Source organism: Pinus tabuliformis, chromosome X (genome assembly GCF_031772625.1).
Source record: "Pinus tabuliformis cultivar Carrire ecotype Pingquan chromosome X, CPIR1, whole genome shotgun sequence".
In the NCBI taxonomy this organism is placed as follows: Eukaryota; Viridiplantae; Streptophyta; class Pinopsida; order Pinales; family Pinaceae; genus Pinus; species Pinus tabuliformis.
In genome coordinates, this window is record NC_142308.1 from 1,373,343,882 (window position 1) to 1,373,415,970 (window position 72,089).

General features: G+C 35.0%; 1 pseudogene; it reads right to left on the reverse strand.

The window, feature by feature from the left end:
* Positions 1-19,860: 19,860 nt before the first annotated feature.
* On the reverse strand, positions 19,861-48,585 carry LOC149145169 (triosephosphate isomerase, chloroplastic pseudogene; annotated as a pseudogene).
* Positions 48,586-72,089: the final 23,504 nt, after the last annotated feature.

Sequence of the window (72,089 nt, forward strand, 5' to 3'; positions counted from 1 at the left end):
AGTTCATCCGACATGCCCTCGAGCCAATGGCTCCATTCCCTTAGCCCATAGATCTCATACTACCTAACCGACCATCGCAAAGCACCACATGATCCCTCGCCACTCCGGGAGAAGAACTGTGCACTCATCTATATAGTAATATTCTAGATCATGCCACCCGCACTATGAAACCCTTGTCAGTAGCACACCATATTTGTGTCAGAGATGCTCCAACAGAGAAACATCACTTGGTCTCTGTAGTGGTGAGGTACCACCCTAATTTGCAGTGCCAGTCGTTGTGGCTCATCCTATCTATCCTTCCAGCCTCACAAGTGTTATATCTACATACAAAAATGTTTATAAATTAGTAACACATACATATATTTCTTAAACTATAAGTGCATCAAATGTATATCAACTTTCACTTACCATATGGGCCCCATGCTCATCTCAATGGAAGTGGTAAGTTGGCATCCCCATAATAGTTCATGCCACTGTATGGATAGTCATCTATGTATAGTGGCATTTGGTCCAATGACTGAAAAAATAAGGTCAGAACACTTGCCAGACTCCCCCTCCTCCTCATCATCTGATTAGCTGCCCCAAGTGACGCATATTGGGCTCCTCTGGGCCCCCGTCATTGATTTGAACATGAGGTTTCATAGTAGGTATCTTCTCAAAGAAGAGTGAGCATAAAATTGTCCCAAATGACCAACTATCATTGGTCCTCCATATACATAATTTCAACTATCGTTTCAATGATGACAACATCACCTGGGCCGACCCATAGTAGGTCCCTCTAATTACACTATCTACCAGCATCATCTTCCCTCCAGTGATATGGTGGAAACCATGGCTACCACATATCCATAGCACCATTGTAGCTGTAGCTCATGTCTCAAGCCTCTCCAAGTCATTTATGTGTATGGTCGTGCCCTTTGCATGAATCCTTGATGCATAGTGACGATCAACAAGCTCATCTATATGAATCCCCTCTTGATCTAGGTCCCAGTAACTCACTATCCTTGACATCAAGGGCTCACCAACCCTCATCATGGTGTTCTATAAGAACTTCAGCATGCCATATCCTACTAGTGTCCCTATCAATGCTTAATTCCCCTGAATATGAGCACGGAGGGACTCCAAATCTCATTCTTGCCATAATATCTTTAACTCTACCATACCTGAAAAATACCATTATTTTTTCAGTGAAGAGTCAAATGAATTCACAACTAGTACTTAGCTTCAACTTTCAACACACTACCAGTCTTACCCATCCTCTCAGCCAAAAACACTGTTTTTTCCCTCAAAAATACACTGGGTGCACTTGTGGGCCCCATTTCTACACTCTAGAGTGGAGATCATTTCCCCAAAAGTGTGTTGCAACCATGAGGATGAGCGGGGCTCTCCCACACAAAGCTGAAGCCGTAATTTGAAATCTAATCCACCAAAAATAATGAGTAAGGTTAGGCCACCTACCTCCAACTTGTAGATATTTATTTCGATGGTCAGTTTGTCTGCTACGATCTCCACAATATTTAGGCTCTTCCCCTCCTCTCCAAATTATCCATATAAAATTTGCAAATGAATTGGATTTGAAGGCAAAAATCCCTTTTATAGGAAAAACCCTAGTTTTTTCATCTTCCATTGTGACCAAACCATAGCTTCGTTTGACAAACTATGAGCACCATTAGAAATATATCATTGAGTTCTATGATGGATCTCTCATCTTTCGGGTAATTTGACACTTCACCAGGAAGCCATTTTTTCCATGAGGTCTCACCTTTCCACCTCTTAAAACTGAATTTCTTCATTTGTGCCACCCTGGTACCACTTCATCATTTCACTAGTTGACTCACGTGTTGATTTTCGTCATGAGTAACCATCATTTACTCATGTTTTCATGCTCCCCTCTGTGCCTTCCCCATGTGGCAGCATCATTGAGTCACCTTTGTTCAGAGGATCAGAGTTGTGTCACCCTCTTACTTATTGAGTCTATTTTGTGTCCCCTTGATTCCCATTAGATTGCTTCATTTGATTTCGTGTCACACCCACCCCATTTTATCCTTGTTTTGCCTCAAAATGTAATGCTATGTCTTTTCCAAACCGTTGTTTGATTCATCCACCATCCCCTCTGGAATCGAGTTAGTCACTGCGAGGTCAACCATTTCTATTATGTTATGACAATGGAATTCTTTAGTTCGCCACCCATTTTGTTTCCTTCCATCATCAACCCTGGTTTCATTCCATCAATCACACTACTGTCATCCCTCATGCCTTTGTTGAATATTCTTTATTTCCTTAACTATGGTCGCCCTCGTCTATCGGATTCAACACATTTATTCCAATGGTGTGGTCTAGAGGGTAGTCTACCTTGGTTTGATATTCCATCTTTGTTCGGTACTCCAAATCAAGCAAAGGGGCTCATTATTTCCCTTTGACTTAGTTATTTCTCAAATGCTCGACATCAACTCATTATCGCATGATTGATATTCATACACTTGATGGGTCAGTGATCAAGATGATTATCCCAGTGATTCCCAGATGCGTCTGAGATGTTCCAGACCTCATGAGGGAGCGGCCCTTCAAGTAGCCCCCCACATGCCTATATGGAAACAGATGTTGATCTAGCCTCAAATGCAGTTCCACAGATGTCATGGGTTTCATTTTTGTTGGTCGTAGTGCCCATAGCACACATGTATTCTTTAAACAATCCATTCAGATCTTTAAAGACCTTTCTTGTCCAATAGGGCTTCCTTGCTTGTGATCCCCCATCAACATGTCATCTCGAAGGATTTTACATCTCAGGTACTCAGATGTTATTGTATTCAGTCTTGGCCTATGTTTTCCCAACCATATTATGTATATGGGATCCATTATATTATTTCATGGCCCACTGATGCCATTATATCATGTACCATGTGTCATGTACTTCATAGCTCAGTCCCACATTGTTGGCCTCATCATTATTATTTTTATGCATTTATCTCAGGGAGCATGGGTATGCTTCCTCCGCCTCATTGGAGATCATGTACTCCCACATAAAGGGAGACTTGTATCAGTTTAGTAGGTCTTACCCCCTCCATCCCTCTCTCTCTCTCTCTCTCTCTGACTCCCGTTTTGGTGTCTTATGGAAGTGTAATATACAACATATTTCTGTATTACAATTTTCTCCTAACAATCATACGTGTGGGTGGAATCATTTTTGACTAAAAAATGATCACCTAGCCATTTATAACTAGATGGATTGGAATACACCATGTAGATTTAGTTTTACCATCATAAAATCATTTTCACCATGGAAAATAGTTTAGTAAAGCATTTTTATTAAATTATTTTCTGATTTAAATTAAAAACCCCATAAGAATGTTTGAAATAATAATGAGAGTGGGTGTAAATCAATACTTACAATTCAATAATTTTTCATTTCCCAATCAAATTTCTATGCGCTACATCAGTGAAGTGAACTTAAGTGTGCATGCAACTGTAATTAAAGAAACCAACATATACCTAGAGAACTTATGATTTAGTTAATTCATCATGTGTTGATCTTTAATCAGTGCATCAATACTTTATTATACAGTAACTATGTGTAGTACTAACATAATAAACCATCACACATAAGAAACACACATGAACACCAAGATTTAAGGTGGAAACGCAATGCGGGGGAAAATCAACCTATTACTGTCTCTCTATATTCCTTTTAATATAAAGAAAATATGTTTACAATCTTGTACTAGTTCAGACTCGTACCAGTATGTAGGCACCCGCCTGCTGAAGGCTACAACCTTCTCTCTTCTTCCAGGGACCATGTTTCATAAATTTTCATAATGGACTCTCCTGGTACACAAAAACACAATATGAAGGCCTCATTTCATAAAATTTTCACACCGGACCTATCAGAAACTTTGAAGCTCAAACTCTAGACTAACAACTTCATCAACCAACAGTTATTCAATCTGAATACTCAGATTACTGTCACCAGAACACTGTGCTAAACCGAGAAACCTGTGTGATCATTCAGAACCAACCGCAACCTCAAAAATCATACATCAGAATTAATATGCTACTTTAATGGACCCAACCTGTGTGTATATGCTACTTCCTTTAACCAAACCTTTGTATCCCTCCAAAACTAATGAATCATAAAAACTTTTGAATCAAATATATACCAACCAATAATATTCTAAACATCGACTATCAAATTACAAAGATCTAGATAATCAGTAGTAAATATTACCCTTCTCACTTAATCAATCAATCAATCAGACTCAATATCCTTATGCATTCAGTTCTACTTTCAAATATAAGAAGTCATCATTGACAGACAACAATAAACTAGCATCACTAATTAGATAAATTAGTCATTTCTGAATAATAGGCTTTTCTTTTGTATACGCTTCTTGTAAGCTTCGAATCAGCATGTATACGTGCCATCACCAAGGTGAATCAGCATATAGATATGCAAATACTAACTTAAAACTTCACTGTTATTCCAAATCCTAGACGTACCTAGATCATGATATTTAAAGAATAAAAACTGTGTAAGCAATCAGATCTAGCCCAATCAATATCAGGTCATTCAATGGTAAGTCAGTTCAGGTCTCATGATCTTGATTCAATTTTGAATTCAAGGTGAACACAATATTTTAGATTATATCAAAATCATAGCCCCTGCAACATAAAATATACTTCATATAGAATTATTCTTGAGAAACTCTTTCACTTACACACTTGGCCCTTTGATCTTCTCCTCCTTATATAGTTTTGGCCTTTCTCAATACCTCGGACCAAAAAAACACTTAAAACCTGTGGTATTCTTGGACGGGATAGAATAGCCATTACTCTGCTCAATATTCTGGGCTAATACCATGGTATTGGCCCTTGGTATTCTTTAATCTTAAATTTCCTTGATTCTCCAACTGATACATGCTTTTCCTCTTCTGAAAGTGTGTGCATACGTATACGCCCTTTTTGTTCTATTAACCCACGTGTATACGCTTCTTTGACAAGGTGAACATGCATATACAACTTAAAATACCTTACAACATCCTTTCACTTCAACTTCTTAATTTTGATCAGTATACCTTTATTCCAACTTCCTGTTCTTCTGTACCAATGCCCTATTACCTCTAAATTCACCTGTTACAATTTGAGTTTCCCTTTATCAAATCCGAACTGACCTGTGAGTGAGTTTCCAACAAGGAGAACACCTGTATCATAATACCAACAATGTTCCCACTTAGACTTGATGGCAACCATATTGGTGTTGATTACTTCAAGTTGTAGAACTTGTTTGAGATATTGAGCAACATTTAAATACTCCCCCCCTTTGAAATCAACGGCAAAGGGTGGACTAAGAGATTATCCCCCTTTGGGATACATATTGTTGTACATGCTCCCCCTGAGTACATGTAGAGTCTGCATAGACATTTTTCAAAAGAATAACATGACTCTATAACTCAACCATGTGAGTATTGCCTTCCTATCACCAATGACTCATACATACGGCAATCACCCAACCATGTGGGGATATACCAATTGTTTATACATGACTGAAATATAGTAGTTATTACATCATCCTTCCCATACATAGTGGGGATAGAAATTACATAATAAGTCCAATAGGACAATGGAATTCTTTAGTTCACCACCCATCTTGTTTCCTTCCATCATCAACCCTGATTTCATTCCATCAATCACACTACTATCATCCCTCATGCCTTTGTTGAATATTCTTTATTTCCTTAACTCTGGTGGCCCTCTTCTATTGACCTCAACACATTTATTCCAGAGGTGTGGTCTAGAGGGTAGTGTACCTTGGTTTGATATTCCATCTTTGTTCGGTAATCCAGATCAAGCAAAGGGGCTCATTATTTCCCTTTGACTTAGTTGTTTCTCAAATGCTCGACATCAACTCATTATCGCATGATTGATATTCATACACTTGATGGGTCAGTGATCAAGATGATTATCCCAGTGATTCCCAGATGCATCTAAGATGTTCCAGACCTCATGAGGGAGCGACCCTTCAAGTAGCCCCCCACATGCCTATATGGAAACAGATGTTGATCTATCCTCAAATGCAGTTCCACAGATGTCATGGGTTTTGTTTTTTCTGGTTGTAGTGCCCATAGCACACATGTATTCTTTAAAGAATCCATTCAAATCTTCAAAGACCTTTCTTGTCCAATAGGGCTTCCTTGCTTGTGATCCCCCATCAACATGTCATCTCGAAGGATTTTACATCTCAGGTACTCAGATGTTATTGTATTCAGTCTTGGCCTATGTTTTCCCAACCATATTATGTATATGGGATCCATTATATTATTTCATGGCCCACTGATGCCATTATATCATGTACCATGTGTCATGTATCATGTACTTCATAGCTCAGTCCCACATTGTTGGACTCATCATTATTATTTGTATGCATTTATCTCAAGGAGCATGGGTATGCTTCCTCTGCCTCATTGGAGATCATGTACTCCCACATAAAAGGAGACTTCTATCAGTTTAGTAGGTCTTACCCCCTCCATTATTTTTTCATTCTTGAATTTCGTTAGTTCTCTCTCTCTCTCTCTCTCTCTCTCTCTGTGACTCCCTTTTTGGTGTATTGTGGAAGTGTAATATACAACATATTTCTGTATTACAATTTTATCCTAACAATCATACGTGTGGGTGGAATTATTTTTGACTAAAAAATGATAACCTAGCCATTTATAACTAGATGGATTGGAATACACCATGTAGATTTAGTTTTACCATCATAAAATCAATTTCACCGTGGAAAATAGTTTAGTAAACCATTTTTATTAAATTATTTTCTGATTTAAATAAAAAACCCCATAAGAATGTTTAAAATAATAATGAGAGGGGGTGTAAATCAATACTTACAGTTCAATAATTTTTCATTTCCCAATAAGATTTCTATACGCTACTTCAGTGAAGTGAACTTACGTGTGCATGCAACTGTGATTAAAGAAACCAACATATACCTAGAGAACTTATGATTTATTTAATTCATCATGTGTTGATCTTTAATCAGTGCATCAATACTTTATTATACAGTAACTATGTGTAGTACTAACATAATAAACCATCACACATAAGAAACACACATGAACACCAAGATTTAAGGTGGAAACGCAATGCGGGAGAAAAGAAACCTATTACTGTCTCTCTATATTCCTTTTAATATAAAGAAAATATGTTTACAATCTTGTACTAGTTCAGACTCATACCGGTATGTAGGCATGCACCTGCTGAAGGCTACAACCTTCTCTCTTCCTCCAGGGACCACGTTTCATAAATTTTCAGATTGGATTCTCTTGGTACACAAAAACACAATATGAAGGCCTCATTTCAGAAAATTTTCAGAATGGACCTATCAAAAACTTTGAAGCTCAAACTCTAGAATAATAACTTCATCAACCAACAATTATTCAATCTGAATAGTCAGACTACTGTCACCAGAACACTGTGCTAAACCAAGAAACCTGTGTGATCATTCAGAACCAACCGCAACCTCAAAAATCATACATCAGAATTAATATGCTACTTTAATGGACCCAACCTATGTGTATATGCTACTTCCTTTAACCAATCCTTTGTATCCCTCCAAAACTACTGAATCATAAAAACTTTTGAATCAAATCCATACCAACCAATAATATTCTAAACATCGACTATCAAATTATAGAGATCTAGATAATCAGTAGTAAATATTACCCTTCTCACTTAATCAATCAATCAATCAGACTCAATCTCCTTATGCATTCAGTTCTACTTTCAAATATAAGAAGTCATCATTGACAGACAACAATAAACTAGCATCACTGATTAGATAAATTAGTCATTTTTGAATAATAGGATTTTCTTTTGTATACACTTCTTGGAAGCTTCGAATCAGCATGTATATGTGCCATCACCAAGGCGAATCAGCATATAGATATGCAAATACTAACTTAAAACTTCGCTGCTATTCCAAATTTTAGACGTACCCAGATCATGATATTTAAAGAATAAAACTTGTTTAAGCAATCAAATCTAGCCCAATCAATATCAGGTCATTCAATGGTAAGTCAGTTCAGGTCTCATGATCTTGATTCAATTATGAATTCAAGGTGAACACAATATTTTAGATTATATCAAAATCATAGCCCCTGCAACATAAAATATACTTCATATAGAAGTATTCCTGAGAAACCCTTTCACATACACACTTGGCCCTTTGATCTTCTCCTCCTTATATAGTTTTGGCCATTCTCAATACCTCGGACCAAAAAAACACTTAAAACCTGTGGTATTCTTGGACGAGATCAAATAGCCATTACTCCGCTCAATATTGTGGGCTAATACCATGGTATTGACCCTTGCTATTCTTTAATCTTAAATTTCCTTGATTCTCCAACTGATACATGCTTTTCCTCTTCTGAAAGTGTGTGCATACGTATACGCCCTTTTTGTTCTATTAACCCGCGTGTATACGCTTCTTTGACAAGGTGAACATGCATATACAACTTAAAATACCTTACAACATCCTTTCCCTTCAACCTCTTAATTTTGATCAGTATACCTTTATTCCAACTTCCCGTTCTTCTATGCCAATGCCCTATTACCTCTAAATTGACCTGTTACAATTTGAGTTTCCCTTTATCAAATCCGAACTGACCTGTGAGTGAGTTTCCAACAAGGAGAACACCTGTATCATAATGCCAACAATGTTCCCACTTAGACTTGATGGCAACCATATTGGTGTTGATTACTTCAAGTTGTAGAACTTGTTTGAGATATTGAGCAACATTTAAATACTCTCCCCCTTTGAAATCAACGACAAAGGGTGGACTAAGAGATTATCCCCCTTTGGGATACATATTTTTGTACATGCTCCCCCTGCGTACATGTAGAGTCTGCACAGACATTTTTCAAAAGAATAACATGACTCTATAACTCAACCATGTGAGTATTGCCTTCCTATCACCAATGACTCATACATACGGAAATCACCCAACCATGTGGGGATATACCAATTGTTTATACATGACTGAAATATAGTAGTTATTACATCATCGTTCCCATACATAGTGGGGATACAAATTACATAATAAGTCCAATAGGACATATTCAAGCATAGACTATGACAGATGGAGACATATTACACCATAGATATTTACATGATCTATGCAACAATTGATATGAATATCTAAAACCATAGGTGAAGTCATCAACCATAATGCCAAAAATGTAGAATGTTTGTGAAGGCTAATGATCCCCCTAAACCTGTGCTACCTGTCCATTGTCAACTAATCATTCATAAAGGCATCTTCATCAGTTAGATAAAAATCAATGAGCAAAGCATATTAGCAGACTATAATCATCAATATCAGACTGAGCACCCATGACAGAGTCTGACCCATCGATTTTCTATTAGAAAAACATATACGCTCTTGTAGCCACAAAAAATCGTGTATATACACAACTATCCTTCATGAAACCCGCATATAGGAACCTTCTTCTGAAAACTGGATTTAACAGTAGGATGATGCAGAAACTATTCCTAGCTTTTGTCTGAGATATTCAAATGTTTCTCTGGGAAGTGGTTTGGTAAATATATCAGCAACATGTTCTTTTGAGGGAACATGCTCCAATTTAACCTTTTGTTGATGCACTTGTTCTTGTAGAAAATGGTACTTAATGGGTATGTTCTTGGCCTTGGAGTGCATGACTGGATTTTTCAAACTACTGATGGCACTTGTATTATCACATAAAATGGAGATGGGTTGAGAACATGTGATTTGAATTTCTTGCAATGATTGCATCATCTAGAGTAGTTGTGTGCATGAAGATGCAGTAGCCACATATTTCACTTTAGTTGTAGATAAGGCAATTGAGCTTTGCTTCTTACTGAACCAAGATAATAACCACTATCCCATATAGAATGCACCTCCACTAGTGCTTTTTTGATCATCAACATTTCGTGCCCAACCTACATCTGTATATGCATGAAGAGTAAGATCTGTATCTTTACGATACCATAGACCAAAGTCTTGAGTTCCTTAAAGATATTTGAATATTATTTTTACAGCCTGAAGATGTGATTCCCCTGGATTTGCTTTGAACCTTCCAATAATTCCTACTACATGCATGATATCAGGTCTAGTACCTGTGAGATAGAGAAGACTTCCAATCATAGACCTGTATGCTGGTTGATTCACTGTAGGTGATTCATCGCTAGAACTGAGGCTACATCCCGTTACCATTGGAGTTCATACTGGTTTAGAATCTTCCATTCTATACTTCTTCAGAATCTGCTGAGATATTTAGTTTGTGAAAGAAAAATAGCATCTTTTGTTTGTTGTACTTTTAGACCAAGAAAATAAGTAAGTTCACTAAGTAAGGACATTTCGAATTCTTGTTGCATAACTGAAGCAAAGTTCTGACTCATAGATTCTTCATTGCTGCCAAAGATGATATCATCAACATTAAAAACAATAATTAGTAGTTTATCATTCTCAATCTTGGTGTATAAGTTGTTTTCTGCAGATCCTTTTGTTGAACCCTTGTTGTTGTATATATTTGTCAAGGCAATAATACCAAGCCTTTGGAACTTCTTTTAGCCCATAAAGATCCTTTTTGAGCTTGCATACAAGCTTTGGATCATTTCCTAGAATGGATCCCTCTGGTTGTTCAATATAAACTTCTTCTTCTAACTCTCCATTAAGAAATGTAGATTTTACATCCATTTGGTACACTTTGAATTTCCGAAAACTTGAAAGAGCAAGAAACATTCTTATGGATTAAAGTTTGGAAATAGGTGCAAATGTTTCTTCAAATTCTATACGTTCTTGTTAAGCATATCCTTTACAAACAAGTCTTTCTTTGTTTCTAATAACCTATCCATTTTTATTCAATTTATTCTTGAATAATTTTGTTCCTACAACATTTTTATCAAGAGGTCTAGGAACTAGTTCCCAAGTATCATTCTTTTCAATTTGGTCAAGTTCTTCATTCATTTCCTTAACCCAAAATTCATATTTTCTAGCTTCATTAACATTCTATTGTCCTATGTAGGATAGTAATCCTAGATATCTGGAAGTTCCTACAAGATTTCTTCTTGTCTGTACTCTAGATCCTTTCTCTCGTAGAATTTGAGATTCTAGATGATTCTTTTGAACATACCTGGGTGGAGTCTTTTCCCTGTCAGTTGTATATTCTTCTAATGCTTCATTGGTTTCTTCCTCTATATCATTTGGATTTGCTATAGGAAAGAATTCACCGTCTTCCTTATTGTCATCATCCTTTGTTGACTTTATATGTTCTGAATTTTTTCATGCTTCATCAATTACTAAATCAATGCATTCAACAATTTTCCAAAGTCTCTTGTTATAAGATTTGTATCCTTTACTTCTAGATGAATAACCAAGAAGGATTCCTTCGTCTACTCTGGGTTCAAACTTACCAAGTTTTTCATTAGTCTTTTTGATGAAACATTTTCTTCCAAAAACACTGAGGTGTTTTTAAGTAGGAGGCTTACCATACCAAAGTTGATATGAATTTTGATCACTACTTACCGAAACATTAGCTTTGTTGAGAATAGTAATAGAAGCAAATGCAGCCTCACCCTAGAAGGTGGTAGGAGTTCCAGATTCATCAAGCATAGCTCGAGCCATTTTTTGAACCGTTCTATTCATTCTTTCCACTATGCCATTTTGTTGAGGAGTTATGGAAATAGAGAACTGCCTTTTTATTCCATGTTGTTCACAAAAATAAAAAAAATTCATCTGATATGAATTCTCCCCCTCGATCAGATCTGAGACATTTGATTTTTTGATCTAATTCATTTTCAACTAAATATTTGAAGGCTTTAAACTTTTCAAATGATTCATCTTTATGCTTTAGTAGACCTATCCAACATATTCTAGGAAAATCATCAATGAATAAAATAAAGTATTCTTCTCCACGAGTTGACTTTTTCCTTGTTGATCCACACAAATCAATATGGATGAGTTCAAGAGGATTACTTTTTGATCCTTCTTTTTCATTGAAATGGATCTTGGTTTACTTATCGACCTGACATGGTTTGCAAATGTTATTTTTTAGGAAGTTGATATCTCAAAGATCACGGACCACCTTGAGCCTACACGCTTTTCTTATTTGAGAAAATATTAGATGCCCCAATATTCTGTGCCATAACTAGTTTTCATCTATTTTGATTAGATAACATTTTTTATTGTCCTCTTTTTAGTATATATAGATTGCTTAGTGTTCTTGTGCCTTTGATTACGGTCTTTCCTGTATCAAGCTCACGAACCATGCATCTATTTTATCGAAACACAACCTCATTTCCTTGATCACACATTTGATTGACACTCAACAAGTTGTTTTAAGCCATCAACATACATGATATTTCCAGCTTTAACCTTTTCTTTCAAATAAATGACACCTTTACACAGTTAGTGTCATTTCCAAAGGAGACATTCTTTTCCTTTTCTAAAGCACTATATGAATGAAGTTTCTCTTTATCACCTGCCATGTGTTTAGAGTATCCGTTGTCAATTTACCACTGATTTTCTTGTCCTTCTACAAATAGAGCTATGCCACATATTTCTTATTGAAATTCCTTCTTTCTCCATACCTTGGAATTTTATGGTGTTTGATCCTTTTGAAGTGTTGGCCAAAATTTTCTCTCGCATTTAGATTATTCATGACCAAAGTTATTATGAAACGAACATTCAATTTCATCTTCAAGAGGAGAAAAGTTATTATAAGAACTTTTCTTGATTCCTGTCATGCTCCTTTGATTTCGTGCTTCTCTAGTCATGATAGTTCTGTAGGAAACACATTGAGCAACCTTATGCCCAAAGTTATGGCAGGAAAATAATTTTCCATTAAAAACGTTTTTGTGATCTTATAATATTTTGGTATTTCTTACCTTTTGGTTGATGCTTCTATTGATGTTCATCCTTGGAGTAAATTGAGCATGATTTAACCGATGAGTACTTTTAGGCTTTTGTTGATGATTAACATATTGTTCACTAGTCTTTGCTGCATCAAGATAGCTTCTAGTGGAGGCTAATGGCTTTTGTGTTTGGGATGATTCTTCAGTATATCCAAGACCAATCTTTGTAACAGGAGAACAATGAACCTTGATGATTTCATTTAAATTTTTTGATCCTTTAGCAAATCTAATATTAAGAGATTTTGTATTCTCAAGTTCTTTTCCTAGACCTATAAATTCACATTCTAGTTTTTCATTGTGCTTTTCTCTTTCAACGAGTCGATGTGTCAACATGTCTATGATCATATTGTTTTCTCCCAAACAGATTTTGAGCTTAGTGATTTCTTCAAGAAAGTATTCTTCTTCTAAGGCATCCAAAAAATCATCATTGTCATAAGCCATGAGTAGTTTATATTCTTGTTCAGTTTCATCTTCATCATTGTTAGATAATCCATCACTATCTTCATGAGTATAGTAACTTCTTCTATTAACAACATTTTTTCTATTGCCTTTTGTAGACTCCCTTCCTTTTTCATGATTATCTTTATTAGGAAATTTTGCAGCATGATGTCCAACTCTACCATAAGTAAAGAATTTGAATGGTAGCTTACCTCTAAATCTTCTAGAACCCCATTGAAGCTTCTTGACAATGTTTACCTCATCTTCTTCTTTTGAAATATATCGTGATTCATTGAGATATTCCTCTTCTTTTCCATTTGTTGAAGCTTTGAAAGCGGCTTCTATCATATCTGATGGACCTCCTTTCCTCATTTCAAAGGAAATTATAATTCCATGAAGTTGAACAACAGTAATAGATTGAATATCCTTCATTTCTTCTACGGTATATAATTTTGACTCAAATTTAGAAGACAAATATCTCAAAGTTTTCTATACTAAAGTAGCCTCCCTTATCTCTTCACATAGATTCTTCATACAATTAACAATCTCATCTACACTTAAAAATTAACTAGCAATACTTTCGTCACTATGAATCTTGAGAGTTTCATACTGAATTCTGAGACTTTGGAGCTTAACACGTTTTACTTGGGAGTCTCCTTCATAGCTCTAAATGATTTTGTCCCATACCTCTTTGGCTGTATTGAGTTGGACGAATTTGGCAAATTCTGATTCTCACAGACTTCCAAATAAAGTATTGACTTCTTGGCATTAGTTTGGTATAACTTCTTACCTGTGGTATATGTAGGTATTATTGCTGGAAATTGGTATCCTCCCTCCACAATTTCCCGAATATCGGCTCCAAGTGACTAAAGATAGGCTATGGTTCTTGTTTTCCAATAGACTAAGTTGTTCCCATAGAAGATTAGTGGTATGATAGATCCTATGCCTTCATGATTTTTCATCTTCAAAGATCTCCCTTCAAGCGATCAAGCTTCTTCTGAAGGACCTGCTTTGATACCAATTGTTAGAAATAATACTGAGAGGGGGAGTGAATCAGTATTTACAATTCAATATTTTTTCATTTCCCAATCATATTTCTACACGGTACTTCAATGAAGTGAACTTGTCTGTGCACACAACTATGATTAAAAAAATTAGCGTATACCTAGAGAACTTATGATTTAGTTAAATCATAGTGTTTATCTTTAAGCAGTACATTAGTACTTTATTATATAGTAACTATGCGCAATAATAACATAATAAACCATCACACATAAGAAACACACATCAACACCAAAATGTAAGGTGGAAACTCAATGTGGGAGAAAAACCACATGCTACTGTTGTCTCTGTCTTCCTTTTAATATAAAGAAAATCTATTTACAATCTTGTACTGGTGCATATTTATACCAGTATGCAGTCACCCACCTGTAGAAGGCTACAACCTTCTCTCATTCTCTAGCTTCTACTAGAAGGGAGCTACAACCCCCTAGCTCTTGTACTAGCTGATATGTTTACTAGTACATATGCATCGACCTACATAAGGCTATGACCTTCTCTCTTCCTCTAGGGACCACGTTTCATAAATTTTTAGACTGGATGCTCCTGGTAGACAACAACACAATATGAAGGCTTCGTTTCATCAAATTTTCAAAGTAGACCCATCAGAAATTTGAAGCTCAAACTCTATAATAATAAATGCATCAACCAACAATTAGTCAATCTAAACAGTCAGATCACTGTCATCAGAACTGATGACCTTACCAAGTCAATACTATATAATTCTTTGCCTGAAAACACTAAGCTACATCCACAATCTCAAGATCGAGACTCTAATCCTTCATGTGCCCATTTGTTCAACAATAATGCCCTTAAAATCAGTCTTCAAATTTGACAAGGAAGGATCAAATTCAGAGCTTTTGCGCTCCGTACAATACCTGGGCATGATCAAGGGAACACCAGAGCATACCATGGCTCTATTCCTTAAAAAATATATGTTCGTTTCTCCTTAGTTTTGTTGGATGCATGAGAACGCCAGAGTTCAGAATAGGATATGATTTCCTGGAACAGGAACATAACTTAGGGATTAGGAACAAAACTGGTGAACAGGAACCCTGTACTCATTTTCACACAATCATCCCCACACTTCTGCTACCTTATCTATAATCTCCTTCACACTTTCCTCCTTCAACAACTGAAATACAAGTTTAGCATAAACATTCTTTCTTAGTTGTTCATGGCTTGCTACATAAACTTCTTGGGCCTACTGAGGAGAAGCCACTTTCCCTATAACAATAACCTGAACAGGATCATATGAAAATACCACATCATTCCAGCTATGCGTATTATCACAATGCCTTTAGCTATTCATAATAGACATCAAACAGTCTTCCCTGCTTCCCATTCTTCTAGCTTTTCCTCTATACATGCAGTCACTTTGAGACACTGCGTCACTGCATAGGCCTACTTTAATCCAATAAACTGATTATCCTCGCCAATGACATGTCTACGCTCTGAATTCCCACAAATCACCCACTTACAGCCAATATGCTAGAGTTGTTCAACACTGATTTCTCTAGTGAAAGCCTCACCCTTTCCAAACTATGAATTTTTGGCAAAAATTTCTATATGATCAATGAAAGAGCTCTTCACTTGGTCAATACAGACAATGTATGCACATCCCTTTCTCTTGCATCCTCCATCAAAAGGTGCTCGAATACCATCTAATTTTCGCCTAGTGTTGTAACTGAAACCTTGATCGACACTCCACTCCACTCACATGATTTCTTCTCCAAATTCAAGAAAAATCATGACATTGTGCACTGTATTTACAGATAAAACCCTGTCATCGATGCCGCCTCGTATCCCACTCAACGAATCATTAACAATTTCACAGCCTCTTCAAGTCTGCATCCTGTCTAAATGGCCAATGCCAACAACATTTATCCTCTCCATGAATAATGTCTAAGCGCTTTGCAGATAGCATGTAACCTATCTTCCCTATGGGTCTTTCCCAGCCAAAATCTCTTTTCTCCACGGTCTATGAGAATCAATTTTCAATGTGTTAAGGGTTGAAACCAAGATGAATTACTAACAGAAAATGATTTTCCTCGGAGATTTGCTTCCTTGATCTATGTTCTTTTTGTTGACTACCTCAACAGCTTACTTTTATATTCTCTTAAGAGTTTCCCATCCTTCCAAATCTTAATTAAAGTCCATCATTGGAACTGTTTTACCTCCAATTATTTTTCTCTGTACACTGTCTCGGCACTCTATCCTTCTCCATTTCTTCTGCATACATATATCTTATTAAAAAACACTGTCTATAAATAATTATAATTCAATCACATATTTACTCTACATATTTTTGAAATCCAATTCCTATATTCGTAAACAAGTATTTACATAGGTTCTTCTCTAAGGCCTGATTTACAATACCAATGGCCTTTATTTCCCTATATGACCATAGGCTACAATCAACCCTATCTATTCCTATCTAAATTGATTTCTTCATCCTATTTCCCTTCTTTTCATGCCTTTGAGGCTTACATTTTATATCAAAGCTTATCAAACCAATTCTGGTTTTAGATCCTCCATCTGCTCAACAAAATCCTAAAATCTCTTGACTCCATCAATTAATCCCTAACTCAAGATTTACAATTAATTTCCAAATCTATCAATCCCTATGAGCTCTCAACTATCCTAATTCTCTCATGTTCTCCTACATTCGAGAACATTCACAATATTCCTCACAATATCTAATTAATTCTTATCTAAATATCTCTCATTAGAATCAGGCAAAAACATTAATACTTACAATAATTTAATTCTTAGGAAACCAACTCCCTTGAAAACATAAGAACCCCCATGTCTACTAAAATACAATGAAATTTCTGAGTCGAATGCCCTTGCATCAGGCTCCCAAGTTTGAAAATGTTATTTGTCTCTAGATCATGTGTCCTCATATGTTGATAGAAAACCTCCAGGTCCCAAACACTTGTTTGTAGTTGTCTAAATGCTCTGCTTCTTTGCTATTGTTGTATGTCTGCTATCTTCTATTTCATCTTCCGCTCTTTGTCAATCAATTTCAAAGTCTAATTGATCACTATTCCCATTGTTGTCAATCCCCTCCATCTGGATTGCTTCATCATTAATTTCCCTAATTATTCAGTCTCCATCTCTAGCACATCCTTAGGCTAGTAAATATTTTTCCATCTAGTACTACCTCTTCCTCTTTGCCTCAGGTTGTTGCTGCTATCTACTAACTCTTTCAACTTCACATTTTTCATATCTTCAAGATCTTTCTCTTTCATGGTTAACTCTTCCTTCATTGAATCCTAATTTTCTAGCATTATTTCCAGTAATTGAACATCTCTGTCCCATGGATTAAACTTTCCCATAGAATCTTCCTCTTCCATCTTTACTTGGCTACTCATCTGTGCCAAATTTCCTCTAGCATCTGCAACAAAACCTACACTCACAAAACAATTATTAAAATAAAAAAGATAAGGCCTCATTGCCTCTTCTTCCTTTGGCAACATTTTAGTATGTTGCTCTGATTTTTCCTCCTCTATTAGCACATCAATATGTTGATTCAACCTCTCTAAATAATTCTCTAAAGGACTCTTGCGACTATCGGCAAGTCTCTCTTCCACACCATCTACTTCAATGATGTCTCTCTATTCTTGTCCACTATAGTGAACTCCTTCCTTTGCAATCACATTGTCATACTCCGAGTTTTCCAACAAATATTCCAGCAATTCAATTTATCTTTGACACTTCATAAGTATTTCATTATCACTTATAATTTCAAGTTCTTTCTACTGCAATAATTCACTACTTTTCTCATTCAAGAGACATTCTACATCATTCTTTAGTATTTATCTTCTAAAAGATACTCTTCCATGCTTTTGACAGCTTCAAAGGCTACCCATCCTTTGCAAAACCTGTAATCACATCAAAATTATTAGATTAAAAAGTATAAGGTTTTATATCCTCCTCCTCATTCGAACTTATCCAATAGTTCAAAAAATCATCAATAATTCCTTCCTCAGCAAGGTAAACTTCTTGTTGTCTTGAATTTGCACAATGGTTCATAAGATCTTTCACAAATCTCTAGTCTTCATCTTCACCCAGAACTTCACCTTGTTTTGCTTCACAAATGGAAACTTCCATTTTCAACTAATCTTATTCGAGTTCTTCAGATTTCAATTTAACATTCATTAACTTCCCAAGCTTCTTAATCTCTTCTACTAATTTCATATCCACCTACTGATTTCTCTTCTCTTGTAGCCTCTGCCACTTCAATTTTTTCTCATGGTCCAACCATATATTTGGCACTCCTTATTTCTCTGTAACATTTCCATCAATATTTCAAGATGAACTGCAATCTCAACCTTCTCCCCCTCATATTTGTCTTAATTGTCTCTACATGCCATTTTCCTTGGCATCCTCTTTCTTCACCTTTATTCTACTGTGGTCTTCATCATATCTTCTATCATGACTATCAATGGCCATATTCTTCTCTATCTTCATGATTTCCTCACTCACTCACTATGAGCTATACTAAAGCCTCTGCAACAACAAGTCCTCCCTGTTGTCACTTACCTAACAAAGCTCTCCTCTCGACTTGGTATTTTTCCAAGCACTAGTTCTCTATATCTGAAACCTCATTGAGCACTTCTCTCAACTCATCTACACCTTTGAAAATAATTACTTTTCTTCCTTTATCCAACTTCTATTAGAATTCTTCAAAGTTCTGCCACACTCTTCTTTCACTCAGATATTCTTACCAGATTCCCTCATTATTTCTTCTTTTCTTTTGTTGAGATGCTCTCTCTTTATCTACAATCTGAATTCTGCAACCACAATCTTCAAACAAAATTAAAATAAAACACACTATCTCACCTTCAACATCTATGTTTGGTCATGTTCTACCATTCACCTGTATACACAACTTCAAAACATAACTATGTTCTAATTTTATCTCAAAGAAATTTTACACGTAGAATGTCCTTGTTCAGCTCTGATACAAAAAATGATGACCTTACCAGGTCAATACTCCATCATTTGTAGCCTGAAAACACTAAGCTACATCCCTAGTCACAAGATCGAGACTCTAATCCTTCCTATCCCCATTTATTCAACAATAATTCCCTTAAAATCAGTCTTCAAATTTGACAATAAATCATCAAATTCAAAGTTTTGGCACTCCCTACAATACGAGGTGTGATGAAGGGTACACTAGAGCATACCAAGGCTTTGTTCCTTAAAACCCATATGATCATTTCTCTTCAGTTTTGCTGAATACATGAGAACGTTGGAGTTGAGAATAGGATATGATTTCCTGGAATAGGAATAGAACTTAGGGATTAGGAATAGAATTGGTGAGTAGGAACCCTATACAATGTTTCACATAGGATTCCCCACACTTCCGCTTCCTGATCTATAATCTCCTTCACACATTCCTCCTTCAACAACTAAAATGAAACTTTGACATAAACATTATTACTTAGCCATTCACAGACTGCTACATAAACTTCTTGGGCCTACTAAGGAGTAGCCACTTTCCCTATAACAATAACCTGGATAGGATCATATGCAAATACCACATCATTCCAGCTAGGCATATTATTGTAATGCCTTTAGTTGTTCATAGCAGAAATCAAACAGTCTTCCCTGCTTCCAATTCTTCTAGCTTTTCCTCTATAAGTGCAATCACTTTGAGACCTAGTGTCACTGCATAGGCCTACTTTTGTCCAATAAACTACTTATCCTCACCAATGACATGTCTATGCTCTGAATTTCCATGAATCACCCAGTTACAACCAATACCCTCGAGTTGTTCAACACCGATTTCTCTAGTGAAAGCCACACCCTTTCCAACCCAGGAATTTTTGGCAAAAAATTCTATATGATCAATTAAAGATTTCTTCACTTGGTCAATACAAACAAAGTATGCACATCCCTTTCTCCTGCATCCTCCATCAAAAGTTATTCAAATACCATCTAATTTTCGTCTAACATTGTAACCGAAACCCTGATCGAAACTCCACTCCACTCATAGGATTTCTTCTGCAAATTCGAGAAGAATCATCACTTTGTACACCATATTTGCAGATAAAACCCTGCCATCAATGCCACCTCATATCCCACTCAACGAATCATTAACAGTTTTGCAGCCTCTTCAAATCTGCGTCCTGTCTAAATGCCCAATGACAACAATGTTGATCCACTCCACAAATGATGTCTAAGTGCTTTGTAGATAACATGTAACATATCTTCTATGTGGGTCTTTCCTAACCAAATTCACTTTGCTCCACGGTCTATGAGAATCAATTTCAATGTGTGAAGGGTTGAAACCAAGATGAATTACTAACAGAAAATGCCTTTGCTCGGAGATTTTCTTCCTTGATCTATCTTATTTTTGTTGATTCATTCAACAACTTACTTTCGCAACCTCTTAAGCGCTACCCATCCTTCCAGAGCTTAATGACAGTCCATCATTGGGACTATTTGACGTCCATTTTTTTTTCTTTGTACGTTGTCTCTCCGCTCTGCCCTTCTCGATTTCGTCTGCACATATATATCTTATCCAAAAATACTCTGTCTATAAATAATTACAATTTAATCAATATTTACTCTACACAGTTTTGAAATAAAATTTATATATTCGTAAGCAAGTATTTACACTGGTTCCTCTGTTAGGCCTGATTTCCAATATCAGTGGCCTTTATTTCCCTACATGCCCATAGGCTACAATCAACCCTATATATTCCTATCTAAATTTCTTTCTTCATCCTATTTCCCTTCTTTTCATGCCTTTGAGGCTTACATTTTATATTAAAGCTTCTCAAACCAATTCTAGTTTCAGATCCTCCATCTACTCAACAAAATCCTAAAATCTCTCAACTCCATCAATTAATTCCTAATTCAATATTTAAAATTAATTTCCAAATCTATCAATCCCTCTGAGCTCTCAACTGTCCTAATTCTCTCATGTTCTCCAACATTAGAGAGAATTTACAATATGCCTCACAATATCTAATTAATTCTTATTCTAAATATCTCTCATTAAAATCATGCAAAAACATTAATAATTACATTAATTTAATTCTTAGGAAACCAACTCCCTTGAAAACACAAGACCCCCCATGTCTACTAAAATACAATGAAATTTCTGAGTCGGATGCTCCTGCATCAAGAAAATTGTGCTGAACCTAAAAACCTGCATCATCATTCAAAACCAGTTGCAACCTCAAAAATAATACATCAGAATGAATATGCTACTTTCACGAACCCAATCTACGTGCATACCTACTTCCTTTAATGAAACTTGCGTATACCTCCAAAACTATTAAATCATAAAAACTTCTGAATCAAATTTGTACCATCTAGTAATATTTGAACATCTACTTTTCAAATTATAGAGATCTAGATAGTCAACATTAAAGATTACCATTCTCAATTAATTAATTAATTAATCAGACTCAATCTCCTTATGCATTTCTTTCTACTTTTAGATCTAAGAAGACATCATTTGTAGACATCAGTAAACCAACAACATTGATCAGATAGAACAGTCATTTCTGAATAACAAGAATTTTTTTTGTATACACTACTTGGAAGCTTCAAATCAGCGTGTATACATGCCTTCACCGAGGTGAACCAGTGTATAGATCTGAAAATACTAACCTACAGCTTCGTTGCTATTCCAGATTTCAGACATACCTAGATCATGATATTTAAAGTATAAAACATGTGTAAGCAATCATATCTAGTCCAATCAATATCATATCATTAAATGATAAGTCATTTAAGGTATCATGATCCTGATCCAACATTGAATTCAAGGTGCACACAATATTTCAGATTACATCATAATCATAGCCCCAACATAAAATATACTTTCGATAGAAGTATTCTTAAGAATCCCTTTCACTTGCACACTTAGAACCTATGCTATTCTTGGACAGGATCAAATAACCGTTACTTTGCTCAACATTGTGGGCTAATACCATGGTATTGACCCTTGGTATTCTTTAACGTTAAATTTCCTTGATTTTCTAACCCATGCGTGCTTTTCCTCTTATGAAAGTGTGTGCATACGTATATGCACTCTTTGTTCTGTTAACCCACATGTATACATTCCTTTGACAAGGTGAACCTACATATACAACTTAAACTTCCTTACAACATCATTTTCCTTCAACTTCTTGATTTTGATCAGCAGATCCTTATTCCAACTTCTTGGTTCTTCTGTACCAATGCTCTGTTACCTCTGAATTGACTTGTTACAATGTGAGTTTTCCTTTATCAAATTTGAACCGAGCTATCAGTGAGTTTCCATCAAGGACGACACCTCTATATAATGCAAATTGAGAATAATTAGATAAATTATTATCTATTTAATTTTCTCTAGCAATAATTATTAAATCATTATTTAAATAATTATTCCTCGTCACATTTGAATAAATCTCTTAATAATATTTAAATAAGTCACTATTTATTTAATTTTCCTTATTTATGTTATCATAATAATTGTTAAATCACTATTTAATAATTATTTTTATCTCAGACCATTCTTATTTCTTGTGAAATAATTAATAAATCATTTTATTTGTTAATTATTTCCAAATTAAGATATTTAACCATTTTAAATATATTTTCCCTCTCCAATAATTATAATAAAGTATTCCAAGTGGTTATATCTGCATTTGGTTAATATTATTTTATTATTCTACATTTTCTAGAATAACTCCATATTTTGTTATAAATAGGAGGGTTTTTCATTCATTCTTCACCATGATCATAATCATCATCACCATTATCGTCTTTCTTATTTGAGCTCCCATTTTGAGTTCTCGACATTTTTTTGGGGGTGTTTCACATATTGAGAGAGAGAATCATTTTATGAAGAATCAAGGACATCAAAGGACCCATCCCACAGAGTGGAACTTGCAAACCCATCTATAGATCTCCTTCACTAGGTGCTATTAATAAAATATTTATTCATTCAAAGTCTTTCCAATTGGGTTATTGCATTGAATATTTATATTATTGTTTCCTATTTTGGATCATCTATACTTTTGTTGCAGGTTTTCCATTTTTATTGCAAATCTGAATCGCTAGGAGCCATCAACTTGTTGTTAGGGTCACTTGTCACCTAGTGACTTAAGTGAAGTGTTTTTGGTACACCTTCAAAAAAATTTCACACTAACACACGTGATGCAAGTAAGAAAATGATGACCACAAAACCTAAAGAAGATATTTCTGACATGACAAAACTAGCAAAATGACAAACCAAGAGAGAACTTTGAAGAAAATCTTGTGTAGCAATCCCCTCAAGAAGTAATTGAATATTGGTTGGAAATGTGAGTGTTAAAACGTGCATGATAAGAACTTGGTCAATCATCCCATGGACATAATAAATAGAGTTTGTCTTTTCAATTGACATATTACCTTTCAAAGTTTTAATAACTTCTTTGTAGTTTAATCATGCCATGTATTAGGTACTAACTACTCATGTATAATTATTACAATTAGACATTTCTGTGGGTGTTAAAATTTTCATACCTTATAAATTTTTTCGACCCCAACATAAAACATATATCATTACCAAGTATATGTATTTGAAAAAAAACGTTCAAAAGAATCATATAACATCATGTATCGATATAATTTTAGCAAACAACATATCATTCAAAAATACTAACTTAATTTTTCAACCAATGTGCATGAGGAAATAAATAAATCAAGAAACATGTCTAAAATGTATTATATATTTGGTCATGGTGAATTGTTAATAATTCATGTATAGCAAGATATAACAACACCAAATTAACAAAATATGAAACACTGAAAGAAATATAATTACTCATAATGGTATTTAATAAGATTTCACTATCATCATGAATACACTAACACAATGTGGGTTCTATGCTTATTCAAACACAAGCTTCATGTCAAAAAAATTCAACATCCTCCAAGTAGAATTGAGGTCTTCATCAAAAAAATTCCAAACAACTTCGTACATAGCACTCCTTTAATTTAAAAGCTACATTACATACTCTCAGAAACATTAAGTACTTGCAAGATCTATTTTTATTCCTTGAATATTGTTTAGCAACTTTGGTTTTTAACTCACTAAAGTATCAAACATTGAGCCTTCTATAGCTTGGTTATTTTTCTTCTTGGGCTTTTGGAAAAGTTGTGAATTCCTCTTCTTCTTCTACCTCTATAACCTCCTAGATAACTAACTACAAAGGTTGGACCAATTCCATACCCTGTATAACTAGAGAAATGATGGTTTGTTTAGTAAAATATCTCTTTAGCTTCATAAATATGTCTCATTCAGTTGGCGATGACCACTATTGTTTCCTTAATTATAAATAAGATACACCAATATGAGACTGAGGACAATAAGGATAATTTGGAAATTTTTGAATTACCTTATCTAAATTGAAATACATGCAAAGAGGATTTACAAGTAATTCCCTAGAAAAATTTTCTTCGCTATTGTTTAAAGAGTCGCCCTGGTCTTCTTCAGCCTTTTACACTGTGGTTTGAATTTTTTTATCTAATATCAACCAACCTGGATCATTATAAAAGGATGGCATCTTGAACCTTTGAATATATTCCCATTCTCCTTTGAATTATGTGAAAATTATGTTAGCTTTAGGGATTTCAACATTCGTTTCATCCATTTCTTTCTTCCCTTATTTAACTGATAAAGTTAATAGAATAACATCTACTCTACCACGAAAAACCAACAATTTAATAGCTTCTTCATCAATTGAATCTACATAGCTAATAATCTGGTCAACCTCCTTCAACATTTCATCTACTACAAGAATTATGTTCTTCATGCCTATCTAAGCATTAACAATGATAAGTATTTAATAATGAACCAAAATTTTGGCATAAGGTTTAATCCTAGTGATTCTTTCATTAATCATGTTCTAGATTTCATTATTTGCATCATTTAGCGTGGCTCTTTCCAACGTAGTATTTTCTCGATATTTTTGCAAGGATTGTAGTTATTTTTTGTTTCCCTTAATATTGATTGCACTCCTTCAATGGTCTCATCCTTCTATTTCATTTCATTGATCTATTAAGAAAAGTCTTTTAGTAGAAATCACATAAGAGAAATCACATTGATCTAGTTCTACAAAAGTTGTTTCTTAACCTATTGTTGATTTTTAATTTATTATTCTAGTTCAACAAACTTTATTTCAAAGAACTTAATTTTATTTGATCAATATTTCCAACTATGTCTTGTTCAAGAGAAATACCATCATTCATTTTATATCCATATATTTTATTCCCATACTTTTTATTCTTTTCCTCAAATTATTTGTTTTGTTTACAAACTTATTTCTATAAATCTTTCAATTGTTCTTCTTTTATATTGAGCATTATTTCCAATTATTTCACTTTCTTTTAATTTTTCTTCTTTACATTGATATGTTGTAACTAAATGTAAGAGCTCATACTTAGAAGACTTCAAGGCTACCTTCAGTTCTTTGATTTCTTTATCCTTTGATTCTAATAACTTTTTGGTAACAGTGTTGTCTTTGGGAAATCTTGATAAACAAACTATCCTATTTTCCAAGTATTTAGTCTTATCTTCTTTACTTTTTATAGTATCCTTAACATCAATAAATTAACATTCAACCCTATTTAACATAGTTTGCAACCTTTTGATTCTAAAAATGGACTCTACTGGTCTTTTAGTAACTACTTCTTTATTTCTTATTCCATTCCACCATATCCATATTAAGCACTTGACATAAACCAAAATTAGTTGAAGTGGCTCTTGTCTGAATGAGCTCTATTCTAAACATCATATTTTGGCTAAATAATAGTTAAATTTAACGTATTTTGATCAAAATTAGTGGAGGATAGGAACCCGGGACATGCTCTGGAAGTCATTGCTTTGCTAGTTGTTTCTTCTATATTCTTTGTTCTCTTTGCAATAATCATCACTTCTATATCCTTTGTCCTTGAAATAAATTGTGGAAATGAGCATAAGTGTGCCCACATATTATTTAGGTTTCATTTCTTTCAACAAACCTTGTACCTACTATGATAATTCTTCATTATTCTTTTGGAGCATAATATCTTCATCATTTTCGTGTTTTCTCTTAACCAGTACATGAACCATTTCATTGAACTTTGTATGAGTTTCCCTTATTTTTAGTGGAATTTATTGATGGTTCAATTCTTCAAAAAACGCTTTCTCTAGACAATGTATGACACCTATCTAATAGTTGGCTTTGCAAATTTCATCTCTAGTGTCCTATATGTAACTTCTTTAGGTACCTACATACTTTCTTATTTATCATTGCTTTTAGGCCATGTATCATTATTAGCCAACTTTTTGACGTCAAGATTGGACATATGGATATAAGCAGATAGCCCTAATTTTTTTTCTTAATTCACAAATAATATGCAATTGATCATATGTCTAGGTAGAATTCTTTCCAAAAGCATATAAAATTAAATCCATTTCAATGATTTCCAAGCCAAATCTATTTTGATTGATAATAGGTAAAATTCAAATACCATTGTAATCATTGACTTTTTACCTTTATATGCAAAGTGAGTCTCATAAGCATAAAGCCTCAGAAAAAAATATCTAGGGCAACAAATTTTGGAAGATAATATGGTTGACCTTACAAACCATATATTGCTATGATAGAGTACTTCTAAGAAAGATACTAGTCCCCTATACAAGTTTCTTTTATTAACTCTAAAATCTTCTTGAAATACTTTGGTGTTCATTTAGGGGTCGTATCATGGAATTTTTCTTGAACGTGAAACATGAAATAATCTACAAATTTTAGGTCACCTTCATGTATCCTCCCTAGGTATAACACTTAAGTCCACTTGTCAACTTCTTTCACTCTTTCCTACACATCCTTAATTCTTGAGAATAACCCTTTAATAAAGAATTATTATGAATATCAAAATAGAGTTATATGAAAAATATATGTAATGTGTCCAAATAAATCAAAAGCTCACACAATGTTGAGGTGACAATGTATACTCTAAGCTACATAACCACCAAAATTAATCTTCATTTCACTGGGATTTGTCATTATTTTCATGAAGCATATAAGGATAACTTTATCCATAACCAAGTCATTGTGATGCTTAAAATAACACTATGAAGAGGCCTTGAACTTAAACTATGGACTAAATACCTTACTTGTGTCTCATAATTTAATTTTCACTACTCTACTATGCTTTTCAACCATACTTTATATAAGGCTTAAATTTTCATCTTCATCCCAAGTTATGAACTGATCATTTAATTGTTTATCTATAATATTTTTTCCTTTCAAAAGAAACCTCAAGATTTTTTCCATAGTTTCCTCAAACACTTTTGATAAAATACATCCATCTATAGGATGTGAAATATTTTGAATTGTCAAATCATAATGATTAGATAAAAGGAATTATATCAGAGCCAAAATGAACATCCGATATTGTATCATTGAATAAAACAATATTTAAATGATAACTTTCTAAGCTACACTATTTTCCATTCATCTATATTTCAGATCTAGTGGCATGCACATCTATTTTCTATATGTGGGTTTCATGGATTTGTTCTAATGTATTAATGAAAACCTCATTCTCGTGTTAAATAGCAATTCTAAATACGAAAAATTTATGGGCTATAATTAATATACTACATTAAGGATTTGGAAAGTTTAGTATTTCATAGAGACTGGAATGGTAGGCTTCTATGTTCCCTTTGTGCTCAAACAAGGGATGGAAAAATAATTCTTTTAACCGTGCCAATCCAAAATATAGCACAAAATATAGGCAAATGAGTATTAATAACCTAATAACCTTAGTTATGGTGAATATTTTCTAGTTAATTTTCACAACACACCACATTGACACCCAGTCACAAGTATTACTATTAAATTAATGTCATCATGTTAATAAGTGGATACAACTGTGAGGGGGGTCCACCTTCCATCATTTGTTATTGTGACTTTCCATTCAGATCCAATGGCCTAAAATTATTTGATTAAATGAACTGCATGCACATAGGGCTCCCACTAGTGTAGGGTTTTAAAATGGAGTTGCACTCCGATGACATGCAATGGCCAAGATCTCTTTTATATGATGAACCAACAACATATAATATCAAAACCAATGCTGGAACTAAAATAGAATTGCACCCCCAATGAAATCTAATGGCCTCACTAATCACAATCAAAGGCCACCAACGCCCATTGGATTCCAACTTGCTTAGAGGTTAACACTTCCTAATATAACACTGTCTTCTACGCATGATTAGATCTCGCCCCCCAAAATATTTCCAAATCAACGACCTTGCTTGTATCATGTGTCTGTCATGTGGGACTACCACCTCATTACTAATATCATCGTGTATATTAATTTATTTGAATTTTTGATCCATTATATATATATATATATATATATATATATATATATATATATATATATAGATACACACACACACACACACACACACACACACACACACAGATATATATATATATATATATATATATAATGGATCATAAATTCAAATAAATTAATATACACAACGATGTTAGTAATTGATCTAATAATGAGATCTAAGACAATTATTAAGGCATTACAAAATCATGTGCATGGATATGCCTATGATACTTTATGCAGTGGAGCGATAAGATTGCAAAAAACATAGACAATGAAGCAGTAAAAGGTCATAATAGACAAACGCATATAAACACAACAAGTGTAATAAGGAGTTTACCTAATACTCCTGGGCTACATCTCCTGGCCCAACCTTCAGTGGTGACCTCTCTATTATGTCTTCAGAATAGAGTTTTACAAAAGTATGAGCTCAGCTTGAGTCTCAACACACAACAGATACAACAACAAGAGTTTTTATTGAACCTCCCAAGCCTCTCTAAGTACAAAGACTCTCTCTGCCACTCTTTGTCTCTGTCTTTTCTCTGTCTTAGGACTACCTTCAATACTGCTTGTCTTTGTTTCTATCAGTTTGTGGCTCTAAAGCCAATCTGCACTGTCTGTTCATTTCGTCTTCTCGGGCTTTCTGTCTCCCGGCCTCTGTCTGCTTGAATCCCTCTTCTAGCATTAAATAGTAATTGCATAATGCATTCAGAGGAGGTGGCCACTTAATCTACAACGGATGAGGGCATCGGGCCTTTGAAATCCCTGAAATGACCATTCTCTGTTTACACAGTGAAATGCATTCAAACATAGGAAAAACCGCCAAAAACACTATTCATCAGAACTTCAAATCTTCTTAATTGCACCCTATTCTCTTATCAGTTCTACCTATAAGTCACTATCGCATGTCGCAATGCCCCTCTCCGTGGCTTCCCTTTGTATTTTTAAAATACGTTAAAACACTAAAAATCCTATAAAAATGAATTTGGGTAGATTTCAAATAATATACACTTTCATTCCGAAACCCCTTCGATCTGGGTTTCATCGCATTGGTGCTTCCCTTCGAATGTGAAAATACATTAAAAATGACATTAAATGGATCTCAAATCTTCTGAAATAACGTTTATATTTCCATTGGGTATCGCTAATCGCATCGCATATATATGTGTGCATATAGCCTCTCTCCATTTTGTTTTTTGATTGCAAAATCGCGATGCGATTGATCGCAATCGCATATTGCGATAACCCCAGGCCATTTGGTGAGTGCTCTATTTGTATTTGCTGACTGCAATTCTGTGATGCAACATGGGCCATCGATCTGTGCACTTGATCGACGGTCCTCGCTAACTCTGCCGATCACCATCGCATGTTTTATGTGGTGTGCTATGATTTCCTCCACCTATCACCGCCGATTTACAATTTTCCGATCGGATCTGGACCGTTGATCAGCCAGATCTAACGGCTACTATGCATTCACTGTTTAAGAAGCCGATAGCTCTGTTTTTCACTGTTTTCTTGTGTTTTGCGCCTCCCAATAGTGTTTTCCGATGTTTCTAAGGGTTCTTCCCATGCAATTGTTTTGATCTTTTGAATGATTTTTGAGGACTTAGAGAGTGTTTGGATCCATTTGGATCAGTAATGAGGTGGTATTCCCACATGATAGACATGTGGTACAAGCAAGGTCATTGATATGGAAATATTTGGAATGGCGAGATCTAATTGTGCGTAGAAGACAATATTATTTTAGGAAGTGTTAACCTACAAGCAGATTGAAATCCAATGGGATTTCGTGGCCATTGATTGCAATTAACAGGGCCATTGAATTTCATTGGGGGTGCAAGTCCATTTTATTGCCCGCATTAGTTTTGACATTATATGTTGTTGGTTCATCATATCAAAGAGATCTTGGCCATTGCATGTCATCGGGGTGCAACTCCATTTTAAAACCCTACTCTATTATATATATCCTTTTAATTTTGAGGCTATTCTGCACCTCAATGTGGGTCCCCACTGATTTTAAAGGTTGTGAGTTACCATCAAAATTGATGGCTCACAACGATTACGTGCTCGACCTCCCCTCCTCCAAAACCACTCGTGACATGAACAAGGTGGGTGGGCGCACACTCTCGGTTCCACCACAAAGTTCTACCTTCTCAAGCGAATGGTGAAGGTTTTATTTTCCAACATCCATGGTTCTTATAGATCATGCAGGTGGGGGGAGTAACCACCATGACATCACTGAAAGGGAGGGGGTTGCAATCATGGTTCTGATCCCTTTGATGAAATCTACCCTTTGACGAAAATTCCAATGTGAACTATGAATAGTTTTATTTTGTGAGTCGAGGGGAATTATCCAAATGGATCCTCGTGTTTGTAATACTTGTATTCTCGATTTTTTTAGTGTACGCAATCCCAACACCTCCGTTATCGAAATTTTCTCATGATTCTAGTTCTGTAAGGTTCCACCCCAAGTCTTCGTGTTTTGCAACTAAATCCCTTTATGTCTAGAAGTCTATTATCTCACGTATAAAACATGTGGTGGAACACAACAAAGTGAGTTGAACCAATTTCAACCCATCTTCCCACCCTAGTTTTTAAGACAGGGTAACATACACTCCACAAAGTGATTTTGGCACAACTCCTTTGAAACATGTATCAAATAAGGTGAGGCCACGTCAACATAGTGGTGGGGACTGACCCACCCACTGAGTCACTTTGCATACTTAATTGCCCCCCTATTTCGTAACTAATACACACTATCCACCACTGATTTAGATAGTTGGTCATGTGTCAATCCTTTTAGGTAAGATGTGTTGAGATTTTTCTGTTTTAGATAAAATAGGCAAAAATCCCAGTGTGTGACAACAATAGAAATTTTTTGCTGGATTAGCTCCAGGTTATTGGGAGAGAATTAATGCATCCTAAATTTGATGTGAGAGGCAGTTAGATTCTCCTTGCTATAAAATAGGTATCCATACGGATAGTTTGGTGTCGTGAGAGTTTATGTGGATTTGATTCATTTTGTAATCTCCTATTTTGAATAAGAAAGATCGCTGATGCCTTTGTTTGGTGGACATAGCCCAGAATGGTTGGGTGAACCACGTTAAACCATGTGTCTATTTTGTGATGTGATCTTCTGTTGTTTGTCTTTAGTTTTAGCTGTAAACTCCAACAATTGGTATCAGAGAAGTTGGAGGCATGGAGCAGTGAATGAGGTCCTGTTGTTGAGGCGTGGCATTGTCCAGCACATGTTTTGGATCGGACAGAAGGTGGAGCGTATTTTCTGTTTTTTGCCTCTGCGTAATTGTATTCATCCGACAGAAGGTGCGTTTTGTAAAAATCAACGCTAGCTGAGTGCGTTTATCAGAGCTAAGTGGACCTGCGTACCTGCTGGTGCGTTGACTGTTTGTTGTAGCAACGTGCTGCTGCGTAGCAACGTGGATGTGTGTGTAATGCGCAGAACGGTTTTCAACGTGGATATGTAATACACCTGCATGGAGATGGAGTTATAACACCTACGTGGAGATGGAGTTATATTACAAACTGCGTGGGTATATTATAAAACTGCGTGGATATGTTATACACACAGCATGGATATATTAAAAACTGCGTGGATATATTATAAAACTGCATGGATATATTAAAAACTGTGTGGATATATTATAAAGCTGCGTGGATATGTTATACACACAGCGTGGATCTACTGTGCCGGAGAGTTAGCGCATCGATTTGAAACAAAAAAAAATTCCCATGCGTATTCTGCATTGGTGAACAGGTTGGGATTTGGCGTCACAATCTAGATACGGGGAGGACTCAAATCGTTTAACCTTTCAACCTGGATTAAATTCAGGCAAGTTCTTTACACACAACGTTTGCCAGAACACGCGGGTAATACAAATTGCTGAGTGCATTTTTTGTTTTTTGTCGTTTGCTGTTAGTTTCCTTATTGGCGCGAGTAATTCAATAACAGTCGTGCCAACCAATTGAAAAGGCACAGATTCTATTTCATTAAGTGCGCAAATGCGCTAATGAGCTGATAGGTGCATATTTGAGTGGTATTCTCGCGCCATTTTGTCAACACTTACACCATTTTTTAAAAGGCGCAGTTAATGTGCTGATCAGCAAGCGCCATTTGTTTTTTACATTGAAATCTGAGCTTTAAACAGCAAAGCACAGGGGTTTTTTTATTTTATTTTTTTTAAAGGTGAAGATAATCTGAGGCATAGGCATTTATTGAGATTCAATTTTGTTTTTCTTTTAATTGAAATTGGAGACTCTTTGTTTTAGATGAGATGGCGAAAACTCAAAGTGCCCGATTTGATATCGAGAAATTTAATGGCAAAAATAATTTCGAGATCTGGAAGGTAAAGATGCATGATCTGCTGGTACAACAGGGCGTGGCAAAGGCGTTGTTGGGCAGGTCCAAACTGCCTTACACCGTGACAGATGATGAGTGGAATGAATTGGATGGAAGAGCCTTGAGCGGAATTCGGTTATGTTTGGCTGATGATGTTTTATTTAACATCGTGTCAGAGAAGACTGCAGCTGGTTTGTGGACGAAGTTGGAGAAGCTGTATATGACGAAATCCTTGACAAATCGGATTCTCCTGAAGCAGCAGCTATACAGTCTGCGAATGAAGGAAGGTACTTCCATTACTGACCATTTAAATGTTTTTAATACTTTAATGGTGCAATTATAAAGCATAGAAATAAAGATTGAAGGTGAGGATAAAGCCATAACTTTATTGTGCTCGTTGCCTGAGTCATGGGATCATTTTGTCACGTCTATAAGTCTTAGTTCATCCGAAACCATTGAATTTGATGATGTCGTCGAAGCTTTGTTGTCCGAGGAAACCAGGAAGCGGTCGAATGCTGACACCTCTACATCAGAGGCAATGATGGCTAGAGGTCGTTCTAGAGAAAGACGCTCTGGTAAGCACAACGATTCGCGTTCAAAGTCCAAGGGGAAGAAGAGTAAAGTCAAGTGCTGGTTCTGTGACAAATCAGGGCATTTGAAGAAGGATTGCTAGAAGCGACAACAAACTTCTAAAGAAGCTTCATCAACAGAAAAGAAGGAAGCAAACATGACTGATACAGGTTCAACATCTGGTTCAGGTATGAGCGACGAAGTCTTGTCAGTTAATTTGGAAAATCATGATCAATATTGGTTGTTAGATTCCGGTGCATCAAACCACATGTGTATTCATAGAGACTGGTTTAAGACATATAGATCAGTGAATGATGGAGTCGTGTACATGGGTAATGATGTCACATCTAATATTGTGGGAATAGGGAGTATACAGCTGCAAATGTTTGATGGGACAACCAAAATGTTAACTGATGTAAGACATGTACCAGATTTAAGAAAAAATATAATTTCACTGGGGGCACTTGATACAAATGGATATAAAATTGTCATTCAAGGTGGAGTAATGAAAATTTACAAAGGCATTTTACTAGTAATGAAAGCTAAGAAAGTAGGAAATCTATTTCAGTTAGAAGGAAGAACAGGGTCAGTTCATGTGTCTATGGTGTCTGAACATGACAGTAGTTCCATTCGCCTATGGCATCAGAGGTTGGGCCATATGAGCGAAAGAGGATTAAATATTTTGGCTGATCGCAATTTACTTCCTAATCTAAGATCTGGAAAGTTAGATTTCTATAAACATTGTCTGTTTGGAAAACAAAGTAAACAAAAGTTTAAAACAGGCAAACATACTAGTAAAGGAATACTTGATTATATCCATTCAGATGTTTGGGGTCCAGCACCTACAACCTCATATTGTGGCTCGTCTTATTTTGTATCATTTATTGATGACTTTTCTAGGAAAGTATGGGTCTACATGTTGAAAAGGAAGTCTGATGTGTTTTCAGTTTTCAAGCAGTTTAGAGCATTGGTAGAAAACAACACTGGTAGAACAATAAAATGTTTACGAACTGACAATGGTGGTGAGTTTACTTCCAAGGAGTTTGACAGCTATTGTAAGGATGCAGGGATCGAGAGACATAAGATCACAGTTTATACTCCTCAGCAGAATGGAGTTGCTGAACGCATGAATAGGACTCTTCTAGAGAGAGCAGGGAGTATGCTGAGTAACGCCGGATTGCAAAAGGAGTTGTGGATGGAAGCAGTGGCAACAACTTGTTATGTGATAAACTGATCTCCATCAACAGCAATAGGCTGCAAGATTCCGCAAGAGGTATGGAAAGGACACCCTTGTGACTATTCTAAACTCAGAGTGCTTGGTTGTGATGCATATGCTCTAGTGCCTAAACATCAACGAACTAAATTAGATCTGAAATCGAAAAGGTATGTCTTTGTTGGGTATGGTGATGGAATAAAGGGATTTAGATTGTGGGATCCTACTACCCGCAAAATCATCATCAACAGAGATGTAAAGTTTGATGAATCCTCTCTTGTACAGTTAGATGTAGATAATAAATTGAAACAGGATGATGTATCTGATTTCCAGCACATTCAGTTTGACAACACTTCTGATGATAAGTCGTGATGACCATAGTTCAGATTCTAGTCATGAACAAGTTTCAGAGTCGGATTATGAACATGTTTCAGATGGAGGTCATGAACAAGTCGCAGATGGCGATCATGAAGAAGTTCGTACAGATGATAGACAGCCAATTGTGGAAGCACCAAAAACATCCTTAAGGAGGTCTATAAGGATCAAACGTCCTCCGAGAAGGTATGATGATTACGTTACTTCAGTTGCATTGACTGCTAACGATGATGAACCTTTATGTTATCAGGAAGCTGTAGAAGGTTCAAAGAGTGATAAATGGAAAGCAGCCATGAAGGAAGAAATGATGGCCTTAGGTAAGAATGGCACATGGGATCTGGTTGAACTTCCCAAAGGCAGGAAAACTGTGGGATGTAAATGGGTTTTCAAGCTGAAACGAGGTGTGAATGAGACGGAAGACAGGTACAAAGCGAGACTGGTTGCAAAAGAGTTTTCTCAGAAAGCCGGTATAGACTTTCATGAGATATTTTCACGAGTTGTTAAAATTGTTTCAATTAGAATTGTGTTAGCATTAGTGTCTTTTCTTGATTTAGAGTTGCAACAATTAGATGTTAAGACTACATTTCTACATGGAGACTTAGATGAGGAACTATATATGGAACAACCGGAAGGGCTTGTTTAGCATCGCAATGACAAATTTGTCTGCAGGCTCAAGAAGTCATTATATGGCCTGAAGCAGTCACCTCAACAGTGGTATAAGAAGTTTGATTCTTTCATGTTGAGTCAGAAATATGTTAGAAGCGAATATGATCATTGTGTTTATTTTAAACAGTTAAATAATGGCATATTCATTATCTTAGTGTTGTATGTTAACGATATGCTTTTAGCAAGCAAAAGCATTGAAGAAATCAACAGGTTGAAGAATCAGATGGCAAGGACGTTTGATATGAAAGATCTAGGAGCAGCAAGACAGATTTTGGGCATGGAGATTTTCAGAGACAGGAGCAATGGTAAGCTGTGGCTATCACAACAGAAGTATGTTGAGAAAATACTTTTGAGGTTTGGTATGAATAATGTGAAGCCTGTGTCAATCCCTTTAGCTTCCCATTTCAAGCTTTCTTCCAGTTTATGTCCTAGTACGGATGAAGAAAAGGATTATATGTCTCGAATTCCATATGCCAATGTAGTAGGATGTTTGATGTATGCGATGGCGTGTACGCGACCAGATATTTCACATGCAGTTGGGGTTGTTAGCAGGTATATGGTAAATCCGGGTAAAGAACACTGGTCAGCAGTGAAATGGGTGCTTCGGTATTTAAGAGGCACAAGTAGTTATTGTATTACTTATAATAAGAGTAGTGAATCTGTTTGTGGATATGTTGATTCGGATTTTGCAGGTGATTTGGATAAAAGAAGGTCAACTTTAGGGTATGTCTTTACTCTTGCAGGTGGAGCTATTAGCTAGATGTCAAAGCTACAAAACATTGTTGCTTTATCCACTATTGAAGCAGAATACATTGCTGCTTCGCATGCTTGCAAAGAGGCAGTTTGGTTGAAAGGTTTGCTTGGTGAGTTTGGTAGGTTACAGGACAACATCAGGTTACTTTGTGATAGTCAAAGTGCAATACATTTGGCTAAGAATCCGGCCTATCATAGTAAATCAAAGCATATTCCAATCAAGTACCATTTTGTAAGACATGTTATCACTGAAAGGGGAGTCTCTCTTAAAAAGGTGCATACAAAGGAAAACTGTGCAGACATGTTCACGAAACCAGTTTTGTTAGAGAAGCTACGTTGGTGTTTGGCTTCTCTTGGCTTGCAGAAAAGATAAAATAATAAACAAACAGGGCATCAGGCTAATTGTTGTCAAGGTGGAGATTGTTGAGATTTTTCTGTTTTAGATAAAATAGGCAAAAATCCCAGTGTGTGACAACAATAGAAATTTGTTGCTGGATTAGCTCCAGGTTATTGGGAGAGAATTAATGCATCCTAAATTTGATGTGAGAGGCAGTTAGATTCTCCTTGCTATAAAATAGGTATCCATATGGATAGTTTGGTGTGGTGAGAGTTTATGTGGATTTGATTCATTTTGTAATCTCCTGTTTTGAATAATAAAGATTGCCGCTGCCTTTGTTTGGTGGACGTAGCCCAGAATGGTTGGGTGAACCACTTAAACCCTGTGTCTATTTTGTGATGTGATCTGTTGTTGTTTGTCTTTAGTTTTAGCTGTAAACTCCAACAAGATGCATTTTATTGGATCTAAGGAATAGTGACTCGGGACCCTTTCCCTCATCCCTTCTCACTTACATGAGGGACCTCGCACCGTGTTAGCCTTTGATCTATGTAGTGGTCCGTCCTTGTGCTCAGAACATCAACATAGAATTCATTACAAGTCAATCATGATGATCACGATAGGCAAGAGCCTCTATAGCAACCAATCGCATAATTCTTTTTTTATATTTTAAAATTATTTTCTAACTTTTAACAAATACATCAATGTTCACTAACTAGGTAATTCTTCACTAACTAGGTAATTCTTTTTTTTATTCTTTTTTTTATATGTTAAAATTATTTTGTAATTTTTAACAAATACACCAATGTTCACTAAGCCAATAAAAAATGAAAAATAAAATTTTTAAAGATAAAAAATATTTTCAGTTTACCAAAATATCAATTAATAAACATTTTCATTAAACTTTAATTAAAGTTTAAAAAAATCACAAACTAATAAACAATGGAGGGTCTTGATACCTAGGCAAGCTATAATTCCTCACAAAGGCCGGGAATACCAAGCCATATTTTGAAATCAATAACTGGCCCTGAGAACTAAGGCTAAAGCATAAGAGGAAGTATAGGAAGATTGAAACTAAGACATTTATTGGTTTCCTAACCTGCAAACCCACCCCTAAAGTAAATGCAGCTCAGAGATTGACTGCAATCCTCCTCTAAATTCATTACTTTTCTTCTTAATCTATATATTTAGCCGCTCCTATCAGATTAGCCCTCTATATATTTAGACGCTCGTATCAGATTAGTGGGCTACAATCTTGCACTGTTCACAAGTGTGATATTCTTCAACCTGCTCATGTTTGATCATATATTGTCATTCTATGTTGTGTGCTGAATATGGAATTTCACATAAAATATTTAGAATTAGGATCTATATCTCCCCGGCTATCACTGTCTCCGATTTTATCCATTGAGTGGACCATAATTCGGATGATATCAACGCTAATTTCCAAATATTTGTTATTGAACAAAATATAGTTATTGACTAAACAAATTAGCAATTAACATAGCATAGAGAACACATTGTGATGCATGCTGTTGAATAACGTGTTGAACGTCTTGAATGCATGGTTAATACATAAATGAAATCAGAAATTTATATGATACACGAAATATTCAATTCTTTTAGATGGATCGAAACTTATAATCGGAAATATAATTTATATAAAACCAACTAAATTTAACTCTTAAATATAAAATATAAACCATATAATTATAAAGATATTCCATATAAAGCGAATAAATATATATTAAGTACTTATGTAGTGTGGCGACTCTTATTTCCAACCCTATAGCATTATTAATACTATATCTGACATGCGAAGAGAATAACTATGGAGTGTCCTCTCCATGCTCGCTCTCCCTCTCCATGTGACAGCTAGAAGAATAACTTTGGAGTGTCCTCTCCATGCTCGCCCTCTCTCTCCATGTGCTGTCACTCACAAAGCTATGACTATTCCACTCCTATTTCAAATAGCCTTACTATTGCTATAGGATCGGCAATAAGAATCGCGTAGTCATTTTACAAACCAATATTGATAATTAAACTATCTGAAGAATTGGCCTACATTAATCTTCTCAAAGATTTTGTTTCATGAACATCAACGTCCTGCTTTACGTTTTTCAAGATTTGCTTTCGTCAACATCACCGATTTACGTAGATTTATCAATCATACAGGTTGATATTCCTATCAGGTCTCTTTACCCAAGTATTTTTAAATTAGAAAATGATTGTATGAAAATATTTATCAGTTTAAATTCGATTTATCCCCCAAAATAAATTTATATATTAAAAAATTATCAAATGCTTAAAAAAAAGTGACTTAAAAAAAAGGGAGTAGGGAGGAAAAATTATATAGTATAATACTTTATATATTTTTATATAATAAATTAAATAAACGGCTTTTATTGAGGAATTAATTTGACTTATTTAAATAATAAATAATAATTTAGTTTGTTTAATTAATTATTTAGTTTATTAATTTATTCATTTTATTTAAAGGAATGATCTTAATTAAAAATAAACAATTACATAAAATAAGTAAATAAACTAAATGAAAATAAAAATAAATAAATAAATAACAAAAAGATAAATCAAGAAACAATAGAAATTAATCAAAATAAAAACATAAAAGAGAGGGTGTTTCAAAAAAAAAAAAAAAAAAATATATATATATATATATATATATATAATATGATAAAATAAAAAATAAATAAACTATGTAAAAGGTAAAAATAAATAAAAATACACTAGAATTTCTTAAGAATAAAAAAAGAAGGTGTTTATATAAAAAAAACCACTGATCAATATTACTGAAAACTAATAAAATCAATAAAAAGGGGGTAATCCTCTCTAATAGAAATCAATAAAAGGAAGCATAAAAAGGGAAAATAGAGTATGAAAGAAACAAAAAAGCTCGGAAAGAGAGGAGAAAGACTAAGAAGAGAGGGTGGGAATCGAACAACTACTAATTTTCCAGCCATCATCTCTGTTAATATTATTAGAGGACCACTTAATTTCAATGGCTTCCCTAAACTTGTGGTGATGAAAATGAGATATCTTTGAGACAACCTTAGCCTCCTCAATGCACATATGATGTTTGTTCCTCACTACATGCTCCGGTAAAGCTAAAGATTTGGTCCTCCCATGTCTGATATCATCAGCATGTTCCTTAATCCTCTGGTTAATAGACCTAGTCATTTCACCAATGCGTGAGGTCCCACACAAACATGGGATGACATAAACTCATTTCAAATCCATATGGTTCACTTGGTCTTTAACCGACTTTAGGGAGCTTCTAATGGTGTTGACAGGTCTAAAGGTTGAGAGAACATTGTGTTTCTTCAGGACTCTCGCAGTCTTGTCCGTCATCCCTCAGATGTAAGGGAGGTGAAACCCAGAACGCCTATCAATAGTGTGAGTCTTAACCTTAGGACCCTTACTAGCTTTGAGGAAACCTCTAACACCCTACTACCTACTGTAACTATTTTGGGTGAAGACATTACGGAGATGGGAATTTTCTTTGGAAAAGTGGTCTTCATCTGAAATCCTTATAGCATGAGCGGCTAACGTGCTGAGAACACCAACCTTTTGAGCAGGAAAATGATGGGAACTTGCATGAAGATACTGCTCAGTATGGGTCTTTTTTCAATACGCCTAATGGGAGAAAGATCCATCAACTTTTCTAGAGATGAGGACATCAAGGAAAGGAAGGCAACCATTGACTTCATGCTCCATGATGAACTTTATGGAGTTGGACTAATTATTAAGATGTTTGAAAAATCTATTTAACTTATCAGGCCCGTGTTGCCAAATGGAACAGGTGTCATCGGCAAATATTCTCTAGAGTTTAGGATTAAAAACAACTGAGGATAAGGCTTTGGATTCAAAGTCTTCCATGAATAGGTTAACAATAATGGGGGATAGGGAGGAACCCATGGCCACCCCATAGGTTTGTTCATAGAACTCACCTTCAAAATAGAAAAAAGTAGAGGCGAGGCAAATCTCAACCAAGCTAGCAGTGTTAGGATCAGTAAGGCGAAGGATGACATCAAGGGCTTCTTCAATGGGGATGCTAATGTATAGGGAAACAACATCGAAACTCACAAGAGTGTCTCTAGGTTTGAGTTTCATATCCTGTAATTCACTAACAAATGACGCGAAGTCTTTGACAAAGGAATCTGTTCGACCTACCAAGGGGCTTGAACTTCGAGGCTAAATATTTAGCTAAAAGATAGGTAGGCCCACCTATGCTATTGACAATGGGTCTAAGGGGGGTCCCTTATTTGTGTATTTTAGGGAGCCCATAGATCCTAGGAGAGGTAGGGTCACTCTCAATAAGCTTATGGCTAAAGGAGCCAATGGTGCTCCTGAATTTAATAGCGAGAGCAACTACCCTAGAAATATTCTTCAAGGGATTCCTTTCAAGCTTTCTATAGCTACCGATGTTGATCAGGTGATCCAACATCTTCTTCCGATAATCTTCTTTATCAATGATGACAACAACCCCACCTTTGTCTACTTTTAAAACAACGATGCCACAGTTATTATTCGAGGATTTTAGGGTTTCAAACTCTTCCTTCCTAATGTTATGCTTAGGGGTCTTTGCTTTCCTAAGAATAACTGCACAGTCTTACCGAATAGTATCCTTAATATTATCCGGTAAGTGCTTAATCCCATATTCGACATCACACATAATATCAGCCACCAGAATTTTCTTGGGAGCAAGGGAAAAATTTAATCCTTTCTCCAAAAGGCTAAAGACAAGAGGAGGAAAAGAAAAACTAGATAAATTAACTACTTTGTTATTAGGATGATTAATATTATTATTAATTGGATAAACATTATTCTTTTTATTATTATTTTTATTATTACCTAGGTCATATTTATTATTCCCAATATACATAAGCCCTCTCCTATAATCATAGCTAGATCCAATAAATTCTCTACTATCACGTGATCTATTAATATTATAGTAACTCTTTATATCATCTTCTTTACCAATATTTAAAGAGTTATTATTAATATTAATATTAATTTCTTTAGTAAAAGATATAATATTATTATCATATAGTATTATTATTATTATTATTATTATTATTATTATTATTATTATTAAAATGATTATTACTATGGTTAATATGGAAGGGAGAAGAGAGGGAAGACTGGAAGAAGAGGTAGCTCGTGTAATTAAAGGACAAGTCATACAAGACATACGAACTTTTCACTGGGAAAACAGTGTCGGTGAAACCTATTGAAGGTGAAGCTCACTATCACCATCTTCGTCCGTGGGAATAGATGGAGAAGAAGGGCAAGAGGGGGTGGTAGAGGGGATCACAGATCCCAGTAGATAGGGAGGATGAGAAAGTGGGCTGGAGCATGGCAAATAGGACAAGCAAAGGGGAGGATTGGATGAGAAAACGAGGTCTGAGGGATGCAAGCCGACTGAAACAGAACTGGTGGAGGAGAGACAGGGAGGAGAAGAGCAGGTTAACGGAAAAGGGATGGGATGCTATACTAGGTTAGGCCCTGACAAGGGAGCTACGCTTCTCTGATTTGTTCTAACAGGTGAGTCGACAGGATGTGCAAGATAAAGGGAACGCTCGAGCTGGGGACTGCATTCACCGATTGAGCCAACTACAAAATTGGATCAAGGATCAGATAAGCCAAATTCATCACCTTCGCCTGATCTGGAGTCAGCTACCACTACCTTGTTATTAATCACACCATTGAAATTTCCTTAGGAGCTAGATTCATCATCTTCATTCGATATGGAGCCAACTATCGCTTGCTTGTTATTAATCATGCAATTGAAATTTCCTTCCACCCAGGATATGAGGGTAGATAACTAGTTGTGATTAATCCTACTATTTGAGGAGAAGCCTGACGAGAAGGAGGGATCTCCGATGGAAGGGGATCTATTGGAGAGTTTAGAGAATTTTCTGGGGTGATTATTTGTCCATATCTCCTCCAACCATCGAGCTTTTAATGCTGAGAAAGCTTCGATCCTATTCCAAAGCTCCGAGGACAGCAAGAAAGACAACTCTAAATGCAATGAGAGTAGCTTCTAGGGAGAAAATTGAGCCTTTTTCTAACCCTAGAAATCTTGGAATGAACTAAGGTGAGACCATCATTCAGAAAAATAGGATGAGTACCTAATTTGTTGAGGTGATGTTTAATCTAAGAAAAGAAAGGAATTACTGAAGAATGTTTACATCTCTTAAGGAAAGCAAGATCTATCTCTATCTTAGAAGCCTGCAAGCGTGCTCATCCAAAAGTATGAACTTTGATAGTAACGACCCTCTCGTGCAAGGTACTGATATTCGAATTCAAGCTTCTGTGATACATAACTTGTTATTGAAAAATTTTCGGAAAAAATCACATTGAGAATATTTGGTGAACATGTTACGAACTAGCCAGTGTGGTTGATCTTTAGGATGAGATGAAGAGGCAGATCTCATAGGATGGTTAAATAAGGCTAAAAGTCAACCTAATAGCTAGAGGAACGACTAAATTTTACGAGGGAGGAAAAATTATATAGTACAATACTTTATATATTTTCACATAATAACTTAAATAAACAGCTATCTTTGACAGAGGGGAATTAATTTGACTTGTTCAAATAATAAATAATGATTTAGGTTGTTTAATTAATTATTTAGTTTATTAACTTATTCATTTTATTTAAACGAATTATCCTACCGAAAAGTAAACAATTACATAAAATAAGTAAATAAACTAAATAAAAATAAAAATAAATAAATAATAAAAGGGATAAATCAAGAAACAATAAAAATTAATCAAAATAAAAACATAAAAGAGAGGGTGTTTATATATATATATATATATATATATATATATATATATATATATATATATATATATATATATATATATATATATATATATATATATATATATATATAACAAGATAAAGTAAAAAATAAATAAACTATGTAAAAAGTAAAAATAAATAAAAATACACTAGAAATCTCTTAAGAATAAAAAGAGAGGGTGTTTATCTTAAACAAAAGAAAAAAAGAAAAAAAACCACTTATCAATATTACTAAAAACTAATAAAATCAATAAAAATAGGGTAATCCTCTCTAATAGAAATAAATAAAAGGAGGCATAAAAAGGGAAAATAGAGTATGAAATAAACAAAAAAAACTCAAAAAGAGAGGAGAAAGACTAAGAAGAGAGGGCATGAATCCAACAGCTACTAACTTTCCAACCATCATCCGTATTAATATTATTAGAGGACCGCTCAATTTCAATGGCTTCCCTGAACTTGTGGTGATGAAAATGAGATATTTTTTAGACGACCTTAGCCTCCTCAACGCATATATGATGTTTGGTCTTCACTGCATGCTCCACTAAAGCAGAATATTTGGTCCTCCCATGTCTGATATCAAGAACATGTTCCTTAATCCTTTGGTTAATAGCCCTACCCATTTCACCAAGGTATGAGGTCCCATACGAACACATGATGACATAAAATCCTTTCAAATCCATAGGCTTCACTTGGTATTTAACTAACTTTAGGGAGCTTCTAATGATGTTGAGGTGTCTAAAGGTTGAGGAAACATTATGTTTCTTCAGGACTCTCTCAATCTTGTCTGTCGTCCCTCGGACATAGGCGAGGTGAACCCCAGAACATCTATAAATGGTGTCAGTCTTAACCTTAGGACCCTTACCAGCTTTGAGGAAAGCTCTAACACCCTGGTGCCTAGTATAACCATTTTGTGTGAAGACATTAAGGAGATGGGAATTTTCTTTGGAAAAGTGGTCTTCATCTAAAATTCTTATAGCATGAGCGGCTAACGTGCTGAGAACACCAAACTTTTGAGCAGGAAAATGATGGGAACTTGCATGAAGATACTGCTCAGTATGGGTCTTTTTTCAGTACACCCGATGGGAGAAAGATCCATCAACCTTTCTAGAGATGAGGACATCAAGGAAAGGAAGGCAACCATTGAATTCATGTTGCATGGTGAACTTTATGGAGTTTGATTAATTATTAAGATGTTCGAAAAATCTATTTAACCTGTCAGGCCTGTGTTGCCAAATGGAGTAGGTGTCATCAACAAATCTTCTCGAGAGCTTAGGTTTTAAAAAAGCTGAGGATAAGGCTTTGGATTCAAAGTATTGCATGAGCATGTTAGCAACAACGGGGTATGGGGGGAACCCATGACTACCCGATAGGTTTTCTCATAGAACTCACCTTCAAAACAAATAAATGTAGAGGTGAGGCAAATCTCAACCAATCTAACAGTGTCGGGATCAGTAAGGCGAAAGATGACATCAAGGGCTTCTGTGATGGGGATGCTAATGTACAAGGAAACAACATCGAAACTGACAAGAGTGTATCCAAGTTTGAGTTTCATATCCTGTAATTCACTAAAAAATGACGTGGAGTCTTTGACAAAGGAATCCTTCTGACCTACCAGGGGCTTGTGCTTTGAGGCTAAATATTTAGCTAAAGATAGGTAGGGTGTTGACAATGGGTCTAAGGGCGGACCCTTCTTTGTGGATTTTAGGGAGCCCATAGATGCTAGGAGTGACAAGGTTACTCTCAATAAGCTTATGGCTAAAGGAGCCAACAATGCTACTAGATTTAATAGCGAAAGCAACCACCCTAGAAATCTTCTTCAAGGGATTCTTTTCAAGGTTTCTGTAGCTATCGCTTTTGATCACGTGATCCGACATCTTCTTCCGATAATCTTCTTTATCAATGATGAAAACAACCCCACCTTTGTCTACTTTTAAAATGAGATGTAAGAGTTATTATTCAAGGATTTTAGGGCTTCAAACTCCTCCTTCCTAATGTTATGCTTAGAGGGCTTTTCTTTCCTAAAGATAACATAACAGTCTTGCCGAATAGTATCTTTAGTATTATCTGGTAAGTGCTTAATCCCATATTTGACATCACACATAATATTAGCCACTGGAATTTTCTTGGGAGCAAGGAAAAATTTAATCCTTTCTCCAAAAGGCTAAAGATAGGAGGAGGAAAAGCAAAACTAGATAAATTAACTACTTTGTTATTAGGATGATTAATATTGTTATTAATAGGATAAACATTATTCCTTTTATTATTATTTTTATTATTACTCAGGTTATCTTTATTATTCTAAATATAGATAAGCCCTCTCCTATAATCATAGCTAGATCCAATAAATTCTCTACTATGACCTGATCTATTAATATTATAGTAACTATTTATATCATCTTTACCAATATTTAAAGAGCTATTATTAATATTAATATCTATTTCTTTACTAAAAGATATAATATTATTGTCATATACAATATTATTATTATTATTATTATTATTATTATTATTAAAATGAATATTACTATGGTTAATATGGAAGGGAGAAGAGAGGGCTCGAGGACTCGAAGAAGAGAGAGGACTAGAAGAAGGCGGAACTCGGGTAGTTAAAGGACATGTCATACAAGACATACGACCTTTGCACTAGGAAAAAAGTGTGGGTGAAACCTGCTGAAGGTCAACCTCACTATCACCTGATTTGTCTGTAGGAATAGACCGAGAAGAAGGGCAAGAGCGGGTCGCGTAGGGGATCATGGATCCCAACAGAGAGGGAGGATGAGAAAGCAGGTTGGAGCATGACAGACATGACAAGAAAAGGGGAGGATTGGATGAGAAAATAAGGCCAAGGGATGCAAGCCGATTGAAACAAAAGTGTTGGAGGAGAGACAGGGAGGAGAAGAGTAGGTCAATGAAAAAGGGATGGGATGGTCTACCAAGTCGGGCGCTGATAAGGGAACTACACTTCTCTAATTTAGGCTAACAGGGAAATCGACGGGACATGAAAGATAATGGGAACAGTCGAGCTAGGAACACATTCACCAACGGAGCTAACTAGAGAGTGGGATTGACGACCAGATGATCCAGATTTCTAACCTTCACTTGATCTGGAGTCAGCTGCCATTATCTCGTTATTAATCACGCCATTGAAATTGTCTTGGGAGCCAGATTTGTCACCTTTGCTCAATCTGGAGCTAGCTACCGCTTGCTCGTTATTAATCATGCCATTACAATTACCTTCCACCCAGGATCTGAGGGCAGACAACTGGCTGCGATCAATCCTACTATTGAAGGAGAAGCCAGATGAGAAGTAGGGATCTCTGATGAAAGGGGATCTATTTGAGAGTTTGGATAATTTTTTGCGTTGATTATTTTTCTAGATATCCTCCAACCATCGAGATTTTAACATTGAGCAAGCTTTCATCCTGTTCCAAAGCTCCAAGGACAACAAGCAAGACAACTCTAAATGCAAAAAGAGCATCTTCCTAGAGAGAAAATCGAGCCTTTTTCTAACCCTAGAAATCTCAGAGTGAACTAAGGCAATACCAACATTAAGAAAAATAGGATGAGTACGTGATTTGTTGAGGTGATGTTTAATTTGAGCAAAGAGAGAAACTATCGAAGAATCTCTACATCTCTTAAGGAGAGCAAGATCTGTCTTCATCTTAGAAACCTACAAGTGTGCTCATTCAAAGGTATGAACTTTGATAGAAACGGTCCTCTCGTGTAGGGTAGTGATATTTGAATTCAAGCTTCTGTGATCCATAACTTGTTAATGAAATGTTTTCGAAAAAAACACATTGAGAATATTTTGTCAACGCGTTTCAAACCAGCCAGTGTGGTTCATCTTCAGGACAGGATGAAGAGGCAAATCTCATAGCATGGTTAAATAAGCCGAAAAGTTAACCTAATGGCTACAGGAACGCCTAAATTTGACTAGGGAGGGAAAATTATATAGTATAATACTTTATATATTTTCATATAATAAATTAAATAAACAGCTATCTTTGACGAGAGATTAATTTGACTTGTTTAAATAATAAATAATAATTTAGTTTGTTAATTTAATTATTTAGTTTATTGACTTATTTATTTTATTTAAACAAATTATCCTATCTAAAAATAGACAATTACATAAAATAAGTAAAAAAACTAAATGAAAAATAAAATAAAAAAATAATGAAAAAGATAAAACAATACAATAATAAACTAATCAAAATAAAAACATAAAAGAGAGGGAGCCATGCATGATTCTCTATAATGTTTTCTATTATATTTATTTAAATGATATCCAGCTCCCAAGACAATTTTAATGGCATGATTAATAACGAGATAATGGTAGCTGAGTCTAGATCAAGCAAAGGTGATGAATCTAGCTCATCCGGTCCTCGATCTAGCTCTGTAGTTGGCTCAGTTCATGAATTCGGTCCCCAACTTGAGCGTTCCCTTTATCTTTTGCGTCCCATCGACTCCCCTGTTAGCCTAAATCAGAGAAATGTAGTTCCCTTTTCAGCTTCCGACCTGGTATACCATCCCATCCATTTTCTGCTGACCTGCTCTTCTCCTCCCTGTCTCTCGTCCACCGCTTCTGTTTCAGTCGGCTTGCATCGCTCGGACCTCGTTTGCTCATCCAATCCTCCCCTTTGCTTTTCTTGTCTGCCATGCTCCAGCCCACTTTCTCATCCTCCCTCTTTGGCGGGTTCCGTGATCCCCTCCGTCACCCCCTCTTGCCCTTCTTCTTCGTTTATTCTCACGGATGAATTTGGTGATCGTGAGGTTGACCTTCAACAAGTTTCACCCACACTATTTTCCCAGTGCAAGGGTCGTATGTCTTGTATGACCTGTCCTTTAACTACCCGGGTTCTCTCTTCTTCCAGTCTTCCCTCTTCTTCGAGTCCTCGAGCCCTCTCTTCCCCCTTCCATATTAACCATAGTAATATTCATTTTAATATTGATAACGGTAGTAATAATAATAACATTATTATTATATTTTTTAGGAAAGAAATTAATATTAATATTAATAATAGCTCTTTAAATATTGGTAAAGAAGATGATATAAAGAGTTACTATAATATTAATAGATCAGGTCATAGTAAAGAATTTATTGGATCTAGTTATGTTTATAGGAGAGGGCTTATGTATATTGAGAATAACAAAGATGATCTAGGTAATAATAAAAGTATTAATCAAAAGAATAATGTTTATTTTATTAATAATAATATTAATCATTCTAGTAACAAAGTAGTTAATTTATGTAGTTTTTTTTAACTCCTCTTGTCTTTAGCCTTTTGGAGAAAGGATTAAATTTTTCCCTTGCTCCCAAGAAAATTCTGGTGGCTGATATTATGTGGGATGTCGAATATGGGATTAAGGACTTATCAGATAATATTAAAGATACTATTCGGCAAGACTTTGCGATTATCCTTAGGAAAGCAAAGACCCCTAAGCATAACATTAGGAAGGAAGAGTTTGAGACCTTAAAATCCTTTAATAATAACTCTGACATCGTCGTTTTAAAAGCAGACAAAGGTGGGGCTGTTGTCATCCTTGATAAAGAAGATTATCGAAAGAAGATGCCGGATCACCTGAACAAAAGTGGTAGCTACAAAAAGCTTGAAAATAATCCCTTGAAGAAGATTTCAAGGGTGGTGGCTCTCGCTATTAAATGCAATAGCACCGTTGGCTCCTTTAGCCATAATCTTATTGAGAGTAACCCTATTGCTCCTAGGATCTATGGGATCCCTAGAAGGGACCCCCCTTAGACCCATTGTGAACACCATAAGTGGGCCTACCTATCTTTTAGCTAAATATTTAGCCTCAAAGCTTAAGGCCCTGGTAAGTCAAACAGAGTCCTTTTTCAAAAACTCCGCGTCATTTGTAATTCTTCAAAAACTCCGCGTCATTTGTTAGTGAATTACAGGATATGAAACTCAAACCTGGTGACACTCTTGTCAGTTTTGATGTTGTTTCCCTGTACACTAGCATCCCCATCAAAGAAGCCCTTGATGTCATCCTTCACCTTATGGATTCTGATACTGCTAGATTGGTTGAGATTTGCCTCACCTCTACCTTTTTTTGTTTTGAAGGTGAGTTCTATGAACAAACCTGTGGGGTGGCCATGGGTTCACCTCTATCCCCCATTGTTGCTAACCTGTTCATGGAAGACTTTGAATCCAAAGCCTTATCCTCAACTGTTTTTAAACCTAAACTCTGGAGAAGATTTGTTGATGACACCTGCTCCATTTGGTAGCACAGGCCTGATAAGTCAAACAAGTCAAATTAATTCCCCGAGTCAGAGATAGCCATTTATTTAATTTATTGTATGAAAATATATAAAGTATTATACGATATAATTTTCCCTCCCTAGTTAAATTTAGTCGTTCCTCTAGCCGTTAGGTTGACCTTTGGCCTTATTTAACCGTCCTATCAGATCTGCCTCTTCATCTCATCCTGAAGATGAACCACATTGGCTGGTTCGAAACGCGTAGACCAAATATTTTCAATGTGATTTTTTCTGAAAAAATTTGAGTAACAAATTATAGATGACAGAATCTTGAATTCAAATAAATTTATATATTAAAATATTTAATTATCACTTACTCAAAATAAATTTATATGTTTTTATATATAACTTATCAAGATTGCTGAAAATGATGCTATTTTAGTTTATCAAATGCCATACAACTTCATTACTGGTGTTTGCTAAGATAGTTTATATTTTCTAAAGAGACTTTACATTTAATCTGCATATTCTAACAACTCTAATTTTTTTTGGGTGACAATCAAAGTTGGTTATGAAATTATTTTTTTTATTATTTAAATTTATATTCTAAAACTTCCAAAACAATAAAAATATACCGTCTAAGTATACATTTTAAAATTTCTAAATAATTTTAAATAAAATTGATAAAAATTTAAACATATAAACTATAAAATATTTAAAAATATATTATTATTAATTACCGAAAATTCTAGTTTTTAAGAAATTTTATTAACCTGGATCATATCCAATTTAGCTTAATGGAGAATGTAGAAGATGAAGTTCACTTTATCCGGTTTTAAATAGAGAAATACCAAAATAAAAAAATTATCTTCTCCGGTTGATTTTCAATTTCAATTGTTATTGAAATGAAATGGTGCGAAATTTTATATAAACAGAGCTCTCGGTGAGTCAACTTTATAACATATAATTTTAAATTTTATACAATATAATTTTAAATTCTCTTAGTAAGGTTGCTCAACTTTATACAATATAATTTTAAATTTTCTTAGTGAAATTAAAGTTATTAGGATAGGTACATTTATTATATTTACATTTTATATGTTTTTTATTGTAATATTTTAATAAGTTGAAATATTATAAATTTTCCCAAATTGATTTTTGAAATATTATAAACCTGAGTGAAGTTAAACACGAGTGAAGTTAAATGGAGGACTTCTCGTTAAGCCTAACATATATGTGTATGTGCTTGCAATAGAATTTTAACTTTTGTTCCATAGTAATTGCATTGAAAGGTGGGTGTGACATGTTACACATTAGAAGGTATACGTAATGTAAGTGTAAGTATGTTAATATTTATAAGGAATTTTTGGATAAATAAAAATATAATAATAATATATAAAGGTCATATGGAAGAGATATTGGGATATTTTGTAAACATTTTCAACACTCAAATTAAAAAAAAAAATAGAAAGGAAAAATATTTGAAATATAATTATAATATTCGTAATATAATATTTTATAATTTACAACTATCTTATGGTTAATATTTCATATATATAATGTTTATTGTAATAAGTGCTATAAGTTTGGTTTAGAGTATCAATTTGGGCATGATAATATATTTTATAATATATTATTTTATAACTCATAATTACAATTAGTATAATTTAATATACAAAACATGTTTAGTGGGGAAGAACAATATGAGAAGGTGTGGGATCCATGCTTGAGGTGGTGACCTCCTGAGACGCTTTGTAGTGTATTCACTTGGGTGGACTTCCAACGGCTAGGGAAAGTCAGAAGGTCAGGCAATTAGGGGTTTTCCAGACCACTTATTCCCTCGTAAGTTATTACTATTCTATATTTAACAAAGGGTCTTTTTTTTTTTTTTCATTTCAATGTTTATCTATTAGGATGGGTAGTTGAATTTCACTTGGTAATCACCAAAAAGCTTGACGTTGAGATGTAGTGAGGGTCTCAAGTGTTTATTTCCCCTGACGAGAATTTACGTGTTAAAGATGGGTTCTGGTGTGTTTGTTGTGTGTGGAAGGTGGTTGTCCCTATGGTGAAGCTTGTGGTCTGGGGAGCCAAGTGATTTTGCTGGAGCGATATTTCTCTCTAACTCTGGATAGTGAGGTGAAATACTCTAGACTTTATCTCTATGTGCAAGTTTGAAGTTGTGTCAAGGATGTGGTTGTTGTGACTATGTAGGGGGTATACTGGGTGCACCATTGTCTGGGTAGTTGGTGCAATTGGGGATTCCCTGGCTTCATGTGGCGATAGCACAACAAGGCCCAACGTGGTGTGGGTCAATAGGGCCACTCATCTTGGAGCGAAACATGACCTCAGTGAGGAGGTTAACCAACCTGCTATCCATTCACCAAAAAGAATTGAGATGCCTCCTACGTTCGATTCTTTAGACAACAACCTTCAACATATTTCACTACTCTTGAAACAAGTGGCATAGGTCAAGGAGGAACACAAAAGAAAGGTCATAAATTTTATGAATGACCTTCAAGAGAACTAGTGACATATTATGTATAGGATGGCTTTGTTTCGTCATGGGAAAAAAAGATCTAGGAAAGTCTAGCGTGACTAGAAAAAAGAATTAATCATACAGAAGCTAATTTCCACGATGCTTTGCATCCTCTTTTGTCTCTCAATAATGGGAAAGGTGACCTAGCCTTGGTCCTCTTACCTCATTAGTGATGAAAATTTGTTATTTTTAGATTCTGGAAATATTTTGATCTTTTCAGATTACCTACTTATGGTTATCTACTTCTCTTTGTTTGTTTGTAATGTGGTTCTGCTTCTATCATTGGGTCAACAAGTATGGAAGGAATGAGGCCATAGTTTTGTGATATGTAGCCTCTCATGGTGTGTCATGGATTTGAACTAAATATTCATCCACAATATATATATATCTATATATATATATATATATATATATATATATATATATATATATATATATATATAACGTGTTTTTAATGTGATTTACATCTATTAGTTAGGGTTAAAATGTTATAAATTAGGTTTAATACATGAAATGCAATTAATCTCAATTAATACATAAAATTCTTATTATACTATATAATTTAACGCTATAAGTTAGGGTCAAAGCACTATAAATTATGTTTGAAGAATCAATGTAGGTCAGAGGTAGAAGAAATACACATAGTAAACTAGAAAGGATACACATAATGCACAAAATTTGTAGTCATTGGGAAGGAGAGGATAGCTCATATAAAGTTCAGTAACAATCAACCATTCTTTTATTCACCATGTTTTTACTCTCTTTTCTAACTTCTTTTCAAATATACTTGGGCATATTTGGGATAGTATTTAGCATTTAGTTTTGTACATATTTTTCCAATGGCTTTTATTGATTTTACTTGTATCTGTTTCTTTTCAATTTACCCAAAAAAAGTTGACCTCTAAGCTAAGATCATAATCTGGTTTTTAATGAATGATTACTGTGTTTCAATTTAAGGTAATCATAATTATTTTTTTAGTATTAAATATATATGAAGAATGTTACCCATATGTGAGGAAAATATAAGGTAAAACATTTTTAGATTTTTATATGTTTTTATGATTGGCTTAGTACTATTCGCTACATGTAACCTACAAAAGTCTCATTTATGGTGATATTGAAATTCCAATTTCGTCTCTATTATAATTTCTATGAAATAAAAGTTAAAATCCTATTCGCAAGATATGTACATATATGTTAATATCTAAGAGACATGAGTGGATTCCCCCATATAATTTTTGAAAAAATTTAAGAATTTGGAAATTAACTCAATATAAAAGCATAATATTTCAAATTATAAAAAATAAAATAAAAATATATCAACAAATAAAATGCAAACATAATAAATGCACTTATCCTAATAAATTTAAATTTAATAATAAGTTAGGATTATATTGTATAAAGTTGAGCCATATGATGTGGATGACTTTGTTTATATAAAATTTAGGGCCATCAAAATTTTAGAAAGAGTTGAGATTGAAAATCAGCTATAAAAAATAATAACTAGCCTATTTAATAATTTCCACAAGTACCTTGTATATTTTTCTTGTAAAAAATGAACGAATAAAAAGAACAAATAATTAGAAAATAAGGTAAATATGTTCAATTTTTTTGTCACTTCTCTAGTGTAATAGGGATAATGTCACATTTTTTTTATTGTTTCTAAGTTTTGTCACTATCATGTAGGGTGGTTTGGCAAATTATTATTCTACCTTGAATTACTAACTTACCTCCATGTCGTTACTTATCTTATCTCGTTGATGGTTAGGGGTTTGGTACTGAATGTCCACTAGTCCATATTCTTTACACCTCCCATACTGGTATTGTAATTTCAATGACCTATGGTGTCTAACCCAATGACAGACCAACAAGCCTCCCCCTATATTCACATTTGTTAGTCCTAGGTGCGCCTACTAGTTATTTAGTCCCTTGGTATCCCAACACAAGTACCCCACATCTCTAGCATCCTTACCCCCTTGTAAAGGTGAAGTTTATTTCATTCTTTACATAGTTCAAACATTTTTCCTATATCTAGGGTTACATGATATTATAAGTAACATTGTTAATTTTTCATAAAACTTTAATCCTCCAAGTGATACCTATTAACTGGTTTGTGTAGTGTCGTGCCTCCTTGGCATACCATTTAATGCTTTACACCTTAGTGCAATTTGATCCATTATCTACTTTCCACACCTTTATATGCCATGTAAATACATATGGCCTCTCTTCTCTACACATCTACGAATCTCATGGGAAAATAGGTGGTCTCCAAACCACCTTCGATGGTGACAATGGGAGTTGGATAATCAAGGGTTTTGATTTGATTTTCAAACCCTTATCCCACAAATTATCTTTTGGTGGTCTTTGAGCCCAGTTGTTGATGCGGGAGCATCAAGACCATGAAAAGGGGGGTGTGATAATTTTAGTATTTTGTTATTTTAATAAAGCAGATTATGTAATTATTCTTTTTCTAAATAAAAGGATATGGGGGGAAATAGTTTAGGAAAAAAAACTTGGGATAGAATTTCTATGTTTTTCAGTTAAAATTAGGGAGAATAAAGCTTCATGCTTTAAATCATCAAGGGAAAAAGGGAAAATCTGGCTTTTGTAAAAGATAAGGATAAAATGCCTATTTTGATCATAAAACAAAAGGCAGAAAATCTAGGGAAAGCGCCTTGAGCATATTTTTAAAGAACCTATGCGCTCGGATGAAATCACAAGTCAGTCCTCTGTAATGAATATATCTTGAAAAACGATGGAATAAAGGTTGTTTTGCTGTTGGTTCTAATGCATTACTCTGTTTTTTGGGCATTCTTTTCCAGAGCGCAATGATACATTGGTTAATTGACAGTGCTTGATTTTATGTGATATATGATTTGCTGTGGAGAATCTGTTGTGTTCAATCGAAACCGTCCACACTGTAATTGCTTCCATGTTTGTTAAGCCGTCCATTCTGTGCGTGGTATGCTTTAATCGAAGGTTATAGAGCTGCGGTTACAGGTTGAAGTGAATGCGTGTAATGCTATTACCTTATCCGTTTAAAGGAGAGAGATATGACACTTGGTAACGCTGTCGTAATTAAAGACGGTTCTGTTGTGGCGCATATATATGTATAATGGCTAACCTTTAAGGCGCTGTGTACACGGTGTTAACCATAGTCAACAGGAGCGTATTAATTACCAGTCTGTCCAGAATTACATGCGTTGACATATTGGTTGAGAGTTAAAAAGGATAATTCTGCTATCAGAACCCTCGATAGAATCAAGCCTCCATTCGAATTGAACGCGCCATGAAACTATATGTAAATCGTTTCAAGTGGATTATTATATATATATAAAACGTTGGAAGTTGAATTGAACTATATAGAGGGCAGAAATTTGTATAACTATCGGCCATTATATTCTACCGTCGATCCGAAGAGGAGTGCCGTGGATATATGTGGATAAAGAAGATATACATATGTTGAGCGCATAGGCCCAATGGAGTATCTCCGCTAAGAATTCCATCAAAGGCACGGTGGGACTGTTTTTTTAATGAAATATAATTTTGATGACTGATGCGTCCAGTTCAGGAGGAAAGGGAATTGACGGAGGCATAGAAGACCTCACTGACAGATTGAAGAAACTGTCCCTAACACCTGCGAGCCCACCATCATTAGTGGTATCAGAGCCATCAGCTGGCGTTGAACTGAATCTCAGGAGAGGAAGAAGGATGGCTTTCAGAGCTAGACGAGGATGAGGACCAGGACGTGGTGGAAGAGGACGACTTGCTGCCAATGCTGAATTATTTGAATAAATGGAGGAGCTGCGAGCTAGAGTGGATGCTTTAACTATAGATCGAAATATAGATGATGGAGATGTCAGTGAGCCTGAAGTTGACGCTGCTGAAGAAGAGGAAACTGTAGAGCTTACTCCTGAGATGAAGTTCTTTCAGTCAGTGTTGAAGTCCACAGCCAGGCCATGGAACCAGTTAGTACCGATATACCAAGGAGGATTGAATCCAGAAGAGCTGATCAACTGGATCAACAACATGGAGAAATTCTTCGATTACAAAGAAACAGAAGATGAGAAGAAAGTCAAGTTTGCCGTCACCAAGTTAAAGGGACATGCAGCACTCTGGTGGGATGGTGTGCAGGCGGAAAGGAAGAGACTTGGTAAGCAGCCAATCAAGAACTAGAGCCAAATGGTAGCAAAGTTAAGAGGTAAGTTCTTGCCCAGTAATTATCAGCAAACATTGTTTAGACAAATGCAAAATCTTAGACAGAGAGCTTTAACAATGAAAGAGTATACAAAAGAGTTTTATAAAATAAGCATAAGAGCTGGTGAAGCCCGAGACACAGATGAGAAGGTGGCTAGATACATGAATGGCCTCAGAATGGACATTCAAGATGAGATCAGTTTGTTGTCTCCTAAAACAGTAGAGGAAGCTTATCAGCTGGCGCTGAAAGCTAAGGAAAAACTCATAAGGAAGCAGTCTGCCAGAGGGAAAGATACTTTCAGAGGAAAAGGAAGTCAAGGTGGTAGAGGAGGATCTACAGCACCTAAAGAAGGAGCTAGCAGTAGCTCAACCCCGCATGCACCCAGAGAAGGTGATGTAAGAGGAAAAGGGAGTTTTTCCAGAGGAAGAGGAGGCAGAGGAGCAGGCAGAGAGATAAGATGTTACAGATGTAACAAGCTGGGACACAGAGCTTTTGAGTGCCCAGAGAATGCAGACATAAAGCAGAGGAATGCAATTGTTGCTCCAGCTGAAGAAGAAGCACCAGCGGCAGCGGTAACAGAAGAAGAAGATGCACCAGAAAGAGGAGAATCTCTATTGGTTAATAAAGTTTTACTTAAGCCAATGAAGGAGGTGGCTGCTGAACCGCCACAAAGGAAAGCTTTATTCAGGACAGTGTGCAAAGTCCAAGGGAAATGTTGCCAGATGGTTGTTGATAGTGGCAGCACTGATAATTTGGTCTCTACAGATGTAGTGGAGAAATTGAAGCTGAAGACAACGAAGCATCCAACACCGTATAAGGTGTCATGGTTACAAAAGGGACATCAATTGTTGGTAAGTGAACAGTGTGAGATAGAATTTCAAGTGGGCAAGTACAAAGACAAAAATTTTTGTGATGTGATGCCTATGGACGTGTGTCACATATTGCTTGGAAGGCCTTGGCAATATGACAGAGGAGCCATGCATGATGGGAAGAGAAACACTTATAAATTTGGGAAGGATGGCATCAATCATACATTGTTGCCTCTGCAAGAAGAAGATGAGCCAGAACAGAAGACTAATTCAAGAACTCTGTTACTTGGAAAAAAGGAATACCTGGAGCAGACAATAAGTACACCGTTGAGTCATGAAGAGGAGATCATTGATGAGTTTTTGTGTTATTGGGTAGAGCCAGATCAGCTGGATATAGGTGATACTTTTGATGTGGTTACAGGGGTTGAGGAGGATATGCAATCTCGTGAAGCTGCTACAGCACAAGAAGAAGTTCTTATGGGTGCAGAAGAAGTAGATCAATCTGTAGCATGGATAAGTGAACCAACAGTTGAGACTGTTGAACTCAGTGATTTTCAAACTGACAGTGTGTGTGTGAATGCAGGGACTACAAATGATGATGAAATGTTGCAACAATGCTATAGAGAAATTGCATTGATAGAGCACTGGTTGGAAAATCCAAATATGACAGAGAGATTGCAAGTGAAAAAGTTCAATACAAAGGACAAGAGCAAGAAAGCATCATGGATAGCGGCATGAATTTTGCTAAGAGTTCGTATCAGCATGTTGATATGCTGGCAGAAGAGAAGGACCAAATAGAACAACCACTTGAATCATTGCCAAAAGGAGATAAGGCCCAGGAGCCTTATGTTTTTAATTTTAACATGTGTTTTGTGAATGCAGGTATTGTCACCGATCCTGAGAAACATTTGACTCAGTTGAATAGTCAAGTGAAAGGAAAAGAAGTTCTCTGTTCCAGAAGACAAGAGAGGGTGGATGATAGGGTGGCAGTCAAAACAGAGACCAGCATAGGAGTAAGAAAACAACAACTGGGAGATTTATTGGACCAAGAGATTGAAAGCATCAGAAAGTTGATGATGACAGTATCCTGGAAGAGACCAACACCAGCAAACCAAAAGAGAAGCAGCAAGAACACGACAGAAGAAGATTGCAGAAGTGCAGCTAGCGGAACAAGGCAACATAAGATATGGAAACCTGGAGAAAGACAGCAAGCAATAGCACCTGATGACTTGCAGCACAAGATATGGGATCCAGGCATCCACAGATCCAAACACATGATCAGGAGATCATGAGTAATTTTAAGGTTGGGTGTCTGATGTGGGAGCATCAAGACCATGAAAAGGGGGGTGTGATAATTTTAGTATTTTGTTATTTTAATAAAGCAGATTATGTAATTATTCTTTTTCTAAATAAAAGGATATGGGGGGAAATAGTTTAGGAAAAAAAACTTGGGATAGAATTTCTATGTTTTTCAGTTAAAATTAGGGAGAATAAAGCTTCATGCTTTAAATCATCAAGGGAAAAAGGGAAAAGCTAGCTTTTGTAAAAGATAAGGATAAAATGCCTATTTTGATCATAAAACAAAAGGCAAAAAATCTAGGAAAGAGGGCCTTGAGCATATTTTTAAAGAAGAAACCTATGCGCTCCGGAAAAGACAAGTCAGTCCTCTGTAATGAATATATCTTGAAAAACGATGGAATAAAGGTTGTTTTGCTGTTGGTTCTAGTTTACACATATAACTATGCATTACTCTGTTTTTTGGGCGTTCTTTTCCAGAGCGCAATGATACATTGGTTAATTGACAGTGCTTGATTTTATGTGATATATGATTTGTTGTGGAGAATCTGTTGTGTTCAATCGAAACCGTCCACACTGTAATTGCTTCCATGTTTGTTAAGCCGTCATTCTGTACGTGGTATGCTTTAATCGAAGGTTTAGAGCTGCGGTTACAGGTTGAAGTGAATGCGTGTAACGCTATTACCGTATCCGTTTAAAGGAGAGAGATATGACACTTGGTAACGCTGTTGTAATTAAAGACGTTCTGTTGTGGCGCATATATATGTATAATGGCTAACCTTTAAGGCGCTGTGTACACGGTGTTAACCATAGTCAACAGGAGCGTATTAATTACCAGTCTGTCCAGAATTACATGCATTGACATATTGGTTGAGAGTTAAAAAGGATAAGTCTGCTATCAGAGCCTCAATAGAATCAAGCCTCCATTCGAAATGAACGCGCCATGAATATATATGTAAATCGTTTCAAGTGGATTATTATATATATATAAATCGTTGGAAGTTGAAGTGAACTATATAGAGGGCCGAAATTTGTATAACTATCGGCCATTATATTCTACCACCGATCCGAAGAGGAGTGCCATGGATATATGTGGATAAAGAAGATATACATATGTTGAGCGCATAGGCCCAATGGATTATCTCTGCTAAGAATTCCGTCAAAGGCACAGTGGGACTGTTTTTTTAATGAAATATAATTTTGATGACTGATGCGTCCAGTTCAGGAGGAAAGGGAATTGACGGAGGCATAGAAGACCTCACTGACAGATTGAAGAAATTGTCCCTAATGCCTGCGAGCCCACCATCAGTTGTTCACTGGCTCTTTGGCTTCTCACTATGCATCTGTCACCTAAGATCTTCACTAATGCATGGTTCTTAGATGTCCCGAGGGAGAGAATAACCTTTACCCCCAGTGCCCTACAGGTATGACTATCTTAGAGGTTTTTTTGTCATTCCCCTACTTTACATCAATTTACAAATTGGTTATTTTTCTTACACCCTGTCATTCACTTTTTTGTCAAAGGTTTATGGTTTCATGTTCTACTTGTGCCTTCCAATGTTCATTCCACACTCATGTGTTCAGGTAATCCAAATATTGTTTCACACCTTATTATATTTTCTTCGTTGATGTGGTGCACTCTATTTATCTTGTTCCTTCTACTACACTTAATTTTAATACCCATTTCTATTGAATCTCTTTTTTTTAGAGTTTTTCACAGAAGGCTGAGGCTCTACAGGCAGGGCTCTATACCATAATCATTTTAGGCTATATTCTCATGGTAAGGTCATTAAGTTTAATTTATGACACATCAAACTGTTACATGCAACATCGTATCCCAAACTAAGCCTTTCTGTCACATACAAATCAATGGAAGTGAATGCTTACATTTTTGACTTCATGACTTCGATAGGTAAACAACTCTAACTTCCCTCTTCTATGTTATTTATTTTTCTAAAGGAAATATTCTCTAGTAGGTTGGCATAATGAATCTTTTTTTCTCTTTTCCACTACCCGACAGGTAATATCTCAAGCCTGAATCCTCTTACAATCTTGGTTCAGAAATATTGGATCACACAACTGTTTGCACGTGCCTCTTCTCTGAATTTTTTCTACAGATAAGTTGGATCTCTATTGTCAGGGTTTTTGGAAATTGTTTCTAGCTAGCCTGGTGGAAATTGACTTGGCATTTGACAATAACCACCATCCTCCTTATTTCTCTTTTGGGGAATTAAACCCCTAAGGTGAGAGAATTCCCATTTTGGGATTTTCCCTTTGAGGGTTCTGATATATTAGAGATATCATTTTTATTGTCAATGTATTTTAATTTGGGTAGTTGCATGTTGTAGAGTCTAAGATATTTTGTAGGGTGTTGACATTATCTAATTGGTACATTTATCCAAACGATTTGTTTCACTGAAACTGGGGTTCCACTGTAGTATTTTAACTTATCAGAAAATTCTCTTTCTTCTACTTCAACCAATTCAGCCAAGTTGTTGAAATCTAAATTGCATCGACTGAATTCTTATTTTAAATATTCAATATGGCCAGCATGGTCTTAATTCAATGTTTAAGCATTTCAATTTCCCTCAACATACTTTTGATTTATATCATTTTTTTCTTAGCCCATTCACATTCCACAATGTGATTAAAGGCTATAATTGATTCTTGGTTTTGTTTACATGATGGTAATAATTTGGATGGTGCATTACTGCGAATACTCCCTTTGAATCATGAATTTAGTTAGCTAATACTCTCTTACAAAATTTAATTCAGTTTTTGTAATAGACTCGTCAATGTATGTAACTTATCCAACTATTTTCTTTCAAAGGATTCATAATTGTTCTTCAGAATTAGAGTTCCTCAATGGTTGTATGATGCTTGTTGTGTGCCCTACAATTTTCTTTTTGTTACTTGGGTTGTGGTAAAATGTACAAAATCTCTGCATAATGGATAACTATTATCTTTGTTGTGATTCATGTAATAGCCCTCTACAATGGGAACATTTGTATTTATCATGGCGTAACAATCCAACTCAATTGTTCCACATACCAATTTTTCCTATTTTCCTTACCATAAACCCTCAATTTCCCCCTCTATTTTTCTCTACTATTTGTGTAGCTCAAGCTGTGGCTACAAAGAATATTCACCATACAACTCACACAATAGTAGGTCTGGCAAATATTCTTTGAAATGACAACCCGACTACCTTGATTCAATTTTTGGTATATCTATGTCATCTACTAGTCCGACATAATGTAACTTTGTGATTAAACGCCACCAAATCTCACTTTTAAAGTGATTAAGGAAATATAATTTAGTTGGATAAGTTCATCTTATTACTCGATTTTTATTTAACGTTTTACAATGTCAACGACCAATTTTCTCATATCATATGTTCTCCACTTATCTTTTCCATATACATATCCATTTTTTTTAATTAGAATGGTAGTGAACTCCTTGCTTTTACGGACTCTGCCACCCAACATTTACAGTTAACTTTAAATTTACTTTCCCCTACATTCACTAGGATTTTCTATGGGCAACATCACATAGCGAATAACCACCCTTCCTAGTCTAGTATAACTAGTTATGTACAAATAATATAAACAATCTAACAGGTCCATGATTTGAGCATTTAAAAGGAGAACTTCATACTATCACTAATCAACACTCTCGTTTTCTAAGGAACACTATATATTGAGGATATAACTTGGCTCTAACATTAAAGTCCATCGAGTCCTAATTATTTTATCGTGATGGATTCCACACTAGATAGTATAATATCGATGGTGTCTTTCATTACTTCTGTAGAAACAACCATATATGAAACTAAATTCGTCCACAAACTTATGTATCACTTCTGCGTTAGTTATGTGTAAGTAAATGGATCGGTTAATCCATAGTGTTCTACAAAATTGCATGCAAAATAGAAACATTCAGCTTATGCTGAGATATATACATATTCATAAAACTAACAAAATCTCACCTAATTTCAACCATCTTCAACAACCCACATCAAAACACTAAAATGATTATATCAACACCCTTTCCAATTCTCAACAAATGTATAACTAATATTTCATGTATTATTCCACTTAATATGATAATAATTCTAAAAAGTACCCAATAAACAATACCCAACTAACCTACCTAGAATTGTCGAGAGAAATCAGAATTGGGAATCTCACACCCTTTTCCACTCAACCTAGAACTGCTTCCTCCAGTTCACCCCCAAGATGAGACTTCTTGCCCAGGAATCAACAACATTTGTTGATTCCTTCAACGGGTATTTCATACCTCATTTTCATGATAAAGTTTATGGTAGCAACATCCCACTTTTTGTGGAATTTTTTATCCTTTGCCTAGGCTTTTCCTTAAAAGCTAACCTTTCTCTCCTGCAATGTTTTTAGGATTTTCTAAGCTTAACATATTTTTCCAGCTAAGAAACTTAATGGATATTTCTCTCCCATCCATTAATCTTATATAGAATTTTATTCTAGAATACTTATCATGAACGAATTATCAAATCTCATTTATCAATGAGATTTTATCTTTATTTTATTTTGGCAAGAATCTCGTTTCTAGGTGTCTCATTCCCAAGTACATACATCTCATCTATTTATTTACTAATAAATAACCATTTACATAATTAACTCAATATTATTCTTTGGCTTTTCCCTCATTCTCTCTAATCCAACTTAGTCTACCCATAGTGGTTTTACCACAATGGAGGGATATTACATTCTCCTCCCCTTTTATTAACACTATCCTCGATGTTCATTGTCCTGTTCCTTTTTCCTAAACTCTTTCGAGTAACTTTTTATATTTCATTACTTTGTTCTCCTATAGCATATTCAAAAATAAATTCTCTCATTGCACTTTTATCCTTGCTAATATCTTGATTCCAGAGCCAAATATTTTCTAAGTTAAAAATACCACGAGATTTTACTAGAAGATCTTCCTCGACATTATCTATAACAATTTCCAATCTGTCAATTGGAAATTAATGTGTATTTTTTTGGTAAGTAGTTGTATATATGAAAACATTACAACTTTAAAAATGACTAGAAAATACTGATTGGTATGCTACAATGGAAATTTTGTTGGTTTGGGGCAATCTTATTATTTTGCGAAACACCTTCGCATTGTGAGAGAGATTTCATCCTCTCTTAACAAAAGTTAATTTTCTCATATCCAAAAAGTAGTTGCTTCTTGGATTTCATTACTTTTCGCTTACAATCAACTTGATTTGCTAGGATTGATGACTCAACGTGGATGCACCCATACTTTCGTATTAATTTGATGCCCCTTCTCCATCATGCATGTTGAAGATACATATGTTTTATAATTTTCACCTGCATCCAACACATTATTCACATACAACCAATAAGGTCAGTACCATTAATACATATTTTTGTAATAGACCCAAGGCCATGCACATTACCATAAATATGACTTATTTATAAACTTCAAGACAACTAATTGTATCCTGGTTTTACACATTTCTCATGGTAACATGACAATTAGCAAGGATCTGTTTGTAGCATGTTATAATTTAGCTATCTTTTTAACACTTGTGTAGCTACTATTTTAGCTATTTTATTTTTGAAGTATTAGGTTATGATCCAAATAACCTTCCAATGGACTCAAGTACATCCATTTTTAACTATTCAATGTTACCCATGCTGGTAGTCAACCCATATTTCATGGTTCACCAGTTATTAGCATAACGTGCTTCGCAGTATATGACATATGGTTTCTTATTTTCCAAATTCTATTTGGATAATCTTTTCTTCTTTTCATATTCTTACCTTCATGTATCTTTGTGCTTTTGTCATGTTCATCCCCTACCACCTTTGTATACATACTGAATAAATGCTTCTAAATTTTCACGTGCATACAACAATCGTTTTATCCACCCACATGCATCCAATATGATCAATACATTAGTATAGTATTATAGAAATACAAGGATTCTTTGATATATTTATTCATAACTATGCCACTGGTATGGCCTCCTACTTATTTTAAACTGTAAGATATTGATTTCCTAGTGTAATTTGGAATAGTTAGCTGCCCAATTCTATTTATATCCCTTACAAAAGGGTAATAGAAATTAATGTAACATTTGCAACATTCAATTTGATGTCGTTATTTTGATATCATGGTATCAATTTTTCATTTTTATATACATACTTGCATAAAATAATCTACTACATTTTCCATTCTCATGATGACTTTATGATTATAATCTGGCTCCTAAGTGAATTTATCAAGCCTACTCTGATTTGTTTCACTTGATTCTAAATTATGAGGAAACCGAGATGAAATAATTTATAATGTCCATGTGGAGTGTTAGAGTTATCCTAAAAGATCTAAATTCCTATCCAATAAAATGTTTCTATACAATCTTTACCAAGCTAGTTCAACACCTAGCTTCACCCATGATCATATCACGCTTGACCCATATGTTTGAGTTATATCACTTTTACAGTTTTGCAGAATACTGCAATGTCAACATCTATGCTTCTATATCACCTTCCTTGTAGATCCTTCACTTATGTCATAATTTTTCCTTTCCAAGATAATTTATTTCCCATATGTATATATTTGAATAGGATGCTAGCAGTATTATTTATCCTATAGGGGTGAATAGATTTTCATTGTAAAATGATGACTATTCAGTTAAGTAAACTTTTCTGATTTTACCAAGCAAAAAATTAGATCTTTAAGCTTGATTGTCTTACTCTAAGGTTTAAGTCTTTCATATGATCAACCTAAAGCATATTTCGAGTGCTAGAGTTCAATAATTTTTAACTAGTTACATAAAATTAAGATTAAATCTCTGAATATGTGGGCATAATAAATTGGGAGGAAATTGTACCCAATTATACTTGTATCCTCCATCTAATGTTTGCCTCTCATCATATATTTTGAGTAGCTCCTGAATATATGTTCCTGGTAGAGTATCTCAATTGATGCTGGTAACTCACAATATGTTTTCATTGAACCCTCACTTATAAGGAATAGGGTTCTCTATCTCTCTCTCTCTCTCTCTCTCTCTCTCCCTCTCTCTCTCTCTCTATATCTCTCTCTCTCTCTCTCTCTCTCTCTCTCTCTCTCTCTCTATATATATATATATATATATATATATATATATATATATATATATATATATATATATATATATAGATATATATATATATATATATTTCTCCGTTGTTTCTCTATTTTTTTACGCCCAAAATATTTTTTCATTTTTTCATTTTCTATGTAATTGAGAAAGGATCGTGTGCTTGCTCAACTTTCAATATTTTAATTAATTGTCAGTATAAAAGTCAATCATAATCTGTGCACCATCTAATTCACAAATAACATCATAGTGATTGTGTTGTTGTAGCACTAAAATGATATCCAATTGTAACAACCCCACAACCAACTCATTTTCATTCCCACATCATTATTACTCATTAGCTTTGATGCTAGTGTGAGTACTCACATTCTACAACACTCATGTGAATCTATGGACACTGCGTGAGCTTCCTCCAAGTGTGTTTGTTGAATTTCTGGATGCACCCACAACTTGATATCCCAACTAATTGGTTCATTGTTTGACCTTCATTCCCAATTGTTTACCTTCTCTGTTGTTGATACCATGGAATTGGAAGATGTACAGGGGAAGAATTCACATGTTGTCAGTTCATTGATATGGATGTTGGAACTGTTTTATTTTTCCTTAGTCCAATGTAAATCCCCATCTGAATGCGTTCTTTGATTTAATTGTTCTTTGAACCATATCTTATAGCTATATGCTTGGGTTACCTCTACGAGGTTATTTTATTTCCTTGTTGTATTGGAAAAGGGTTCATATTTGTATTAGCTTAATGGTTTCAGTGATATCTTACTATAACCAAGCAAGTCCATATAGCCAACACCATTATGAATCTTGTAATTTAACAGATTTGGGAGTGCATGTTATTTGGCCAAGAGATTTAGATTCATTGTATCATGTGGATCAACGACATTGTTGGGTGTTGTTCGACATATTCACAACCATTATAATCATGATCAAATCCATCTTCAATGGGCACGTTCAAATAAGAGGGCTACGCTGTTGGAGGACATACATATGCTTGTATGGCTAGAGTAAAGAGTTAACCTCTTTTGATTTTTTTTGGGAAGATTTATAATCGATTAATTCCCTGAAGTTATATTAGATGTGCATGAGTGATGTGTTAGTTTATAAGTGGAAGAAATGCTAGAAGCTTGTGGAGTTCTTAGTCTTGTTAATGTTAGGAAGTAGCCCACTACAAACTCCCTCACTCGTTGTCACACAAATAATTTAATCTAATTTATTACTGGCACTAGCTAATTATATTTGGTATAACTACTATGATCTAGCTTTGTCCTGTTACTTATTTCCTAGTTACAGTAGAAAATGATTTTTTAAAAAACGTTCCTTGAACCTAGGTTGCTAATCTTAGGATAGATCATTGCCAAACCGGAAGCTATTGTTCTATACATAATGCCATACATCTACATAGTTTAACAGAGAAACCTACTTACAAAGAAGTAGTAATACCTTGGCATCCAACACTACCTTGCAGATCCATTTATGTATTATCATAGCATAATAGATTTACCCTAAGCTCATTAGGTCCGAGAGTTGAACTTGGGCTCTGATACCATCTGTCACATCTCTATTATAATAGGGATAATGCTACATTTTTTTTTCTAAGTTGTGTTGCTGTCATACAGGGAGTTTTGGAAAATTATTGGTGTACCTCGAATTACTAAATGGCTTCCATGTTGTTACTTATCTCATCTCATTGATGGTTAAGGAGTTTGGTACTGAATGTCCACTTGTCCATATTCCTTACCATGTAAAATTTTAGGGGCTAATATTAGCAAGTGCACTAATTTTCCATGGGTTTTCCCAAAAAAAGATTCACCAATTTCCATTTTTTTTAAAGATGATTCACCCAAATTTTATAGTATAAAATTATTTTACCTTAAAGACTGCCGAAATTTTATAAAGACTATATATAAAAAATTTATAAATTTGCATTATTTTACAAAGATATGAACAAAAATTTTATAATTTTCAATTTGGCGCTTAGTAATATTTGTCAAGATTTCTAAACTTTAAGGAAAATTTTCATCCTTAAGATTTTCCCTATTCCTTACATCTCTGATACTGGTATCGTAATTTCAATGACCTATATTATTTATCCCACTGACAAACCAACAAGACTCCCCCTATATTTAGTTTTTTTAGTCCTAGGTGCACCTACTAGATATTTAGTCCCTTAGTATCCCAACACAACTACCCCACATTTCTAGCATCCTTACCCCCTTGTAAACATGAAGTTTATTTCATTCTTTGCATAGTTTGATCATATTTCCTATATCTGAGCTAGCATAATATTGTAAGTAATATTGTTAGTTTTCAAAAACTTTAGTCCTGTAGGCAGTACCTACTAATTGGTTTGTGTAGCATTGTGCCTCCTTGACATACTATTTAATTACTTACACCTCAATGCAGTTTCACCCATTCTCTTCTTGCCACAGCTGCATACTCCACGTGAATTACTGTGGCCTCTATTCTCTTCAAATATATGAATCTCACTTTAAAATAAGTTGTGTCGGACACACTTTCGATGGTGAGGATGGGAACTAAAGAATCAAGGGTTAAAATTTTATATTCAAACCCTATTCTCACAAATTATCTTTTGGTGGTGTTTTCACCCTTGTTCGTTGGCTCTCTAGCTTGTAGCTCTATAGGCGTCACTTGGCATCTCCAATAGTGCATGGATCTTAGATGTCTTGAGGGATAGAAGAGTCTTTGTCTATGGTTCCCTACAGGTATAACTATCTCACATGTTTTTGTGTTCATTCACCTGCATTGCATCAGTTTAAAAATTGGTTATTTTTCTTGCAGCCTTCCATTCGTGGTTCTATCAGGGGTTCATTGTCTCATATTCTACTAATGCCTTCCCATGTTCATTCCATGCTGATGTATTCAAGTACTCTAACCATTTTTTCATACCCTTATTATATTTTCTTCCTTGAGAAGGCATGCTATGTTTATATTATTCCTTCTACTATGTTTAATTTTTATACCCATTTCTGTTGAATCTCTTTTTTGTTTCTGAGGTTTTCATGAAATTCTGAGGCTCTACTACCAGGGCTCTATACCAGAATCATTTCAGGCTATATTCTAATGGTAAGGTCATTAAGTTTAATTTCTGACACAACAAACTTTTACATTCGACATCATACCCCAAACTAACCCTTTTCATCACATACAAATCAATGGAGGAGAATGGTTACAATTTCAACTTCATGACCTCAATAAGTAAACTCCTCTAACTTCCTTCTTCAGTGTTATTTGTTTCACTAAAGGAAATATTCTCTAGTTGGTTTGCAAAATCCATATATTTTTCTCTTTTCCACTACACGACAGGTAATATCTCAACCCTGAATCCTCTTACAACCTTGGCTTAGAAATAGTAGATCAAACAATTGTTCTCAAGTGCTTCTTCTCTGAATTTCTAGCTACGGGCTAGTTGGATCTCTATTGTGAGGGCTTTTGAAATTGTTTCCAACAAGCCTAGTGGAAATTGAATTTGGGGTTTGTCCATAACCCCCCTCCTCCTTCTTTCTCTTTTTGGGAATTAGACCCCTAGGGTGAGAGAATTCCCAACTTGGGATTTTCCCTTCCACAGTTATGAAATTCTATTTTTGTATATCAAATATATCATTTTTATTGTCAAGGTATTTTAATTTGGGTAGTTGTGTGTTGTAGAGTCTTAGAGATTATGTGCGTTTTTTACTTTATGTAATTAGTACCTTTAGCCAAACGATTTTTTTCACTCAAATAGGGGTTCCCTATAGTATTTTAACTTATCAGAAAGCAATCGTTCTTCTTCTTCTTCCAATTTGGTCACGTTGTTGGAATCTCAATTGTGTGGAACCGATTCTTATGTTAAATATTCAATATGGTCAGCATCGTCTTAATTCAACGTTTAAGTTTTTCAATTTCCCTCAGTATACTTTTGATAGATATCATTTGCTGCTTGGCCCATTCTGATTCCACAATGTGATTGAAGGCTATAATTGATTCTTGGTTTTTTTTGCATGAAGGTAATAAGCTGGATGGAGCATTACTACGAATACTCACTCTAAGTCATGAATTTAATCAGCGAATACTCTGTTACTAATTTAGTTCAGTTTTCATAATAGACTCTTTAGTTTATGCAACTTCTCTAGCTATTTCCTTTCAAAGGATTCATAATTTTTCTTCGGAATTTGAATTCCTTAATGGTTGTATAATGGTAGCTATGTGCCCTATAATTTTCATTTTGTTACTTAGGTCATGGTAAAATGTACAAATATCTGCATAATGGATAACTATTATCTTTGTTATGGTTCATGTAGTGGCCTTGGTTTTCCTGATCAGAATGTTGTCTACAATAGGAACAATAGTATTTATCATGGTGTAACAATCGATCTCAATAGTTCCACATACCAAGTTTTCCCATTTTCCTTGGAATAAACCCTCGATTTCCCCCTCTCTCTTTCTTTGCTATGTTCGTAGTTGAGTCTATGACTATTAAGAATATTCACTATACAACTCACAAAAGATTAGGTCTGGCCAATCTTCTTGGAAATGATAACCCGACTACCTTGATTCAATTCATGGTATATCTCTGTCATCTACTTGTCCTACATAATGTAACTTTGTTAATAAAAGCCACCAAATCTCACTCTTAAAGCGATTAAGGTAATATAATTTGGTTGGCTAGGCACACCTTCTACCTTGATCGTTCTTTAATGATTTATAATGTCAACAATGAATTTTCTTGTATCATATGTTCAACACTTATCTTTTCCACATATAGGCCTTTTTTTTTAATTAGAATGGCAGTGAATTCCCATATTTTATAGACTCGGCCACCCAACATTTACACTTAAACTTAAATATGTGTTCCCCTACATTCACTAGGATTTTCTATGGGCAACATCACACGCCGAATACCAACCCTTCCTAGTCTAGTATAACATGTCCCATAGAAATAATATAAATAGTTTAAAAGGTCTATGATTCAAGCATTTAATAGGAGAACTTCATACTATCATTATTCAACACTCTTTTTTTTTCTAAGGAACACTATCTATTGAGGATATAACTTGATTCTAACATTAATGTCCATCAAGTCCTAATTCTTTTATCGTGATGGATTCCATACTAACTAGGTATAATATCAGTGGTGCCTTTCATTGCTTCTATAGAAACAACCATATATGGAACAAAATTTGTTCGGACATACATATGTATCACTTTTGCATGGATGTACTAAGTGTAAGGAAATTGATATATTAATCAAGATTTTTCTACATAATTACATGCAAAACATAAGCATTCAGCTTATGTTGAGGTATTTCGATATTCATAAAACTAACAAATGTCACCTAGTTTTAATCAGCTTCAACAACCCACACCAAAATACTAAAATGATTATATACACAGCCTTTCCAATTATAAACAAATGTCTAAGTAATGTTTCATGTAGTATTCCACTTACTATGACAACAATTCTAAAATACCTAACTAACTTAGTTAGAATTGCCGAGAGAAATCACAATTTGTGAATCTCACACCTTTTTCAACCCAACCTAGAAGTGCTTCCTCCAATTCACCCCCGAGTTGAGACTTCTCTCATGGGAGACAAAAACCTTTGTTGATTCCTTCAACAGGTGTTTAATACCTAGTTTTCCTGATAAAGTTTCTGTTAGCAGTGTCCTGTTTTTGTGGAACTTTTTATCCTTTGCCTAGGCTTCTCCATAAAAACCAGTCATTTTGTCTTGCGGTGATCTTAGTCTTTCCTAATCTTACCATCTTTATTCAGCTAAAAGACCTAATGGATATTTCTCTCCCGTAGATTAAGCTTATCTAGAATTTTACTCTAGAATACTTACCATGATCGAATTATCAAATCTCATTTATAAATGAAATTTTCTCTTTATTTTATTTTAGCAGGAATCTTGTTTCTAAGTGTCTCATTCCCAAGTACACATATCATCTATTTATTTACTAATA